At 39.3% G+C, this 72,089-nt stretch overlaps 2 protein-coding genes across 11 annotated transcripts; one reads left to right on the forward strand and one right to left on the reverse strand.

Annotated features, from left to right (window-relative positions):
- Positions 1–9,488: 9,488 nt before the first annotated feature.
- LOC306999960 (BRCA1-associated ATM activator 1-like) lies at positions 9,489–18,449 on the reverse strand. Of its 8 annotated transcripts, XM_079615103.1 has the most exons (15): positions 18,352–18,360; positions 18,166–18,237; positions 17,973–18,068; positions 16,859–17,013; positions 15,908–16,055; positions 14,829–15,222; positions 14,314–14,433; positions 13,668–13,747; positions 13,484–13,587; positions 12,878–13,061; positions 12,441–12,514; positions 12,248–12,332; positions 11,680–11,778; positions 11,403–11,572; positions 9,489–10,922 (listed from the first exon to the last, which is right to left on the reverse strand). In XM_079615103.1, coding segments are annotated over exons 1-15 (2,502 nt in total). In that variant the 5' UTR covers positions 18,353–18,360; the 3' UTR covers positions 9,489–10,202. The 8 variants fall into 8 exon arrangements, with proteins under 8 accessions (XP_079471229.1, XP_079471232.1, XP_079471230.1 ...); XM_079615106.1 differs by lacking the exon at positions 18,166–18,237 and having other exon boundaries at positions 13,484–13,584; positions 17,973–18,138; positions 18,352–18,449; XM_079615104.1 differs by lacking the exon at positions 18,166–18,237 and having other exon boundaries at positions 17,973–18,138; positions 18,352–18,449.
- Positions 18,450–21,144: 2,695 nt separating this feature from the next.
- LOC307000379 (kinesin-like protein KIF19) lies at positions 21,145–48,410 on the forward strand. 3 transcript variants are annotated; one of them, XM_079615934.1, is made up of 15 exons: positions 21,145–21,330; positions 22,730–22,810; positions 27,576–27,686; positions 27,908–27,995; positions 28,113–28,249; positions 28,361–28,486; positions 29,654–29,746; positions 29,858–29,959; positions 30,254–30,406; positions 30,822–30,944; positions 32,135–32,291; positions 32,440–32,602; positions 33,693–33,867; positions 37,495–37,532; positions 48,293–48,410. In XM_079615934.1, exons 1-14 carry the CDS (start codon positions 21,289–21,291, stop codon positions 37,528–37,530), a joined length of 1,587 nt encoding a protein of 528 aa, XP_079472060.1. In that variant the 5' UTR covers positions 21,145–21,288; the 3' UTR covers positions 37,531–37,532; positions 48,293–48,410. The 3 variants fall into 3 exon arrangements, with proteins under 3 accessions (XP_079472060.1, XP_079472061.1, XP_079472062.1); XM_079615935.1 differs by lacking the exon at positions 48,293–48,410 and adding an exon at positions 41,552–41,569; XM_079615936.1 differs by lacking the exons at positions 22,730–22,810; positions 37,495–37,532; positions 48,293–48,410 and having other exon boundaries at positions 33,693–34,656.
- The last annotated feature ends 23,679 nt before the right edge of the window (positions 48,411–72,089 follow it).

Below are 72,089 nucleotides of genomic sequence, written 5' to 3' on the forward strand. Positions count from 1 at the left end.
TGAGTCAACTGCATCCTGTGAGTCAACTGAGTCAACTGCATCCTGTGAGTCAACTGCATCCTGTGAGTCAACTGCATCCTGTGAGTCAACTGCATCCTGTGAGTCAACTGCATCCTGTGAGTCAACTGCATCCTGTGAGTCAACGGAGTCAACTGCATCCTGTGAGTCAACTGAGTCAACTGCATCCTGTGAGTCAACTGAGTCAACTGCATCCTGTGAGTCAACTGCATCCTGTGAGTCAACTGAGTCAACTGCATCCTGTGAGTCAACTGCATCCTGTGAGTCAACTGCATCCTGTGAGTCAACTGCATCCTGTGAGTCAACTGCATCCTGTGAGTCAACTGCATCCTGTGAGTCAACTGCATCCTGTGAGTCAACTGCATCCTGTGAGTCAACTGCATCCTGTGAGTCAACTGCATCCTGTGAGTCAACTGCATCCTGTGAGTCAACTGCATCCTGTGAGTCAACTGCATCCTGTGAGTCAACTGCATCCTGTGAGTCAACGGAGTCAACTGCATCCTGTGAGTCAACTGCATCCTGTGAGTCAACTGCATCCTGTGAGTCAACGGAGTCAACTGCATCCTGTGAGTCAACTGCATCCTGTGAGTCAACTGCATCCTGTGAGTCAACTGCATCCTGTGAGTCAACTGCATCCTGTGAGTCAACTGCATCCTGTGAGTCAACTGCATCCTGTGAGTCAACTGCATCCTGTGAGTCAACTGCATCCTGTGAGTCAACTGCATCCTGTGAGTCAACTGCATCCTGTGAGTCAACTGCATCCTGTGAGTCAACTGCATCCTGTGAGTCAACGGAGTCAACTGCATCCTGTGAGTCAACTGCATCCTGTGAGTCAACTGCATCCTGTGAGTCAACTGCATCCTGTGAGTCAACTGCATCCTGTGAGTCAACTGCATCCTGTGAGTCAACTGCATCCTGTGAGTCAACTGCATCCTGTGAGTCAACTGCATCCTGTGAGTCAACGGAGTCAACTGCATCCTGTGAGTCAACTGCATCCTGTGAGTCAACGGAGTCAACTGCATCCTGTGAGTCAACTGCATCCTGTGAGTCAACGGAGTCAACTGCATCCTGTGAGTCAACTGCATCCTGTGAGTCAACGGAGTCAACTGCATCCTGTGAGTCAACTGCATCCTGTGAGTCAACGGAGTCAACTGCATCCTGTGAGTCAACTGCATCCTGTGAGTCAACGGAGTCAACTGCATCCTGTGAGTCAACTGCATCCTGTGAGTCAACGGAGTCAACTGCATCCTGTGAGTCAACTGCATCCTGTGAGTCAACGGAGTCAACTGCATCCTGTGAGTCAACTGCATCCTGTGAGTCAACGGAGTCAACTGCATCCTGTGAGTCAACTGCATCCTGTGAGTCAACTGCATCCTGTGAGTCAACGGAGTCAACTGCATCCTGTGAGTCAACTGCATCCTGTGAGTCAACGGAGTCAACTGCATCCTGTGAGTCAACTGCATCCTGTGAGTCAACGGAGTCAACTGCATCCTGTGAGTCAACTGCATCCTGTGAGTCAACGGAGTCAACTGCATCCTGTGAGTCAACTGCATCCTGTGAGTCAACTGCATCCTGTGAGTCAACGGAGTCAACTGCATCCTGTGAGTCAACGGAGTCAACTGCATCCTGTGAGTCAACTGCATCCTGTGAGTCAACTGCATCCTGTGAGTCAACTGCATCCTCTGAGTCAACTGCATCCTGTGAGTCAACTGCATCCTGTGAGTCAACTGCATCCTGTGAGTCAACTGAGTCAACTGCATCCTGTGAGTCAACGGAGTCAACTGCATCCTGTGAGTCAACGGAGTCAACTGCATCCTGTGAGTCAACGGAGTCAACTGCATCCTGTGAGTCAACTGCATCCTGTGAGTCAACTGCATCCTGTGAGTCAACTGCATCCTGTGAGTCAACTGCATCCTGTGAGTCAACTGCATCCTGTGAGTCAACTGCATCCTGTGAGTCAACTGCATCCTGTGAGTCAACTGCATCCTGTGAGTCAACTGAGTCAACTGCATCCTGTGAGTCAACTGAGTCAACTGCATCCTGTGAGTCAACGGAGTCAACTGCATCCTGTGAGTCAACTGAGTCAACTGAATCCTGTGAGTCAACGGAGTCAACTGCATCCTGTGAGTCAACTGCATCCTGTGAGTCAACTGCATCCTGTGAGTCAACTGCATCCTGTGAGTCAACTGCATCCTGTGAGTCAACTGCATCCTGTGAGTCAACTGCATCCTGTGAGTCAACTGCATCCTGTGAGTCAACTGCATCCTGTGAGTCAACTGAGTCAACTGCATCCTGTGAGTCAACTGAGTCAACTGCATCCTGTGAGTCAACTGAGTCAACTGCATCCTGTGAGTCAACTGCATCCTGTGAGTCAACTGCATCCTGTGAGTCAACTGCATCCTGTGAGTCAACTGAGTCAACTGCATCCTGTGAGTCAACTGAGTCAACTGCATCCTGTGAGTCAACTGAGTCAACTGCATCCTGTGAGTCAACGGAGTCAACTGCATCCTGTGAGTCAACTGCATCCTGTGAGTCAACTGCATCCTGTGAGTCAACTGCATCCTGTGAGTCAACTGCATCCTGTGAGTCAACTGCATCCTGTGAGTCAACTGAGTCAACTGCATCCTGTGAGTCAACTGAGTCAACTGCATCCTGTGAGTCAACGGAGTCAACTGCATCCTGTGAGTCAACGGAGTCAACTGCATCCTGTGAGTCAACGGAGTCAACTGCATCCTGTGAGTCAACGGAGTCAACTGCATCCTGTGAGTCAACGGAGTCAACTGCATCCTGTGAGTCAACTGAGTCAACTGCATCCTGTGAGTCAACGGAGTCAACTGCATCCTGTGAGTCAACGGAGTCAACTGCATCCTGTGAGTCAACGGAGTCAACTGCATCCTGTGAGTCAACGGAATCAACTGCATCCTGTGAGTCAACGGAGTCAACTGCATCCTGTGAGTCAACGGAGTCAACTGCATCCTGTGAGTCAACTGCATCCTGTGAGTCAACTGCATCCTGTGAGTCAACTGCATCCTGTGAGTCAACGGAGTCAACTGCATCCTGTGAGTCAACTGCATCCTGTGAGTCAACGGAGTCAACTGCATCCTGTGAGTCAACTGCATCCTGTGAGTCAACGGAGTCAACTGCATCCTGTGAGTCAACGGAGTCAACTGCATCCTGTGAGTCAACGGAGTCAACTGCATCCTGTGAGTCAACTGCATCCTGTGAGTCAACTGCATCCTGTGAGTCAACTGCATCCTGTGAGTCAACGGAGTCAACTGCATCCTGTGAGTCAACTGCATCCTGTGAGTCAACGGAGTCAACTGCATCCTGTGAGTCAACTGCATCCTGTGAGTCAACTGCATCCTGTGAGTCAACGGAGTCAACTGCATCCTGTGAGTCAACTGCATCCTGTGAGTCAACGGAGTCAACTGCATCCTGTGAGTCAACGGAGTCAACTGCATCCTGTGAGTCAACGGAGTCAACTGCATCCTGTGAGTCAACTGCATCCTGTGAGTCAACTCAGTCAACTGCATCCTGTGAGTCAACTGCATCCTGTGAGTCAACTCAGTCAACTGCATCCTGTGAGTCAACTGCATCCTGTGAGTCAACTGAGTCAACTGCATCCTGTGAGTCAACGGAGTCAACTGCATCCTGTGAGTCAACGGAGTCAACTGCATCCTGTGAGTCAACGGAGTCAACTGCATCCTGTGAGTCAACGGAGTCAACTGCATCCTGTGAGTCAACTGAGTCAACTGCATCCTGTGAGTCAACTGCATCCTGTGAGTCAACTGAGTCAACTGCATCCTGTGAGTCAACGGAGTCAACTGCATCCTGTGAGTCAACGGAGTCAACTGCATCCTGTGAGTCAACTGCATCCTGTGAGTCAACTGCATCCTGTGAGTCAACTGCATCCTGTGAGTCAACTGCATCCTGTGAGTCAACTGCATCCTGTGAGTCAACTGCATCCTGTGAGTCAACTGCATCCTGTGAGTCAACTGCATCCTGTGAGTCAACTGAGTCAACTGCATCCTGTGAGTCAACTGCATCCTGTGAGTCAACGGAGTCAACTGCATCCTGTGAGTCAACTGAGTCAACTGCATCCTGTGAGTCAACTGCATCCTGTGAGTCAACTGAGTCAACTGCATCCTGTGAGTCAACGGAGTCAACTGCATCCTGTGAGTCAACGGAGTCAACTGCATCCTGTGAGTCAACGGAGTCAACTGCATCCTGTGAGTCAACGGAGTCAACTGCATCCTGTGAGTCAACTGCATCCTGTGAGTCAACTGCATCCTGTGAGTCAACTGCATCCTGTGAGTCAACTGCATCCTGTGAGTCAACTGCATCCTGTGAGTCAACTGAGTCAACTGCATCCTGTGAGTCAACTGCATCCTGTGAGTCAACGGAGTCAACTGCATCCTGTGAGTCAACTGAGTCAACTGCATCCTGTGAGTCAACTGCATCCTGTGAGTCAACTGAGTCAACTGCATCCTGTGAGTCAACTGCATCCTGTGAGTCAACTGAGTCAACTGCATCCTGTGAGTCAACGGAGTCAACTGCATCCTGTGAGTCAACGGAGTCAACTGCATCCTGTGAGTCAACGGAGTCAACTGCATCCTGTGAGTCAACTGCATCCTGTGAGTCAACTGCATCCTGTGAGTCAACTGCATCCTGTGAGTCAACTGCATCCTGTGAGTCAACTGCATCCTGTGAGTCAACTGAGTCAACTGCATCCTGTGAGTCAACTGCATCCTGTGAGTCAACTGCATCCTGTGAGTCAACGGAGTCAACTGCATCCTGTGAGTCAACTGAGTCAACTGCATCCTGTGAGTCAACTGCATCCTGTGAGTCAACTGAGTCAACTGCATCCTGTGAGTCAACTGCATCCTGTGAGTCAACTGCATCCTGTGAGTCAACTGCATCCTGTGAGTCAACTGCATCCTGTGAGTCAACTGCATCCTGTGAGTCAACTGCATCCTGTGAGTCAACTGCATCCTGTGAGTCAACTGCATCCTGTGAGTCAACTGCATCCTGTGAGTCAACTGCATCCTGTGAGTCAACTGCATCCTGTGAGTCAACGGAGTCAACTGCATCCTGTGAGTCAACTGCATCCTGTGAGTCAACTGCATCCTGTGAGTCAACTGAGTCAACTGCATCCTGTGAGTCAAGTGCATCCTGTAATGAATCAAGCCCAGTGAAGCGCCGTCGCAGAAGGAGAAGGAGGACTCGTTGGGCTCGCCAGGCTCCGGAGGGCGTTCCCAGACTCCTCGCCTTGCCGGCCCCGCCTCTGCGCCTCGCCCTGCCTCTGCGCCTCGCCCTGCCGGCCCCGCCTCTGCGCCTCGCCCTGCCGGCCCCGCCTCTGCGCCTCGCCCTGCCGGCCCCGCCTCTGCGCCTCGCCCTGCCGGCCCCGCCTCTGCGCCTCGCCCTGCCGGCCCCGCCTCTGCACCTCGCCCTTCCGGCCCCGCCTCTGCGCCTCGCCCTGCCGGCCCCGCCTCTGCGCCTCGCCCTGCCGGCCCCGCCTCTGCGCCTCGTGTTACCTGCGCCTCTTCCTGTGGTGGTTTCCAGCCTGGAGGCTTTAGCCGTAGATTTCCCCAAGTATTTTTTTGGGGGGGGCCGTAGGTAACCTGTGAGGGCCATGGAGGCGACGCCTACATGGACCTTTGCACGTCCACCTTCGCCTGAGTTCATGTCACTGGTCCTGTCCAGCCCTGTGCTCCCCATGCCCTGGTCCCCTGTTAAGTGTGCTCTGTCCTGGTCCCCTGTTAAGTGTGCTCTGTCCTGGTCCCCTGTTAAGTGTGCTCTGCCCTGGTCCTGTGTCAAGTGTGCTCCACCCTGGCTCCCTTCTGAATGTTCTCCGCCCTGGTCGCCCACGCTCCATGGTCCAGGCCCGCCTTGGCTGTGTCCTGGTCCCGTTCCCCTGCACGGGCCTGGCCCTCCATCCCATCCCCCGTTGACCTCCCCCCGGAGCTCTTAAGAGCGTCTGGAAGCCGCTCCTTAGAGGGGGGGTTATGTGACAATCAGCGGCTGGAGTGCCCGCATGAGCCACTGGAGGGCACTCTCTTCCTGTGTTATTTTGCACCATGGACTCATTATTGTTTAATTATGTTCAGTTGTGTTTGATTACCTGTTATTGAGTTCCTTATTTAAACCTGAGTTTTCCCTGTGTCCTTTGCGAAGTCTTGTTACACTATAAGCGTACATCTCCGAGCATTATTCCTGGTTTTAGTATTCCGTGTTTCCCTGGACTCTTGACCCTTGCCTGTTATCTGGACCGTTTATGAACCTGTGCTGCCTGCCTTGACCTAAGCCTGTTTTGACCACGAGTTACCGGATTGCCCTTCGTTGAACTGTCTGCTTGAGTGTATGTCTGCTTCAACTGCTTGTGTGTCAAGTTTAAATAAAGTGCTGCACATGGATCCGACCGCCTCATTCCGTACGTTACAACCTGTGATGTTCCCGGTCAAAAATGACTGGCGGGCGGCCAACATAAAATAGCTTATAAATCACTCATTATGCTATATTATCACCAACATATTTGTTTCAATCTTTTTGTCAACTTGCTTTCTTTCAATTAGGACTGGTTTTAAATTTCTATTTGCATCTGATTAATCGTAGGCCTCATTTATCTGAGAGTAGGCATCTCATTTTTATTTATAAATAATTTTCTCAATATTACCGGTAAATAAAATATGAAAAAAAAAGTGCACTGTTGATCACACTAGTCTACTTTAATGTTTCACCAGGAAGTTTGTTTTGAAAGTTTGTTTCCTGGTGAAACAAAGTTCACTTGTGTGATCAACAGTGCACTTTTTTTTCCACATTTTATTTAATATAAAAAATAATTCAGGGGCTTAATAAATAAGTAATAATAATCCTTGTCTTTGGACGCCTCAGATGTAACGTTATTCACTGTCAAAGTGCCGCCAAAATGAATGGGAGTCAATGAAATGCTAACTGCAGGTGATGGTCTGCTACAATGGCGGCTCCCAGGGAGGCTTCAGTTTCAGTTTCACTTTACATCTGAGGCGTTTAAAGACTCCATTTGTCCATTATTTATTTCGAAAGAAACACGACAATGTATAAAAGGCTCCATTACCTTGTATCTTACGTTATGGCCCCGTAGAAGCAGTTTTTGTAAAAACTAGGCTAACGATTGCGTCATAACCAATCGACTTTCTGTCGCACAGTTGAGAAATTACCGTATAGACAGGCGGAGAAGCTCGCAAGCAATCGGGGGGACGTGGAAGCATAAAGTCAAAATAAAGTCAAGGGAGAAGCCCATAGGCAGTCATAAAGTTGATCCTGCTGCTAGCTCATGAACAGCTAATACTCACGCTCTCCGTCTCTGCGAGATTCGGAAGGGAATGATTCAGATTTCTCTCGGCACAGCTACTACAAGACTTACATATGTCAGACAGGTTGTTCACGTCACATCTATGTCGTCAAGCTCAGTTTGAGCCTGCGCAGTACGGTCAACCATCAGGAAGTGAGTGCTTCTAATTGACCGTTCGCAAAGACCCGCCCCCCTTAGTTACTGTCGCTAAGTCCGACAAGCTATGCCGCTATCACGCCACACCATGTTCTCACGCAGAGAAAAATACATTACGGAGCAGAGAGGACACTGACAACGCGCTGACAGACAGGACAGACCAGGTTACTTTTTGGTTACTTTTAATATTAAACATATTAAACAAAGTCACCTTTCAAATTTGGTAATTTTTTTAAACACATTTAAACAATAAATACCGTTTTGTGGCTCTTTAATGTGTCTGACAGATCGCTGTTGAGCATCAGTTAAAGCTGCTCGTGAACCGATCATCTCTTCCTTCTAGTTAATTTATAGCATCAAATAAACATGAATGAACATAAGGAATGTTGTTTTAACCACGGAAAGGCGTCAGTAGACTCCGTTTTTCAAGTTCAAGTCCTCACGTTACAGTTTTTCTCGATTGTTTGCACACAATTTTCTGAAAGCATGCCTCATTCTCAGAACTCACACAAATCAAAAAACACACAAACAATGGGCAAAACCCCTCAATTCTCCTGCAAAATGAAACTTTACATTTTAAAAAAATGGATTTCTTCTTTTTAAAAATGGTATTTTCTTTTCAAATGACACACACAAACCCCCATATGATTAGACATTTAAACCAGTTGAACACTGATGTGCTCAATGTAAAACACTGATGAATGGAAAACACGTCTTCTCCATTCATCATAATGAATTAAGCCTTTTTTTGTTCAGTGTTACACTTATTACAGACAGTACATACATAAGTGTGTCGTAAAATATTTGAGAATATTGTTTTTATACTCAGAATACACAAATACACGGTAACAAATATATTTTATTTTCCCCACAAACACAATGTGTACAAAGTTGTACATACTGTGGTCTACATACAAAACAACAGAAGAATTTACTGTATACAGTTAAAATTATAACAAAAATTCCAATGTTGGCATCCATTGCTCCATTGAAGAGCTCACCTGTTGCCCTTTTACACTAAAGCTCTTACTGCTAATTGTAAAACTGTTTGACGGGTGTTTGCTCATGTGATGAGTCAGTGTGCATATTTTAATGGCAGTGTGTTCCTTGTGAAAACAAGATATTTTCTCCATGAAAATTGAGCCAAATTCAGAGAATTGTGTGTAGTGTTTTGAAAAAAAGTGTGTTTTAGAACTGCAAATTGAGTGTAAAGCAGGAATTGTGCTTGTAGTTTAGCAAAATTGGTTCAGGGGGTTGGTGAATAAGTTACATGTTGTGGTCATTGTGTCTCAAGTACCAGTAATTGTGTGTAAACAATTGAGAAAAACTGTAATCTACTTACTCTCCTGACTGCTTTGTCGAACAAAATGGCGGATGGCGAAGTATGATTGGTCAGATCACCTGTCAATCAAGCTCCATGCAAAGGGTCAATTGACTTCACTTTTCTCCGTTGAAGTCTATGGGGTCGCTGTGTCCATTTTATACAGTCATGGCCAAAATTGTTGGCACCCCTGGTAAATATGATCAAAACTGGCTGTAAAAAATAAATCTGCATTGTTTATCCTTTTGATCTTTCATTCAAAAATTTTCCAAAATTCTAACCTTTCATTGAAGCAAGAGAATTGAAAGTGGGGCTAAATCACATTATGAAATAAATGTTTTTCTCCAAAACACGTTGGCCACAATTATTGGCACCCTTTTATTAAATACTTTTTGCAACCTCCTTTTGCCAAGATAACAGCTCTGAGTTTACTCCTATAATGCCTGATGAGTTTGGAGAACACCTGACAAGAGATCAGAGACCATTCCTCCATACAGAATCTCTCCAGATCCTGCAGATTCCCAGATCCATGTTGGTGCTTCTTCTCTTCAGTTCAGCCCACTCATTTTCTATAGGGTTCAGGCCAGGGACTGGGATGGCCATTGCAGATCTTGGTTTTGTGCTCAGTGACCCATTTTTGTTTTGATTTTGATATTTGTTTTTGGATCACTGTCCTGTTGGAAGATCCAAACATGGCCCGTTATAAGATTTCTAGCCCCGGCTGTTAGGTTTCGATTTTTTATCTGTTGGTATTTGATCCAATCCACGATGCCATGTATCTGAACAAGATGTCCAGGACCTCTGGCAGAAAATTAGGCCCACAGCAGTAAAGATACAGCAGAGTATTTCATTTTACACATGGGGTACTTTTTTATCCCTGTGTGCACCAAACCCATCTTACGTGTTTGCTGCCAAAAAAGCTATAAAGCTATGATACTATGGAAGTCAATGGGAACCAGAAACTGTCTGGTTACTGACATTCTTCTAAATATTTTCCTTTGTGTTCAGCAGAGGAAAGAAATTCATACAGGTTTGAAACAACTTAAGGGTGAGTATATGATGACAGAATTTTCATTTTAAAAGTGAACTAATCCTTTAAGTGCATTAAATAATAAAATTAGTTGAATTGAGGTTTATGAGCAGCTGAAAAACTAATAAATCACAATATAGGACAAAATAATCGCAACAATCATTTGGCCAAGTTGTGCAGCCCTATATATTAATTATTTTAAAATAAAATAAAACACTACAAAAACTCTTAAAATACAGGTTGTACAAATTAAATGGACCTTGATATTATACAACATATTGAACAGACTGTAAATCATCCTTTATTAAATGCCCCTAAAAAAAGTCTCAAATTGTAACAGTATATTCTCAATAGCAATCTACTATATTGTCCTCACTCTGCTGGGCTGCTGAAAGAATGTCCTCCATTAGCGATCGGGGCGAATTCACGACATGATCACTACTCAACCTCAACGTCCTCTGCATGTCATCTAGATCGAGTATGTGCAGTATCATGGGTAGGCTAATGTCTTTGATGCAGTGTAGACCACTGTCCATTCTCTCATCAGATGTGCACACAGATCCTTTGGCCTGCTGTGTGTTGAGGTATCTACTCTGCACCTCGTCCCCCCATCTGTTCCCATTTACATTTAAGACAAGAGTGGAATCGAAGTCTGCTCTCTCAGATGTAAGTGTTCTGAGTTTGAGCAAGAGTGCACAGGCTTTCTCACACACGGGTCTGTCGCAGTCAAACAAGCTGTTAAAAAGCAAGTCAAACAGCCCAAATTCTTTCAGTTTGCTCAAGGCCTGCATCAATTCCTTTTCAGAGGAACCAAAGTTCTGGACTGCGTATGGACAGCAGGTCAGTGTCTTCTCCATCAACACTTCTGCCAGCTCCAGTGTGTGCATTTTCACTTCCCAGTCAAAATCGTTGCATCCCAGTGACAGAACGGAGCTCAGGAACGGGTGCACAGCTGTCACGAGGTGTGATCCTTTCAGCCATGATGTGAAGGCTTTGACCACCGCTCTACGCGGGAAGCCCTCCGTGTCCTGAGAGAGAATGGTCATCATCTGCTTCAAGGCCTCCTCCTAAAGTTCAACAACACGTGAAGAACATGAGATTAAACTGAGAAATAAAATGAAACAAGAATATCAACATGACGTCAAGTGTCCATCCATTAAAATGATCAATGAGCTACAATTGCGACACTTGACAAGTTCACTGAGGCCAGAATTGCTTTCTTCACACTGGTGGTCCAAAACTAATTTTTAGATTCTTTTGTGTAACATGTTTGGTTTTTGTGGTCCAAACTACTGCTTCTCAGCTGGTGGGATGCAACAGTCAGCGTTGAGATATTGCTTAGTGATCAATTCACTGTGTTTATCAATTGTTTATCTTGTTTAATTGTCCAGAATATTTTTTTTGTCTTTTGATGAAAATATTTGAATATTTAACTTTAAACATCTATACTTTATAATACCGAGCCCCTAAAGGGACATGGTGGTGGAAAAAATGTATTTATAAACTTTTAGCTCTCAAAACATTTGCGTATTGAGTAACTGTCTCACCAGCAGGTTGCTCTTGCACACAAGCACCGTGTGATGAAGAGAAGAGTCAACGGCCTCCCCGACGACAGCCACAGCACTAGCTCTTACATAGCCTTCTGAATCTGCCAGTGAAGAGAGGAGAATGGAGACCATGCCGCTGGTGTGGAGAGCTTCAATGAAACCACTGTTACCTGGCAGAAAGAGACAAAAAGTACAATTACAATGAAAACTATCCCTAAAATACTCTGCAGAGCAAAAGATGAAATGGTAAAAGCATAACGATATATGCTTGTGGTACTGTTGAGGGCCACAGTCAGCTGGGTGATGAACTCTAGTGTGGAGTCTCTCACTTCCCATCGCAAATCACACATCCGTTTCTTCAATACAGGAAAGAGGTCTGCAGAATACACATACTCACTTCATGACCATATACTGTGATGTCTTTTGATGTCGTTCTGTTTTTGAAATGTACATGTCTTTGCGGAATCTTCCAAAACAATAGGATCATTTTTGTATCTATTAATCCTTCCTTTCTTTTGTGGAACACAAAAGAAGATATTTAAAGAATGTGTTGGTTGCCAAATAGTTTCAGTTACTTCCATATACATGTATATTTTCAAAGTCAATGGGACCCAAAACTGTTTAGATACCAGGAAAAAAATCTTCCTCTGTGTTCCGCAGAAGACAGAAAGTCATACAGGTTTGGGACGACATGATGGAGAGAAAATGATGACAGAATTTTTGGTTGGACTATCCCTTTAAATGATAAAGGAATGATGTATTTGTTTGATTTAATGTTTTTAGATAGACACCTTTTATCAAAATTTCCCGCATCACATTACAAATGAGGCTGAAGTGCTCCTCACCATGGCTGATAAACTGCAGGAGATCAGGGAAGGGCGAACACACAGCAATCCAGCTCACAGTGGCCTGATATGTTTTCTTCAAGACCTTGGAAATCAAAGGAGCTTCAAGTAAATAAGGAGTTTCAACAACAGATCTGCTTTAAAGGCAAAAAGTAATATTAGCTACTAGATATAAGGAAGTGTGCGTACTTACTGTAGCATGGGAATCTGGACTCTTTAGATAGTCCAAGAGGACACCAAATATGTCCTTCCTTATATTCATATTTTCTATATGTAAAAATATTAATCAGAGATTACAGCCAATACCAATCACTTTCAAGATCAATGATGCCAAAGTCAGTAGGCTCTGTTTTATATATTTACACTTTATCATTTTTTTATAAATTAATACTTTTATTCAGCAAGGATTATTCAATGAATCAGGTTTAACTGTAAAGATGTTTGTATTGTTGAAACATTTTAAATAAATGATATTATTTTGAACGTTCTATTCATCAAAAAAAAACTGAACATTGTGTATATTGATAATGCTACTACCTTTTGCATAGTTAATTATGATGTTTTACTCATCCCTCTCATATCAATATCAACATAAGGTGAAACTCAAATTCTATCTGAAGGAGTCTTTACCTTCATACACACTGAGAGCGCCTAATGTATCAAGGCCACACCTCTGAACCTTGCAGCAGCCAATCAGATGAGTGGAGGCATTATTTTGAATCAAAGAGGAGGGGCAATGCCCAGAGCAAATCCTCAGAAGCAACACCACAGAGCTGGTGACCGAGTGAATGGAAATGCCTTCAAACTGATATTTCTAACAAAAGAAAGGTACACATTTCATTGTGGAATACACATTCTTTGTGTACATTTAAAATCCATTCCACAGACTTTACAGCAAAATCTGCATGGACAATGCGCAAAAAAACCCAGCCTAAGGAACCATTTACACAGAATGTATTGTTGCTTTCAAAAATGCAAGACACCGCACAATAGTTTTCAACTGCAGACAGAAAAGAGAGAAAGAGAGCTGCGTTTCGAGATAAATTTTGGAACTTAAACTTCGAACTTGACACAATCTCCTTAAAAACAGATGCAACAGTTAAAGATATCCATTTAGTGCACACGTTTACATAATGTTTTTTGTTTTTTTAAAGTAGCACAGTGGGAAACCTAAAAACAGGTTCTGTGTGCACCGGCCCAAAGAGAGTCTTGAGAGTGAAGCAAAAGTCTACTTACTGTGTATGCCAGCTCTTCTAGACTTGATAAACTCTGCATGAGGTGGGAAATACATGAGGCTTTCTGGGATAGCTGTTCCTTTAGGGCTAAATTCATCTTTTCTGCTGGAGATATGAAGACTTCTGTAAGTACAACTGCATGGTTTTTACCATATAAAAGGCACAATTCAGTGAATGTGTGATACCAGTGTCTTGAGACTGCGCTGACACACACTGCAGGGGAAGCAAGACGATATCAATAGCTTTCCTCTTTAAACCCTCAGGGCTAAAAGATGAAGAGAAAGAGAAATAACACAATACATAACTGGCTGCCATTTCAAATGTGTGTATATGGCATAGGGATGGATGATACCAAAATCTTGTCATTTAATATCACGTTAACAATACTTATTTTTGTCGGAAATATTAGATAATTATAAATTATACAATTTCACAATCCTCAATGCAAATTTCGATATCACAGCTACTAGCCTAAGTAATGTAAGTAAAAGGTCTTCAAGCCTGTAAAGTAATCAGTCAGTCAGAAGACGGACATTTTTTGACATAGCCTTGCGTGTATCTGACAGTTTAATCGCAATAAGACGTTAAAGAGAACTCAGTTCAGTATCCACATGCTGTATGTGATCGTTCAGAAAACCACCTGTCAGAACAAATCACAAGAATGTTTAAACTGGTAAGGCTTGAAAGGGCATACCAATAGTAAACTTTCACGCTGAACGGCAATGTCACATGAACGTAACCACGATAGAGATGATCATTTAAATTTTTTACCAGTTTATCACCAGCCCCTAATGCTGCATTAAGCATATGTGAAAAGTATTCAGTAGTCACCATTTCTCCAGCTTTATGGTTAGTGCAGCACACTGAAAACTCTCATTTTTGTTTCCAGAACCCAACATGGCTTCCAGTAATTCCTCCACTTTATACTCCGATTGTCCGAGCAGAGGCGTCCTGCAACAGACAAAAAAAATTCTCTGCATCCTTAAATTACACTGAATACATATTTAAGAGAAGACAATAAAACATTATGTACTTTCCATATTGAGTAATTGAAATAAACTATAATTTGTACATTTATTTGCCTTCTTTTTTTTAAAGCAGCTTTTAAATTATATCACTTTAACTACAAACAATCAGAATTAATTAAATGTAACTAATGAAATATGTGGGATAATGTTATGTCATTATTATGGAATAAACCTAGATGCAAAGCAGAATTAATAGGTTTTGTTTTTTGCATTAACATTTATGCTATTATAATTTTTTTTTTTTTTTTTTGGTAATACAAATATTTTAGCTCAAATTAATAGATACATAAAATGTAAAAAATGTCCTATTCAACTCACCTCACAGCAGCTTGAAGAACAGTCATCAGAGGCTGAGTCAATGATTCAGACCCCCTGTTGATCAACACTTCCAGAGGTACTAGCACATCTTTCCATAGCGTGCTTCTGATAGGCTCTCCACACTGAGAGGGAACCGATGACAGAAGCCGTAAGCCCTGGAGGACCCGAGGATGATCATCTGAGCTCAACGCCTCAACCACGCCATTCATAATCTCTGAGGAGACCGAGACCCAATCAGGGCTCAAAGATGATTCTCTTGATTCCACAGCATCACTGCCATTGGTCATGTTTGATGATGTGAGGAAGTTTAGGATGTGCACTAAAAGCTGATTAGCCAGACAGGCAACAAACAGACTCCCGTCGTTCTGCAGCTGGAGAATCACTTTGAGGAGTCCTGTGGATAGAACAGAATATAAGACTTAAGACTTGAAAAGACTAAAGATCGAAAATCTTTTTTCATGGTCTCATCTGAACCCTAACACCAGCTAACAGGCAACAGTCTAGAAACAACATAATTAAAACAACACAATGCAATACAGTGTTTACTTGTATGTGATGACCTCTAATAAATATGAAATACAGAGTGTGAATGTCTATGTACACTATTGTTAAAAGGTTTAGGATTGTTACAAATGTTTAATGATTTATTATTAATAATTAGGTGCTCAAGAAACATTTATAATTATTATTATAAATGTTGAAAACAGCTGCGCTGCTTAATACTTTTGTGGAAACTCTGATCAAAAATGTTCAGGATTATTTGATGAATAGAAAGTTCAAAAGAACCACATTTATTTTGAATAGAAATTGTATAAGTCTTTTAATTGTATAAGTGAATAGAATAATGTAAAAGTCTTTACTGACACTTTTGATCAATTGAATGAATCCTTGCTGAATAAAAGCATTAATTTCATCTGCCATCTAAATTAAAGTAGTTCTTAGATTGCAATTTAAAGCATATATTATGTTGCAATGTTTTTTTTTACTGGCCCACAACTCTCTTATTATAGTCCATTTTATGCACATTTGGAACTTTCTTAATAATTTTGGAATGGATGATAGATTATGACAATTCTCACCGTTTCCACAGATGAAGTCCAGAGCTTGCCGGTGTTTCAGCATATTCAACAGTCCCTGCAGCCAGCCACTGCGAACTGAGGCATCCTCCCAAAGATCACACACAAACCAGGCTTCCCGCTCAAACACACACACCAAAAGACCTCCCACCTTATTTCCAAAAACAGAGAACTCAAAAACATGATGTGACTGGAAAACATTGCAAACTGCAAAGAATACCATAGTACTTTTTTGGGTTAGTGCTAGACCAGTGGTTCTCAACCAAGGGGCCTCTGCAAACTTCCAAAAGGAGCAAAAATACAACCATTAAAATAAGATAAAACATAAAAATGATTAAAACCTGAAATATTTTTTGACACATATTTCTTACTTTTAAATAAAATGCAGTTGTTGAGGGAATTAATGAAGAACCAGGAACATTTTTACTTAAGAACCGCAGTCTTTGAAAACCTGGATATAAATGGGAATTTAAAATGTGTGATATCTAGACCAGGAAAATTCATGTAAATTAATAAAATTCTAAAATGTCATGGGCATTTTGTTATAATGAATATACATTTTTCTTGTTATGTCAAGCTTTAAAATAGTTTATTGGGTAGAAATTGCTATTTGTGAGTAAAAAAAACTGTAATCACAAATAATGAGAAAAGTCATGTACATTATTGGTGTAAAAGCATAAACTCTGAAAACTTTCAGTTATTGAAACTTCTGGAATTGTGGAATAATTTTGTCAATTATTTATAATTATTCTATTGAATGATTTTAATATATTGCCAATCCTAGTTTCTGTAAATAAAGTTTGAAAACCAGCATCATCCAGAAATATTTTGGGTGGCCTTCAAATATTTTCTAAAATCATGGGGGTCTTGAAGTAAGAAATGTTGAGAACCTACTGTGAGCGAGCAAATACTATGTCACTGATATTGTGACAATATAGTGGGAAACTATCTCACCTCGAGCAAATGGAAACCCTGCTTGGTGCAAGCCAAAAGTCCAGTGAGTTTGAGGGTGAAAGACAGGATAGCAGGATCTGTAGTTTTAGACGTACAAACACTGGAAATGAACTCCTTGAGGCACGGCTGATGTTGCAAAAGCACCTGTTCATTACCTGAGGAAACACGTAGACATAGTAATCACTATCAGACAATGTGCAGTATATACTGTACACGTACGTACAGTATATTGTGCGTGATATGCGCGACCCTAGGGATGCTTACATGTTTCAAGCTCTATCTGGCAGCTTGTTTTTTATCCTGTCAGTAATGTGATTGTCTCAATAATTAAGACACGCGCAGCAGGTATAAGTGCACAAATAAGTGTAAATACTAGCATTACTGATGAATCGAGAGGACCGATACTCACATAAAAATACGGATACCAAATGTTTTAACTATTCATTTTCTTGCTTATTGTAAAATGAACACACAAAATAAACTTAGTGGGGAAAAAGTAATTGACAGCTTTCATTTTTTTCCAACACACTATATTAAAAGCACAGCTAAATATGACATTTATTATAAATGCTTTGTGAAGAATATTTCAAGTTCACTTAAATTAAATTAAAAGTTTTAATAATAGTATTATTTATAATATATATTTTAAGCCTATTAAATGTTGAAATACTAATGGATTTCAATTAGGCTATAATGTAATGTTGAATGGCTAGATTACTCATTCCATTCCCAGAAATTGAAAAAAACAAAAACATCAGTAGTAGTATTGGTATGGATGATACTGACCTTTGTTTAGTAATAAGATGACAATTAACACATATTTAAAATATACCATCTTTGTTGTTTTTAATGTCAATTTGGAGTCAATGTGAAAATTAGTTGACAGCACTAATATGTATGCATGACATGTAGATAGATAGATAGATAGATAGATAGATAGATAGATAGATAGATAGATAGATAGATAGATAGATAGATAGATAGATAGATAGATAGAGAGATAGATAGATAGATAGATAGATAGATAGATAGATAGAATTTATTACTCTAAAGTTATGAAATCTTGGTCTCAACTAGTCAAAAATTGGTATCAATTTGATTCCAGTTTACTCACTTTGGCTGTGCATCTCTTTGAACCAATCGAGCAGTTTCTCTAACGAGGTGTCATCAGGTGGAGACTGCTTCGGGTCGGCCAGTACCAGACAGACCGCTGGTAGCAAAGATAAGCAGTCACTGTCCATGATATCAAAATCCCTGAGTCACCAGCACATCAAATCCAACTGCAAGTGGCAACAACAAAACGTTACCTTCACAACAGGGTAACGTTACGCCAGTATGGAGAAACGATTCAAACGTTTGTCTGAGTCTGCATCTGTACACTACAATAAGTCATTTAAAAGCAAGTGGGGAAAAAACATATACAGTATTGAAAGAAAAAACACCCTTTCATGCATCACATGTTACAGTTTGGTATCAAAGTTGGCTGCACTTACTTTCGCTCTGTACGTACGGCGTGCTGGAAAGGACATAAAAAATACGAGCTCATTCACACGCATGGTTGTTACAGCGTTCCTCTGCGCAGATAGGAGGCAGTCAGCATCAATTGTCTGACGCATTATCACTCATTAGAATTGCATATTAAAAACTTGGTACAACATTTTCATCAAAATAAATATTAGCCTTATACAGTACTAACATTACAAAAGTTTGGAAAAATTCATTTTTTAAAATGTTTTTGTAAGAAGTCTCTTTTTGTGCCCAAAGTCTGAATTTATTTGATCAAAAATACTGTAAAAACAGTAATATGAAATATGACCATTTGAAATAACTGTTTCTATTTTAATATAATTTATTCCTGTTGGCAAAGCTTAATTTTCAGCATCATTACTCCAGTCCTCAGGGTCACATCCTGATTTGCTGCTCAAGAAACAATTATTATTATTATCAAGTTTAAAAACAGTTTTTGCTACTTAACATTTTTGTGGAAACAGTGATATCATTCAAACATTTTTGATATTAAAAAAGAGAGAGAAATTGATACTCATTCATCAAGGATGCATTAAATTGATCAAAAGTAAAAAATGAAGACACTTAAAATGTTACAAGAGATTTCTATTTAATAAATTGTGAACACTTTACAATAAGGTTTCATTAGTTAACATTAGTGAACATGAACAAACAATGAACAACTGTATTTATAAATACTGTAACAAATGCATTGCTCATTTTTAGTTCATGGTAGTTAATTAACTAATGTTAACAAATGAGACCATTGTAAAGTGTTACCACATTTAATAAATGCAATACATGCTGTTCATTCAACCTCATCAAAGAATCCTGAAAATCCTCAAGATTAAAAAATCTTTAAGCAAAAGGACTGAGCCAGTCCAAAGCTTGCTTGCTTGCTTTCTTTCTTTCTTTCTTTCTTTCTTTCTTTCTTTCTTTCTTTCTTTCTTTCTTTCTTTCTTTCTTTCTTTCTATATGTAATTAATGTGTTGATACAATGTTTCTGCAATGCTTTTGATGCAGGAGTTAGTGGACAAACGTTGTCTGAAGATGGAAGAATACAGGCAGTACAAAAACATTGCCGTTCAGCTTTACAACCAGCAGAGAGAGCTGTGCCTTCAGCTCAGAGGAGCAGAGAAACACCTCTTTCTTTCCTGTATTCGTTCTCTCTATTGTTTTCATTCTCTATTGACATTTCCATTTCCATCATGTCTTAACATCCATTTCTTACACTATAGCAACTGTCTTTGCCCATGTGCTGTGTTGAAAATCCATTACCTAATTTGGTTCCCTGTTCCCTGTCAAAAATGACCAGCCTTTTAAATTGCGTTTCTTCCCGATTGTGATGTAAATCCAAGTGAAAGTTTCTCGAACAACTTTGCTAGTGCTGTGATGTCATGTAAGTGACATGTTGTCCCGTCCTCAGACATGTCATCAGAGAAGAGAAGAGATGTTGCTACAAGAGGGAAGGGACTGTTTGACAAGCAACTGTTGAGGCCAATGTAGTCTGAATATTTCTTATACATGCTGGACAAAGCAAAAAATACACTGGTATGATTTCAGGCTAAAGCATTTACATACATTAAAATACAAAATGAATTGTTGTTTTTTAGAACTAAATTCAACCTTTTGAAGTGCATATACAGTAAACACACTTACTGATTCCTGCTGAGAATGGATGTTTTATTTTAATATGAATTTTAAGTAAGAACATATTCCTAAATCCTCTGATGTCATACAATTTTCTTGTAGCATTTACTGAAAGGAGTAAAGGGCAGTGATTTATCATTTGCTATTCTTCTTCTGACAGAGCATTTGTTTGCAAAGGCAACGTTTCTTATTTTTTCCCACCATTATTCCAGAGGTTATATTTCTAGACATCTTCACTCGTGTCAACACACCATATTATGTAATATTTCATAGTCTAATATTATAATAGTGGGCATATAGTGGCTGGTTTGAGGTGGGTTTTTCAGCGGATAATGAAAAGTATTATTAGTATTATAAATAACAATGATGGTGTTTGTTGGTCAAACAAACACCATCTGGCCCACCATTAAGGCTGGCCCTTACTGGTTTAATACATTAATCAAAATATCACTCTATGAATCAAAACATTATGGTAACAAAAATATATTTTTTTCACAACTGTGCTTATGAAATGGTATCTAGAGTACCCTAATTAAAACATGGTCAACTTTAAAGTTTATGCCGTTTTTTCTATGTAAATCTTTACTAAACCCTAATATTTATTTCTATTTTATGCTCATTTTGAGCACAAAGTATGTGCTTTTTTTTGCAAATGAAATTGTTTTGAGTATTTGTTGCAAGTACTATTTGCAAATGCGAGCAAATTAGCATTATAAAACGACAAAATATGATAAATATATTATTTGGTCTTGACTCATTTTGCCACAAAAACTTGCCAAAGTAACCAAACGAGTGTGTACTAGTCTCCATAGCAACAGTAACAGTTTTCTTGCGCCAGCACGCGCTGCGAGTGGCTTGACTGGTTTAAAGAGGCGCGCAAACACCTTTATCCTTCTTGTTAAATCATTCACACGCGTTTTCTCTTAAATATCGGCGTAAATATGAGGATAACTTTGGTTTGGACTGATGAAAATGTTCTTTTAGCTGCACTGGAGAGGATGGGTTGACATAGTCCCAGCATGGTAGGAGCGCGTTGGGATGTTTCACACCCAGGGGTTCCATCACCGTTAACAACCGTCCGCTGGTGAATCCAGGACCTCCGCAGGGGCCAGCAGCACAAGTCCTGTCTCAGAATGAGATTAGAAGATTAACTAACCCGCAGTAAATCACTAGCGTAGCACTAGCTGAGGTGTATTTTCATATTGTCTGTTAAAAAAAACAAACAGGCTTTGATAACTTACATCACAAGACTGGAATAAATTGGGAATATAAAGATGAAGGATTTGCCAGGAGAGTGGAAGGACCATCAGCTCACGGTAGGCTGTCGATCTTTTATTAAAGCACCACAGTTCATTCAACAGTAAGGTTGAACACCTGTCACTTGCACCTGTCACGAATGTCCTACTGTAGAAAATGTAGGCTACTCATAGAGATGCATGATAATGTGTCTCCCTGCGGGACTGGAGAGAATCATCAAGTGAACATAATGTGTCTCTTGTTGTGATAACACTTATAATAACATTCGTTAGTATGGCACTATGTGGAGACTACAGTTATCAATTTTTAGTGAATATTCTCAGTGTAGTTGAATGTTTTGATGAATGTTTTTCAGTCTTAAAGTCGCTACAGAAAAAGTCATTGTAAAAAGATCATACAAAAAGGTAAGAGTAAGTTGTCAAATGGAGGCTAGTTGTTATTGGCCTAACTTATTTAGGAAACCAGAAATGGACATCTTTCTCAATTTGGTTATAAAGAATTATAAAATGCAAAATAATTCATGAAAACCACAAGTAAGACGCAACAGGCATTATTAAGTTAGGCATCCTATAACTTTCAAAAGTGTGGTCAGTAAGATTTTTTTTTTTAAATAAATAAATACTTTTGTTCAACAATGACACATTCAATTGATCAAATGTGACAGTAAATACATTTATAATGTTACAAAATATTTCTGTTTCAAATAAATGTTCTTTTGAACTTTCCATTCAGACACTATAAAAAACTATTAACGTTAGGTTTCTACAGAAATGTTATGCTGCGCAACTGTTTTCAACATTGATAATAAAAATAAATGTTTCTTGAGCTGCAAATCAGCATGATTTCTGAAGAATCATATGATATTGAAGACTGGAGTAATTATGCTGAAAATTCAGCTTGGCCATCACAGGAATAAATTACATTTAAATTAATATTTTAATAAAAAAATTTATTTTAAATTGTAATAATATTTTCACAATATTACTGATTTGACCTTTTTTATCAAATAGGCTAAAGGCAGCCTTGGTGAGTTGTTTTTTTGGCTATCAGAGGTTGTGATAAATTATAATATTTATACACCACATGTGACAACTTGCACTGACCTGACATACCCTGAGAACAAATTTCGACCTTTAGTTAAAAAATATATGTTTATTATAGCCTACAGTTGACCCTTGTCACAATTTATAGTGTAGTGACTAGTGTGTCAAGACCATAGTAACACAAGGTAGTATAACACTACAGTGAACACTTCCCTATGTGACAACTAGCCCCATTCTCCTATAGCCCTTATCAGATCAGAACAGTTAATGTAGATTCAAATATGAATTTTAAACTAATTCACTTTTTTTTTTTAATGATATGAACATACATTGTTAACGTCTTTTGCAGCTAATAGGATGAAGGCAGATTTATTTAAAGATACGTTTTTAAATAAATTATGTGCACTGATTCAAGGTTGCTCTGCGCATCCGGCCTCTGAACGATGCAGAGATTGAGGAGGGTGCAACCACAGTGGCGCACAAGATTGACAACCAGGTAGGCAAAAAACAACAACACGAAGGACCACCTGAGACACATGTCCGGCATTACCAATTCCTGTCTGAAATGGTTTAATCAAGTGACTTTTGACTGTAAACCTAATACATAGCCTTGTTACAACTAGCCACTGTCTCCCCATATATGTTTTGTATACATTTTGAAAACATATGCATAATATTCACAACTCTTGATTAGGAGTCTGTTGCTGAATCTGCCATGATGAATGATGGTCTAAAGACCTAGCTAATCCTCCCTTTCATCTGCAGTAAATCCTGTTTACAGTCAGTACATAAGGTTTACTGTCTTCTTTGCTTATGCTTGATGTCTTAGGATTCTTAAAGGCAAAGAAACATGCAGCAGACATGTCTTTGTGTGCATGATTATTAGGCAAGTCAATATTCTCAATCTAATTTTATATAATTTGTCCACATCAATCTTAATAATTATTTATTATTATATTATTTTAGCAGTGTGTCACGGGTATGGTGCGGATGAAGACAGGCAGAGGCCTAAGGTTCCAATTCAAACTTTTACTATAATAAAACTTAAACAAAACTGGTACAGGCAAGGGTAACACTCTCCATACAACGTAACATAAACAAACACGAACATTGACCGACCACTGAAGGGTGAAAGACAGGAACTTAAATACACAGATGACAACGAGTGACGACAGGTGATGATGATGATGACTAATAAAGACTAATTAACTAAACAGGTGACGAAAATGAACTAATGAAAAAGACGACAGAGATGAAGAAAAACACTGAATGAGAGAAACAACCTAAAAGTCCATGAAAACAACAGAAAACACATTAACAATGTGACAGAACCCCCCCCTCCCCCCAGGCGCGTCCTCGCGCCGTAAAACATCCAAAGGGGTGGGAGGGTGGGCGCCCTGGAGGCTGATGAACAGGTGGCCGATCTGGAGCAGGAAGCCTCCAGGGCGGAGCAGGACGTGCAGGTGGCCAGGGCGGAGCAGGATGAGGGCGTGGCCATGGCGGAGCAGACGGACCCTCAGGCGTCCATGGTGGTGAGGACCCTTCGAGTGGCCACGGCGGAGACGACCCCTCGGGCGGCCACGGCGGTGACGACCCCTCGGGCGGCCACGGCGGTGAGGACCCTTCGGGCGGCCACGGCGGTGAGGACCCTTCGGGCGGCCATGGCGGTGAGGACCCTTCGGGCGGCCATGGCGGTGAGGACCCTTCGGGCGGTCATGGCGGTGAGGACCCTTCGGGCGGCCATGGCGGTGAGGACCCTTCGGGCGGCCATGGCGGTGAGGACCCTTCGGGCGGCCATGGCGGTGAGGACCCTTCGGGCGGCCATGGCGGTGAGGACCCTTCGGGCGGCCATGGCGACCGTGTCGGCAGGGCCTCCACAATCCCCTCAGAGGACTTATTGCCCCCCCCCAAAATTTTCTTGGGGAGGTCAGCACTGGACTGGACCCGCGGCGAAGGCGGTCCTGGGCTGGACGGGACCAGCGGCGAAGGCTCTGGGCTGGACGGGACCAGCGGTGCAGGAAGCTCTGGGCTGGACGGGACCAGCGGTGCAGGAAGCTCTGGGCTGGACGGGACCAGCGGTGCAGGAAGCTCTGGGCTGGACGGGACCAGCGGTGCAGGAAGCTCTGGGCTGGACGGGACCAGCGGTGCAGGAAGCTCTGGGCTGGACGGGACCAGCGGTGCAGGAAGCTCTGGGCTGGACGGGACCAGCGGTGCAGGAAGCTCTGGGCTGGACGGGACCAGCGGTGCAGGAAGCTCTGGGCTGGACGGGACCAGCGGTGCAGGAAGCTCTGGGCTGGACGGGACCAGCGGTGCAGGAAGCTCTGGACTGGACGGGACCAGCGGTGCAGGAAGCTTGGAGCTGGACGGGACCAGCGGTGCAGGAAGCTCTGGGCTGGACGGGACCAGCGGTGCAGGAAGCTCTGGGCTGGACGGGACCAGCGGTGCAGGAAGCTCTGGGCTGGACGGGACCAGCGGTGCAGGAAGCTCTGTGCTGGGCAGCGATGAGGGCTCTGTGCTGGGCAGCGATGAGGGCTCTGTGCTGGGCAGCGATGAGGGCTCTGTGCTGGGCAGCGATGAGGGCTCTGTGCTGGGCAGCGATGAGGGCTCTGTGCTGGGCAGCGATGAGGGCTCTGTGCTGGGCAGCGATGAGGGCTCTGTGCTGGGCAGCGATGAGGGCTCTGTGCTGGGCAGCGATGAGGGCTCTGTGCTGGGCAGCGATGAGGGCTCTGTGCTGGGCAGCGATGAGGGCTCTGTGCTGGGCAGCGATGAGGGCTCTGTGCTGGGCAGCGATGAGGGCTCTGTGCTGGGCAGCGATGAGGGCTCTGTGCTGGGCAGCGATGAGGGCTCTGTGCTGGGCAGCGATGAGGGCTCTGTGCTGGGCAGCGATGAGGGCTCTGTGCTGGGCAGCGATGAGGGCTCTGTGCTGGGCAGCGATGAGGGCTCTGTGCTGGGCAGCGATGAGGGCTCTGTGCTGGGCAGCGATGAGGGCTCTGTGCTGGGCAGCGATGAGGGCTCTGTGCTGGGCAGCGATGAGGGCTCTGTGCTGGGCAGCGATGAGGGCTCTGTGCTGGGCAGCGATGAGGGCTCTGTGCTGGGCAGCGATGAGGGCTCTGTGCTGGGCAGCGATGAGGGCTCTGTGCTGGGCAGCGATGAGGGCTCTGTGCTGGGCAGCGATGAGGGCTCTGTGCTGGGCAGCGATGAGGGCTCTGTGCTGGGCAGCGATGAGGGCTCTGTGCTGGGCAGCGATGAGGGCTCTGTGCTGGGCAGCGATGAGGGCTCTGTGCTGGGCAGTGATGAGGGCTCAGTGCTGGGCAGCGATGAGGGTTCTGTGCTGGGCAGCGATGAGGGCTCTGGCTCAGGATCAGCGGGCTCTGGCGCAGGATCAGCAGGCTCTTGAAGTTCCGGAGCGACAGGTGAGACCGCGAGGGAAGACCCAGACACCAAAAGGGCTTTATCTAAAAAGTCACAAAAAGGTCGATTTAAGTCTCCCAACAGTAGTAACTGGTCCCGGGGATCGTCCAGTCCGCACCAGAAGCGCTGCTTCAACTCGTTCTCACTCCAGTACACATCTAGATGGAGGTGGAGGTACACCTCAACGAATTCCTCCATGGAACTCCCATTCTGATTGAACAGAAATGCCTCCATAGCTTTTTGGTCGGTCAATCTGTCACGGGTATGGTGCGGATGAAGACAGGCAGAGGCCTAAGGTTCCAATTCAAACTTTTACTATAATAAAACTTAAACAAAACTGGTACAGGCAAGGGTAACACTCTCCATACAACGTAACATAAACAAACACGAACATTGACCGACCACTGAAGGGTGAAAGACAGGAACTTAAATACACAGATGACAACGAGTGACGACAGGTGATGATGATGATGACTAATAAAGACTAATTAACTAAACAGGTGACGAAAATGAACTAATGAAAAAGACGACAGAGATGAAGAAAAACACTGAATGAGAGAAACAACCTAAAAGTCCATGAAAACAACAGAAAACACATTAACAATGTGACACAGTGCACCTTATGTTTAGATGTATTTAATTATTAATTAAATTAGCCGTTAGGAAGAACGCTTCTAAGAATGGCAAGGAATGGTTCCAGTTATATTTCCACTTGAGATTGGTTTGGCAAAGCGCAATCACCAACCGTTCTCGGCCTGGAATTCTCCACACGGTTGGCAACAACTGCACATTTGTATTACATTCCAAAGAGCTCTGTTATCAGCCTCAAAGTGTAAATTGAAACCATATTCATACCAGCTGGGCTGGATTTGCACGGGAACGGTTAAGCAATGAGATCGGTTTGCCTGACAGTGGGAAAAAGGCTTTGTTAAAGGATTAGTTCACTTTTAAAATGAAAATTCTGTCATCATATACTCACCCTTAAGTTGTTTCAAACCTGTATGAATTTATTTCCTCTGCTGAACACAAAGGAAGATATTTAGAAGAATGTTGGGGACCAAACAGTTTTTGGTTCCCATTGACTTCCATAGTAGGAAAAAAATATACTATGGAAGTCAATGGGAACCAAAAACTGTCTGGTTACTGACATTCTAAATATCTTCATTTGTGTTCAGCAGAGGAAATAAATTCATACAGGTTTGAAACAACTTAAGGGTGAGTATATGATGACAGAATTTTCATTTTAAAAGTGAACTAATCCTTTAAGGGAAGGGAGACGGAAACACAGCATCCATTTAATTAGAACCCAGTTCCAACAGCTCAACATGAAAGAATTTTCTTGCCATGTACACTACTGTACCATGCAAAAGTTTGGGGTCAGTAATTTTTTTTAAAGAATAATAATACTTTTATACTGCAAGGAAGCATTAAATTGATCAAACGTGACAGTAAAAACTCTTACATTACTACAAAAAAATTGTTTAATTAAATGCTGTTCTTTTGAACTGTATTAATCAAAGCATCCTCTTTCCACAAAAATATTAAGCAGCACAACTGTTTTTAGCATTGATAATAAATCTTGAAAAATCAAAAATTGTTGCAAAACAGTTATTTTAATTTGTAATACAATTTCACAATTCTTTATGCAGAATTAGTGAGCATAAGAGACTTCTTTCAAAAACATTTAAAAAATATCTTCCCAAGCTTTAGAATGGTAGTGTACAGTATGTCACAGAGATGTGGACATCAGTCTCAACATATTTCAGGTCATTTATTTTGCAGTGAGTAAATGTTTAAACATTGCCGAATTGATCCAAGAGTTCATTCTCATGTCTAATAACTTTCTTCAGATGGTGGTGTTGATGGACCCCTGTGAGGATGCTGACAATGTCCTGAGGGCCAACCGCTCACGTGAAAAAACATACATGTTTGATGTGGCATTTGATTATGCTGCAACCCAGGTGTGTAGTAGTGATGCTCTTCCACACAAAATATTGACTCTTTTTGTTGGTCGTGGATACTTGATCCTCGTCCTACATGTTCAGTAAGATTTTAAGGTGCCGTTCTTGAAAAAAAGTAATCGGTTTTCAAATGAGTTTTTGTGTTTAGGTAATTTAAGGTTTGGAAATATGCAACATGATCACAGTTCCAGACCTCAATGTTACTATTTTCTTTACTTCAGGAGGATGTTTATGTGGCAACAACAAAAAATCTTATTGATGGTGTGATTGCTGGTTATAATGCCACCGTCTTTGCATATGGACCCACAGGTAATGTAGATGTGAATTTTTCTTTTTAGTGTTTGGATTTTAAAAAAGCACATACTTTACATTCTAATATATTCTTATATCCTGCAAACTTCCTCTAACAATCTATTGATTTCATAGGAGCTGGAAAGACATACACTATGTTAGGCTTAGATTCTGAGCCTGGCATTTACATCCGAACACTCAATGATCTCTTTACGGCCATTGAAGACAGCACAGAGGACTTGAATTGCAGTGTTTATATGTCATATATAGAGGTCAGTCTTATTGATTTGATGATATTACATCAATTTTGGTCTGTCCCTTTAGGACTTTATACAAATGCAATGTGTCCTGAATGCACTAAATATTAATGAACTTCTTTGCAGATTTATAATGAGATGATCAGAGATCTGCTGAATCCATCTTCTGGATACCTTGAGCTGCGTGAGGACGCTAAAGGGGAAATACGAATTGCAGGCATCACTGAATTCTCTACATGTAATGCTAAAGAGGTACTTTTTTTTTTTTTTTTAATACACTACCATTCAAAAGTTTGAAGTCTGTAAGATTTTATTATAATTTTCTTTCATAAATGAATACTTTTATTCAGCAAGTCTGCATTAAATTGTTCCAAAGTGACAGTAGAGGCATTTATAATGTTATGAAAAAAGATTTCTATTTCAAATAAATGTTATTCTTTTAACCTTTTATTCATGACAGAATTCTGGGGGAAAGGTTTCCACAGTTTCCACAAAAAAAATATTAAGCATTATAATAATAATAATAATAAATGTTTCCTGAGAACCAAATAGCCTATTAGAATGATTTCTGAAGGATCATGTGACACTGAAGAAGTAATGATACTGAAAATGCAGCTTTACAATCACAGAATTGTATTTTAAATTGTAATAATAGTTCACAAAAAGACAATTTTAACTTTTTTTTTTCTTTTTTTTTAAATCAAATGAATGCAAATTTGGTGAGCACAAGAGACTTTTCACAAACATTAAAAAATCTTTCCAACCCAAAACGTTTGAAAATGAGTGTAAGTCTAGTTATTAGAAGTTATGTTGGTTTAGATAAAGTGAGCATTTTATTGTAAGTGTCATCCTGAAAGTGCCAGCAGCCATGTCTCCCTGTAGCCCAAGACTGGTTTCCCACTGAAGCTAAGCAGGCTTGAGCCTGGTCAGTACCTGGATGGGAGACCTCCTGGGAAAACTAGGTTGCTACTGGAAAAGGTGTTAGTGAGGCGCTCACCCTGTGATCTGTGTGGGTCCTAAGGCCCCAATGAGGTGTTAAACCAAGGTCATGACTCTCTGTGGTCATTAAAAATCCCAGGATGTCCTTAGAAAAAAAGAGTAGGAAAAAAGATTTGCCCATTGCCCTATATCCATCATCATGGCCATCATCCCCATATATACTGATTTTGGCTTCATCACTCTGTCTTCTCTCCACCAATAAGCTGGTGTGTGGTGGGTGTCCAAGTGGATGCTGCACATTGGTGGTGGTTAAGGAGATCCCCCCCTTCCATGTAAAGCGCTTTAAGGGGCAGAGAAAAGTGCTATATAAATGTAATGAATTATTATTATTAATTTCCCATGATTGACCTGTCTACTCCTTATAGTGTCTCCAGTAAAGGATGATGTCCTTCTGAACCTGGTGTTTGCTTGTGATTTTAGATAATGGCTCTTTTGACCAAAGGGAATAAACTGAGGACCCAGGAGTCGACAGCTGCTAATAAGACTTCATCTCGCTCTCATGCTATACTTCAGGCAAGCCTAAAACAGAGACACACACACACACACACACACAATAACCATGTGCATGACCTCAAATTGGCACTGTAGTTTGAGTGTGCGGCTCCTGCTTTGTCTACTCCACAGGTGGCAGTCAAGCAAAAGAGTCGCGTAAAGGATATCAACGAGGAGGTCAGGGTGGGAAAGCTATTCATGGTAGACTTGGCAGGAACTGAGCGAGCATCACAGGTACATGCTGTGGGTGTAGATCTGCTGAAGTGGAAACGCAAGCTTTTAAATTCCTCATGGATGCCAGATTTTATAGTCCAGTGCCCTCTCTCATCTTTCAGCAAAATAAATATTTCAGTTATTCTATCCCTCATTTTTCATATGCAAATAATGTGAGACTGATTAAAGAATTTGAGCATGTCACATTTCATAAGGCAGCCAAAACATCACAAACATCCTTAAATTCAAACATTCTTAGACAATTTCTTTGTCTATGAAACAGACAGTCATTTGTCACATATTCTCTCCTCTCAGACTCAAAACAGAGGAAAGAGAATGAAAGAAGGAGCACATATAAATCGTTCCCTGTTAGCACTGGCCAACTGCATCAATGCCTTGAGTGAGAAGGGTGGGAAAGGTGCTCAGTTTGTCAACTACAGAGACAGCAAACTCACTCGACTTCTTAAGGTGAGCAAAACCAGCCAGGCTACAACAGGTGTAATTAATCTCCTCATTCAAATAGACTTTGTAATGCCTACTGTAAAAAACAGGCTATAGTATATTTTATATAGCATTATATATGTATATACATATACATATATAAATATAATAATTATATATATATATATATATATATATATATATACAAAGTTATGTCATGAAACTCTAGATGACGTAGACTGATATGTCCTAACTCAACAAACCCTCAGAGAGTTGTCAAGACAGAAATATAAATAATATATCATACGATTTCTCTATTTCTGCATTGAAAATCCGCACACTGCATGGAATACTGTAGCCCACAATGTTCACAAATGCCTTAATCATTGAAAGTCTTGGTTTGCACAGTTGTCACAGTTGCAAATTGTGATGTGGATTTCAGGATGCTTTGGGAGGAAACAGTCGCACAGTCATGATTACCCATATTAGTCCTGCCAGCTCCAACTTTGAGGAGTCAAGAAATACACTGGTTTATGCCGACAAAGCCAAAAATATACGAAACAAGGTAAACACACTTAATAGTATTTGTTTAGAAAGTCTGCATCAATCACAACTTAAAACTGTTGATGTTAATATTTAAAAATAACCATTGAATAAATATTACACAAAGAGAATTAAGTATTAAAATGTATTAACTCTTTCCCCGCCAGCATTTTTGATCATTTTCACAAAAGTTTCATGGCCCCCAGAATATTTTATTGTATGAATTATTGTAATATTTTTAAATATCTGAACATGCAATATATCAAAAGAAAGAACAGACTCTCTGCTCCACTTTATTCTAGCTTCTCGCATTCTTTTTTTATGAACACTTGAATATAAGTAAAAAGCAGAGAAAATCGCTTTTTTTGTCAAACACTACGTCTTGATCGGATTCAGAACTATGATCAAAACATAGATGTTGATTAGATCATAAAACATGGAGTGGATCGAGTCCATAAACACCTTCAAAGCATGCACAGTCCTATACCTCGCCCTGGGTCGACATTTCTTTCAGTAACATTAAGTAGTTTTGATTTATATGCTGTTTATTGTTGATGATTGAGTTATTTTACAAATGCATCTGCTTACATATTATATCGCTTGTTTCTGTTTCTTTGCGTTGTCACACAAATGACGGAAATTTCCGTCAATGGCAGGGAAAGAGTTAAGTTTAGGTTAAGTTTGATTAAGAAATTTACAGTACACTTCCATTCTGGGTCGCAGAGATTTTTAAAAATGTTTTTGAATAATGTCTCTTACCAAGTCTGCATTTAATATATATTAAAAAAAATTATATTGTTGTCTGAGGTCTACTTATGACGTTTTGAATGACATTCAAAAACATTAAAATGAATAACTATTATGCTATTTTCTTCCCTGGTTTTGAGCCTAGCTCCTGAAACGCTCAGTTTTTATTGGCGTGCCGCATTGAAGACTTGGAAGTAAACGCCCACTGCTATGATTGGATAACATTTTTTCATATTATAATGAGTTTCATGTAATGCGTGATTTCTCAGTTCATCACCCCTTTAAGAATGTTAGTTGCCTGCGGTGTGTTTCCCCTTTAATGGATTTACGTTTTTCTTTTGAGTGTGTTTGGATTAGTAAAAGCGTTGGCCAGTTCACACAAACACCTACCTCCATAAATATTATGGATGTTAATGATCTCTTAATGTTCAGTGTCTGATTGCCCAATTGTTTAAACTCTTCTAGGTGAAGCGTAATTTGATGAATGTTTCATATCACCTTGCCCAATACACCAGTATTATTTCTGATCTGCGGAGTGAAATTGACCGACTTCGTGCAAAGATTGACCAACAGAGTCAAGAGCAACAAAAAGGAGAGAAAGCAGGCATCTGTGACATTAAAGGTGTGTTCAATTTTGTGTTTGTATTTGGGTACAGTAGCTGTAATATGAGATCTTGCCATGTTAGTTTCATCAATAAGGACATTCTTTCTTGAAATAGCTGTAAAAGGGTCATTTTTATGATTGCCAACTGATTTCTCTGAATTCTTAGCTGAAGTGCAAGAGTACAGTCATGGTGAGATGGCTTTACTGCAGGAGCAGCTCTTGTCTGCCTTCAGGGAGCAGATGGAGATCAGACGCAGCTTGATGGAGCTGGAGAACTGCAACATGGAACTCCACATAGACACATCCAGACATCTGCTCACCATCTCAGAGTAAACACAGACTTCCACATATAAACAGTGTTACACTGATCAGTATGTTTTCAATTAGGGGCAGGGTTATTATAGTTACCAAAAACTAAAACAATTATTAAACGGTAGTCACCTTGAAATCAAAATTGACGATTCTTATTTTTTTATGGAATATTGCCGTTTTTATTGTAAATTATTTATCTGTGCACATCTTCTTTTTTTAAATTCATATCTCTTCATAATCTTTAATCAAAATAGCTTCGCCTCCCTCTTGCAGCAACATCTCTTCTCTTCTCTGATGACGTGTTTACAACCTGTCACTCACATGACATCACAGCAATAGTAAACCACTACAACCCAATTAATTCCTGTTCATCAAGTCCCACCCTACATTTTTTCTTGTTCGAAAAGTAATTTATAAGTCACCTAGGGAAAAAAGGATGATTGCAACTTCCGTTTCATGCCGACTTTAACTGAAATAAAATATAAACAACTTCTCCTTTTCGTTAAGTTTAACTTGATGTACTAAAATAACTGAAATATAAATAAATAGAAACTGTACAGACATAAAAAAATATATATAATAATAATGACAAACACACAATTACAAAAACATATATTTTTGATAAATATAAAAATACATAAATATATTAAAAATATGAATTAAAACTATATTGGTATCTCAAAGATACTAAAACAACATTGATTAGGGTTTAATATTAATTTGAAGTTTAATTGTAAAGTTGAATTACAGTTTAACAATAATTCAAAGTTGAATCACTTTAAAATGTTATTGTATCTCTTTAATTACTTCCCCATATTTTTAAGAGTGTTGCAATGGTAAATTTGACATTTTGGGCTTATCCTCCAAACATGTCATTACGACCTTACATCATTGCCATCTCACACATAGTTAAAAATCTACACCATCACACATTATACCAAAATCCACTTGAAAATTCCCAGGACGTTTGATAAATGTTTTGATAGTTAAATGTTTCTTTTTTTATTTTAAGTAGTCAAAAATATTCCTGATTACATTATGTAGTATTGCATCTTATTCTTATTATTTTCAACTCACATCTACCCTCTTTCTCTTTTCATCTGGTAGTTGGGAGCGTGATCGAGCACGTGCCCGGCGAGTGAGAGAGGTAACTGAAGAGAAAAGAGACAGAGGTAATGTGGAAGAGCAAGAGAGTGGGCCAGAGGAGCCACAGTATGTTACAGCAGCTCGAGAGGAGATCGGCCCCCTACTGGCTGAACAGAGAAAAACAATGGAGCAGAAAGTAAGCAAGTTTAATTAATAATCATTTTGAATGAGTCATAAAAGCATATGGACATCTGACATGTAAAGCAGTGATAGCAATGTAATCCTTTTTAATGTTTATACATGCTGTGTTATGACCTAAGCATAATTAGGAGGCATTTTGTTTGCCAAAATTAATTTCCCTAAGGGACTGTTCGTTATTTATTTATGGGGCCACCGGAGGAGTTTTGAGATCAATAGTCAAAAAAGACTTGACCCTCCCTTCGCCAGCAATACATTTTTCTATGACCCTCCAAAATGATTGTGAAAAAAGGCATGACCCTCCCCGATCATTTATTGATTATTACTTCTGTACTGGTTTGCGCTTGGCAAAGATGTTCAGATATCTCTGCCTCTACACCAAACGTTCATTAAAAGACTCCTGCACACCCGCCTTTTTCAAACTGGCGCAGCGCTGACTCGCGGTAGAAACTGCATGATTTGATTTGTTAAACATGAGGATTATCCGACTGGCATCGCCGCTCACTCTAACGTTAACCTAGATAATTGTTCGCTGTTCTTAGGCGCATAACCAAGTGTGTGTGCGGAGTGTGTAGCGCGCACTGCATGACATGGAGGCGCCGATGCGATCAACAGTGGAAACAACTTAAAATACTCTATTTATGGCCATACAGAAAAGAATAGCCTAATGCATCAGTCGCAATACTTTTATTTGTGTAAACTCACAATAACAAGAAAACGTTTTGCTTTCGTAAAATAAAATAAAACAATCAGGGTCTTTCATGGTCTCCGTGAACTGTAGCGCGTCAAAAAAAAAAAAAAGCAGAAACATATCGTAGGCTATATAGCATAGGCTACTAGCCTCAAATATATGAAAAAAATATCTATATAAAGCTTGATATGTCCACTTTTAAAAACGAAAAAAATCAAATCGAAAGCAAATATCATCTGATGTAATCCGTATGAAAGATGCATTTCTCTTAAAGGCGCACTTTACAGCGGAGATGTATGGAGACACTGATTTAGAAAAAAAAAGTTTATTAATAAACAATTAAAATGCATCGTTATTTTTAAATACATATTTATTATCATTAGCCTGTTTTTGCGGCAAGATTATACATGCGCTTGAGCGCAGAATGGGCTATATAATATCCCATGCAGTATTTAAGCAGAAATTAACGTGCGACTAGTCAAATATTTAGTATATGGCAACAATACATTTACTATATTTGACATTATTTAATTAGTAAGTATCCAAAAGTATTTTGGAAACTATGATAGGCCTACATTTTTTCATGATTTTTTGATGAATAAAAAATTAAAAAGAAAAGCATTTATTTAAAAACGAAATATTTGGTAACATTACACATGTTTTAATGTCACCTTTGATAACTTTAATGCATCCTTACTGAAAAAAAATTCTGACTAGCCAAGTAAACCAACACATTTTTGAACGGCAGTGTACATTCAGTAGGTTATTATTTATTGCAATATAAACACTGTCAGATCAACAAGGTATCTCTTCATTTACCAGTCGAAGACGGAGCAACTTTCTGCTCTTATGTTTACTCCGTGCACTGTCAAGGTCTTCATCGTATTTATCGGTCTTTGCAGCAATTATTTTACCGCAAATACTGCATCGCACGCTGTTGGCATCGAGTCAGGAGAAATATACCACACTTTTGATCGACTTTTCCACATCTTTAAGGTAGCCTATTATGTGTGTGTCTCGCGTCTCATATGAATATGTGCGCGGAGAGTTTGTGTGTGTGTGCTCGCGTCTCATATGAATATGTGCGCGGAGAGTTTGTGTGTGTGTGCTCGCGTCTCATATGAATATGTGCGAGGAGAGTTTGTGTGTGTGTCCTCGCGTCTCATACAAGTATGCGCGTCGAGTTTGTGCGTGCGCGCGCGTCTCATATGAGTATGTGCGCGGTATCGAAATCTGGAACCGAACAACATGCCATTTTTCGATACTCGATAGTATCGAGGCAATTCGGTCGATACCTAAAAACTATCGAGACTCGGTACCCAGCCCTAGAAAAGACCAGGTATAAATGCCCTCCGAAACGCATTCGAGACGGATTTGAATCCGATCGCTCAAACCACTTCAGGGGAGGTCTGGGCCACATTCCAGACAAAACTGAACAAGTGTAAATGCATCTGGTTGTTGAAACCACATATGTAAATTGTACTCCTCCCAAAAAATGCAATAAAATAAAAATAAACGTGAGAGCGTGTTATAGGCTTTATGTCATGTTATAGCCAGACATGACGACGCTACTGCAACACGCAACACTGCAGATGAGCCAACGTGCAAACTATTTGAAGAATTGAAGATAGGATTTAAATCCATTTTGCAAAAACGCATTTATGCGACCACACCAGGTGTAAATGGAATCGTTTTGATAAATCAGATAGCTATCCGATCTGAGAAAACGCATGAAGTGGCCAGGTGTAAACAGCCCTAATGTAGCACGCGTTATTTGTGTTTGTTTTCAGACATGATAGCCTAACAGTTGTTTTATACTTGTCCTTATGCGATATCACAATTTTTGATCGTGGATGATTTAATATCTCCACGATCTGCTTTTGAAGAAATGTGGTAGTATCGCTATCACACACACTACAGCGCACATTCTATCAGCTGCAGTTCTGGCGCCTCAGTCTCAAACTCGACGTAGGCTACATCGACGTAGGACACACTCACAGGACACTGCTTGTGATTCGCAATCACAAAAGTTTATTATTTGCTCGTGGTAAACATTTCATTGGCGTTCTGTTCTGACATGATGCACTTTTTCTGAGCGCGCGCGCACTGTCAAACAGCGCCAAACTGGACTTGATCTTTCGCGTCTGATTTTTGTTGGGTCAGACCCATCTGCTAGCTATGGGGGGACCGAGACTGAGAGAGCTACATGGAAAAATATGCACAAAACAAGCCACTTTGAAAGTTTGTTGTTTTCATGAATACAAAAGTTGGGTGACCCTCCCCCTAGACTAAAAAAAGTTGGATGACCCTCCCCTCAACAAAGAATAAAAAGGCATGACCCTCCCCTATTTTCCTCCGGTGGCCCATTCCATAAATAACGAACGGTCCCTTAGTGTACATGTTTTCAACGCGTACGGTACACGTCTCATCCTGACATCACGTACGGGATCTTACCGGGATGTGTGTGAACGCACTCACAGATCCAGGAAAATCACTGGCAGTGTGAATGAACCAAAATCAAATGATCCCGGGACACATTATCCGTGTATTTTCTGGAATCTCTGTGTGAAAGGGGCTATGGTCAAAACAATCATACTAAAATACATTTGAATATGTGTTGAAAGTTATGTTAACGTTAGGCTACTCAGTTCGCTTGGTGGCTGTAATGAGACACTTATAGCACATAAACTATCGATATTACAATTTCATATTTATAAAAACTGGATGACTTGTGTTCCTAAATGTCATGCAATTAATTAAAAAAGATATTGTATGGTGGAGAAAATTTCTATTACAGTTACTTCAAATAAAGTGCTTTCTGACTAACAGTTGACACGGCACCCATTGACTTCCGAATTAGGCTATTTATTTTCTATGGAAGTGCCATCAACTGATACAAACATTCTTTAAAATATTTTCTTCTGTGTTCAACAGAAGAAAGAAACTCATACAGGTCTGGAAAAACTTTGAGGGTGAGTAACAACAACAACAAAATTTGGGGGGTAAACTATCCCTATAAGTCATATTTAAAAATGTGTCAATGCACATTTAACACAAGGTGTTTGTTTGGCTTTAAACTATACAATATAGACATTTTGTTCAAAATTAAGACTGAAATTACTGCATTTAGACATTCAGTTGTCACACTAGGGTTACGTCTTGCAGATTACAGCCGTTTAAGTGAAGTGAATTCTGACTTCTGAATTCTTAAAATAGATCCTTTGTGATTGTGAGGGCACTGTAGTGCAATAAGTATGCTGTTGTAGTTAAAGCCATAATGCACTTTATTCAACCTAGTGTTGGCAATTAGTTGGAAAATAGTTATCAAATAATACTTTTATATATGATTTTTTATATATGAGAAGAGAAATTCATACTTTCAAATAACAAAGACACACCATTTGGCAGTAATATACATTACAAAAGATTTATATTTCAAACAAATGCTTTTCTTTTGAACTTTGGTTAAATATATTCAATAAAAAATAGCTATTTTTAATTATTATAATTTTTCACAATATTACAGTTTGACCTGCATTTATGAACAACTAAATGCATGGTGTGCTTAAGAGACTTCTTTCAAAGACATGAAATAAATTCCATCCCAAACTGATGTATATTAAAAACTTTTTGTATGTTAATCTCTAGAATCTCTGTTGACATAGCTGTACTCTGTTGACAGCACAGAAAATGACAGACTTCTAGACTGCACTTTTTTTCTGCTCTGAGACACGTGGCTAATGAAGTTTCAGCTTAATGAATTGCATTGCTTAAAACTGTTTTCACGGTCATGACAATAGTATGAAATAATCCCCTCTGCTATAATTCCTGCATGGGTAAAACAATGAGCTGTGTATAATAGTGTAATTCATGCTGAGGGATTAGAGATTACTATTATTATTGTTAATAATAATCAATGTGTGACAGGTTGAGTTCAGATCCAGACGTCTCTGACCTTAATCCATTTGTTTTTTGTTGGTTTTTTTTTTTCCATCCGCACTGTGAAGAATCCCACACAATCTTTCCACACTCTATCTGTCTTGCACGCTACAATCTTTCTCTCTCTCTCTCTCTCACAGACACACAAACACAATGTCCCTCTCTCTCCTTATATCCCACTTTACATCCCTCCCGTGCTGCCGATCTTATTCGCTAACTCTGCTCTAGGCAGTGACTATGATGTTGAAACACTTCCCCTCTGTGCTGTTGAATTAGCAAAATGTCAAAGGTCCCCCTGACTCCCTCCCTCCATGGATTCTCCTAGTATATCTGTTCCACTCATCCCTCAGGTGCAATATGAACAAAACAAAAGTCAATGACAAATGATGTTTAGGACTGTGATGTAAAAGATGAAAGAAATGACACACACACACACACACACACACGCACGCACGCACGCACGCACGCACGCACGCACGCACGCACGCACACACACACACACACACACACACACACACACACACACACACACCTCATTTTAGAAGTCATATTATGCTGAAGAAGAGGGGTTCTCCAATTAAAATGGGCTTTTTTAACTTCTCGTGCTCTTCTAATCAAAAGAAAAGGTTTTTCTTCAGCTATTTTATGTTACACAGATCTGAGGGATTGCTGATGAATGTCTGAGATGAAACTTGGAGGTATTCAATTTACACATGGCTTTAGGAAGGAAAGGACCAGAGAAAGCAACTTGTAACACTTTGTGAAGTCTTCATTTTCAGACTTTTCTTAGTCATCTTCACAGGTGGGCACTAGATATATTATTAGCATGAACTATAACCAAAACGTTTTATTTTATTGTTACTCAAAACAAAATAAACAAAAACTAAATAAATTTGTTTTTATTAACTTATTTTACTGCAGCTTTAGTTGCCAAGGCACAATTTCTTTTTTGTTTAGGTTAACTTGAAATACTTAAATAAGTAGCTAAATCCCCAACTAATGAATAAAAATGACAAAAAAAAACTATTTATTAAAACTATAATGAAACATTCATTATTGTGCATGAATACTATAAATACATAATACATAAAATACTATATAAAAATAAAATCTAATTCAAATGATTAACAAAAACTAACTATGACACTAAATTAATATTTAAACTGACAATTTAAATGAAAAAGGATAATCAATTAAAATAATGTTTCCAAACACATGTTTTGAGTCATTTTGATAAAAAAAAAAAAAAAGTATTAATAAATTGGCAGTTTTTCACGTTTAGTTACACAGGGCAATAATGGAATACACTCTTTATGTTCACTTGAGATATTGTAAAATAAACAAACTACTAATGATACTAATGATGAATATGATAGAAATGAATTACAATGTAGGTCTAAATGTGTGTGCTTGTATATGTGTGTGTGTGTGTGTTTACATGGGTTGGTATGTGTGAAGGGGAAGGTGAAAGAAGGACGAACAGAACATTACGACATACTTCTTATGAAAGACCTTGACGAGATGTATGTCCCGTCCCGCAATGACAAGAAGCCCCTGTCAAGCTTTTAGTAGTTCCATTTAAGAAGAGCTCAATGACTTCCCTTCTGTTCTGCGCTTCCACCTTAATAAAAAGTAATATGGCGAGATCTTTTACTGTCTAACCAAATCAATCCTGAAAGTTGAGAAATGCTCTGTCTTTCAAAAGTATTGAAATTCAAAACGCATTGTCTTACTTTGAGCATTCAGAATATGTCCTTTCAAGGTTGAATATATCTTGCTGCAATGAAGTTAAAGGGATGAAGCAGTGGAGTTAACAATAATCTCAGCCTCAGACGGTACGCCCATGGACCGCCCTTAGTCCGCTTACTGAGCATCTGATGCATACTGCATACCAAACTGAGAAGTATTTGCGGAAATCGTAAACTCAATCAGTTTGCCTGAAAAACAAGGGACAGTTCAACAAAAAATGCAAATAAGATCAATATATATATATATATATATATATATATAGAGAGAGAGAGAGAGAGAGAGAAAGAGGGAGGGGGGGGGGGGGTCTATATATATATATATATTCTTATGTCTCCCTTTCATTGCGTGATCTGATTTGCTAGTTTGTCGCCTAGGTTACCCATTAATGAATCATTCTGTTCAGCTGGTCTTGATTAGTTCCCTCTGTTTGCTCCTTGTACTTGTGTTTTATTCTGTGCCTTGCCTGGTATTGCTAAAAGTGTAGGCTAGTTGAATATTGAAAAAGGTTTTCTGAATTCCTTCTGAGTCGTGATATACATGACCTCATTATGACCTGCCAAATATGCTTCTGGGCATCTGCGTGCTTCCAAAACGGTGCCGTCCTGCCAAGGCAAGAACTCTACAAGACCCCTGAAGGTATCCTGTGCTATTTGGCACCATGACCTTAGCAGCGTATTCTTCTTGCAAGTTGTGAGGTGAAGCCGCCATGGATCAGAATTGTTGGTCCAGCACAGATGCTCGATAGGATTGAGATCTGGGGAATTTGGAGGCCAAGGCAACATCTTGAACTCTTCATGTTCCTCATTCCTGATTAATGTGTTCATTATTCTGCTTAAAGAGGGCACATCCACCAGGGAACACCGTTGCCATGAAGGGTTGTACGTGGTCTACAAAAACCTTTAGGTAGGTTTCATGTCAAATTGACATCAGCATGAATGCCCAGACCCAGGCTTCCCCAGCATAACATTGGCCAGACATTCACACTCTCTCAACTAGCTTTCGTCTTCCCACAGTGCATTCTGAGGCCATCACTTCTCCAGGCGAACATTGCTCATGTACAGCCATCCTTGTCATGTAAAAGAAAAGGGCAATCATCGCGGCTTTCTTTCACTGCTCCAAGGTCGATTTCTAATGCTCACATGGCCATTGTAGGCCCTTTTGACGGTGGACGAGTCATCATGGTCAATCAGACTGGTCTGCAGCTACACAGCCCCATGCACAGCAAGGGTGCAATGCAATGTGTGTTGTCACATTCCTCCCATTACCATCATTATAATTTTGAGTGACTTGTCTTGTGCCATAGACCTTCTGTCAGTTCACACTGCTGACCAGGAGCAACCCACAAGCCTGGCCGTTTCAGAGATGCTTCGACCTAGTCTGCCCACAAGAGTTTGACCCCCGTCAACGTCTCTCAGGTCTTTACTCCTTTCCATTTATCCTGCATACAACATGCTGGCTATAAGAAAACGTGACGTAATGTAACATAGACTGACAGACCGACTAATCGATCGATCGATTGGCCAAAGAAAAGTTGCTGTTTAGATTTAAATAGGCAAATGCTTAAGAGTCTATGACTGGATCATTATTATAATGTTTCTACCATGTTAAATGTTTGACATCAGTTCTTCTAAGCCTAATTAATGGAGTGTGTAGCTTTTCATTTCGGGCATCGAAACCATACCCACTATCATCTGTAGATCTTTTTCTGGCTCACGTCAGACCAGAAGATCACAACCATATAGGAATACGTATCATGGCCATATTCCAGGATGACAATGTCAAGATTCATCAGGCTCAAATTGTGAAAGAATGGTTGGGAGGGAGCATGAAGAAAAATGTGCACACATTCATTGAATAGACTTTACAGAGTGCTTGACTTTTGCATTGTCAAAACAAGATCATGCTAAAAAAATTATGCACCTCTTGATGGAAATAAATGTTGTGATGTTACTTTCATCAAGAGGAGCATATATTTTTGGTAGACTCTTAAAAACGCTCAAGCATTTGCCTATTAAAATAAAAAAAAATTTTTTTTACGGGGAGTATATCATTTAGGTAATACCCGACATCAATTTTATATATAATGTAAAAATAATATTAATATAGCTTCAGCAACTATATTAACTTTTTGGAATTTCACTCAATTTTCTTTCTTAAATTCAAATTGCAATTCTGCATCCTATTTGCTACTCCAATTCAAATTCTGGGGTTTAATTAGATGGTAAAGGCATTCTCAATTCAATTCTCAATAGTGCTGAAGTCTACATAAACACACACTCACACACACAATTACACACTCACCCCGCGGGCGACAGTTACAGGGAGTCATAGTGGACAGCATCCATCTTTGGGATGATGAGGTGTTTGGAGGACACTGTTGTGCGGTGAGGTGACAGTGACATAACACACACCTTCAGCCAGCAATGACTCAAGCAGATCCTGTCCATTCAACTGAAGAAATCATTTTCCAGACCCTCACACACACATTTCTATCATGTCATCCTGAAAGGTGACTGAGGAGGTTATTAGCGGAGTGGCAGGAATGAGATTTGTCCCAGGAATATAACTACTTTTGTCCCTTGAGACTCAGATCCGCCATTTCATTTGGAATCATGTTTTTATCTGGTGTGGGGAAGACATGACCATGTTGTTCACACACAAAAGTAGAGGTAATGCTGAAAAGGTAATGTCATCACACAATGGCCACTGAAGCAACACTTTTCAAACACGAAATACCTCCATCACTGAAGAAAAAGCATCTGTAATAGAACTGTCAGTGAGTAATAAGACTTGGCTCAAGGGCCCTTTAGGATGCGGTTCTTTCTAACCTTATCAGTCAATCAGTGAGAATATAAAGGAACGTGTGGAAATTCAAGCATGTTTTCAGAGACACCTTTTCAGTAGATGCACAAAGGCCTATTTAGATGTGAATCACAGGAGAAAATAGCAAACAAGACCATGAAAAGAATTCAACAAAGCTTTTATTCCTAAACAAAAAGCCTAAGACAATACAAGCATCTGAGAATACACGCTTTTTAAATGCACAATTGTAGCTTAAATATAACTGCCAATTTCGATTCCCGTGGAATGCAACAAAAGTAAAAATAGTATGTTTTAAGAGTATCTTTATTTCACCAGTTGCTTGCCATTTCATTTGAGACAAAAGTATTAACAGCTTGATTTCTGGAATGTCGGTCTCAGACACATCACACATGATGCTTATAATCATAAACTGACAAATAAATTATTTCATCAACAGTAGCTACCACTGTAGCCTACATATGGTGGCCATATGTGCATAACAATGAAATGTAAAAAAAAAAGCAAAAGACCACAACACAAATGGAAAAACTGTCAACCAGCAGAAGCAGTTGTTCCCAGATATCTAGCAGTGCCACAGACATATTATGAAACACTTTATTCTGCATTGTGTAGATTTGTGGACTTAGACACAGGACAGCAGGCGGCAGTTTCGTTGTATCATTCCAGATACAAAAGAACGAATAAGCAGCCCCTCTTTGAGTGAATTGCCCTAAATGTTCTATCTCCCATTCAGTTACAATGCAAAAAGGGAAAGAGAGTAAAGAAAAATCACAGTATAAGAAAAACAGAAAAACATAGAAAACATACCTGATATAAAACACAAATTTAAGCACCTCTTTGTGAATCACCCTTGTTTTCTATAAAATATGATGTGCACTATGATGTGTACCATGTGCTCTCATTTCCACATATTTAGCAGACGACAACAATATAACTCAAAAAGGGTAAAATAATCTCACGGGTAAGAGAAATTACATTATACACAAAACTTGGGATGAAAATTTAGACATGAAAGCCATAACTACAATAAAGATTAAATAAGATTGAATGGAAGAGTATTCTTTCGACTTTTGCTAAAGGGAATGACATCACAACAATTAAAGATCAAACACTTTGATCAGGTAGCTATACATCATGTAAATTAACACTTTTATGTGAATTCTATTTAACAATACATAGATTTAACAGAACAATTTCTATACCTTTTACATTAGGAAGGCTATTCCAGAGTTTAGAAGCCAAATGAGAAAACTAGGTACTACCAAAAACCCAGAGTTTTGTGATCTAAAGAGCGTGATGGATTGTAGGGCGAGGCACAGGAGTCAGGAGCTAAACCATTTAGGGCCTTATGTCAGTTGCAAAACTTTGTAATCGATACGGAACTTAACCAGTGTAGAGATGAGAAAATAGGTATTATATGATGATATTTTCTTGACCTGGTATTGAAATCTAGCAGCTACAATGTGGACTAATTGTAGCTTGTTTATTGAGGATGAAGGACAACCAGCTAATAATGTATTACAGTAATCCATTTTAAAGGTCATGAATGCATATACAAGCTTTTCTGCATCAGAAACAGATAGCATGTTCTGCAGCTTAGCAATGTTTCTGAGGTTGAAGAAGGCTGTTTTTGTAACATATAAAATATAATTTTCAAAAAAACATGTTGCTGTCTAATATAACACCCAGGTATTTTACTGTAGAGGACGAACAGTACATCCTTCTAAAAGCAAATTGCATTCTAAAAGATTCTGTGTACAGGTTTTTTTTTTTGGTCCAACAAGTCATACCTCAGTCTTATCTGAATTTGATAGAAGAAAATGACAGGTCATCCAATATTTTGTATTTTTAACATATTCTGTCAAATAGGATAATTTAGAGATTTCATCTGGAGTATCGGCATATCAGTGAAAAGTAATTCCATGTTTTCTTATAATATTACCAAGTGGCAGCATATATATTGAAAATAACAGAGGGCCTAACACAGATTCTTGCAGCACACCATTTAGTTATCTTCCATTTAAATGGACAAAATGATAACTGTCTGATAGGTACAATCTGAACCACCTTAATGCCTGTCCCTGAATGCCAGTGTAATTTTGTAGTTGATCAAAGTGTATTTTATGATCTATAATGTCGAATGCAGCACTAAGATCAAGTAAAACTAGTACAGAGATGACAGCCTTGGTCAGAAGCTAGAAGTAAGTCATTTGTCATTTTAACAAGCGCAGTTTCTGTGCTATGATGGTGCCTGAACCCTAATTGATCATTTTCATACATTTTATTTTAGCAGGAAAGAGCACAATTGAGCAGACACAACTTTTTCTAGTATTTTAGAAATTTGAAAGACTTCCTTAAAATACTAAAAACTTCTCAATACACTAATATCCAAAAGGCATTTAGTTCACTTATACTGATATCAAGAGCCTGTTGTCTTCTTCTTAAGTTGCATAGGCTTTTGGTGTATTACTGCCATCAACTGAACTGGAGAGAAGAAAGTATTGTGAAAGGATATATCGCCACTTTATTAGGTACACCTGTTCAACTTCTCGTTAACGCAAATATCTTATCAGCCAATCACATGGCAGCAACTCAATGCATTTAGGCACGTAGACATGTGTTGCATCCCAATTCACTATCCATCCTAAATAGCCTAGTATTCAAATTAGTGTGTCCCAAATCGTAGTATGTTAAAATTAGTATTCTAAAGATACCTGGATGGTCTACTTTTTCCAGTTTAATATTGCCCACAACCCATTGAACATTGGACAAGTTTTCTTTACAAAAACAGTACTTTTAGGGTATAGTATAGACCTAAGTAGGCGAATTGGGATGCAGCAATGGTCAAGACGATCTGCTAAGTCCAAAATTGAGTATCAGAATAGGGAACAAAAAAGTTATTTATGTAACTTTGAACATGGCATGGTTGTTGGTTTGCAGAATTTTTTTTTAGCAAAAACAAAAACAAACAAAAAACACACACTGACACACACACATAAAACTCCTTAGAGAACACAATCTGGGGCTTCTTGTTATAGACTTTTAGATACTTTATACAGTCATGTAATTTTACTTTAATCGAAAGTGCATTCAAGACTATTTCAATTTGAATTGAATTCATTACTAGAATCCTAGGAACAATGCTACAATGGCTTGTAGATAGTCAAATCCAAATCATGTTAAAGCAGAAACCTCAAGAAAACTGTTTAGAAATGCATTTATTCTGCTGTAATATCAAACATAGCAAAGCAAAACTACTTTGTTTTCACATTATAAAAAATAATGAACATTTATATATCATAAGGTTTGCCATAATATACACATTAGTAAGTGTTTGCTGAAAATAGCCAACATACATTTAATCACAGGGCACAGGCCAGTCACAACAAAAACAACAACAGGTGAGCAATGAACAGCACCGGCTGCATACTGAGCTGAGGATCCGTGGCAAAACATTTCCATGCAAATCATCCCATTCATCACTCTCCGTGTCACGCGCGTGCGCATGCAAACACATAATACACATACGGCCTCATGCAAACATGCTCGCCTTTCTGTTTACTGAACTGAAGCCTGCTGCCTGTATGATGAATGGGGTTTTTTAAGAAAGCTCTCCAGCAGCCTCTCCTCCGCCCTGTTCTTCCCTGTCTTTCCCACTCGCCCCTGCAGCTCAAGTCTGTCTGCCTCTGCTTTTGTATTTTGAAAGTCTCCCTGCTCATTAGTATTTCGCAAGTCTCTCCAGGGGTCTTCGTTCTACCCTCTCGACAGACTGTCTGAGAAGCACGTTGCCGTCCACTCATTTATCACAAACCCGTGAAATATCAGAGTATGGCTTGACTCGATCATGGGGCTGAAGTGTGAAAAGTGCTCATTTAAAAAGTGCTCATACCGAGGTTGGACAACAGAAACCTGGTTTTATAATGAAAAGGGGTCTGATTAATCAAATAAAATTTTAAAGTAAACCAATTTAAAACTATCGGTCGTTTCAAAACTTTAACTGAACTAATGAATCAATTAAATCAATTCATCGTGTGTAAACAATATTGGCTGGGAATAACATCAAAAGAAGTGCATTATGTTATTTTGGCAGACTTGTAGACTTTGGCAATGTTAGACATTGTAATAAAGTAGGTTTAGAAGTCAATGCATTCATAATGTTTGTTTTATTTCCATATAATTGAAGATGATCAGTTCACAGAAAGCTATATTGCTATCAAGTGTCAAACTGTCAGTAGAGTATTAAGCCATTCTTTATAATTAAATGCATTAATTTGGCATGTTAAAATGAAAGCCCTAAAAAGTATACAAACTATTTTCTGATCAGCTCTATGAAAAGGACAGTTTGAGAAAGTTAAAACAATGGTCTTTCCCAATTTATACACTTAATATGAAGAACTTGAGGTCATATGGCCTTTACTCTTGAGCTCTAGTCCACAAAACCGTAGGGTCTCATTTGTCATTTTATGATTCAGTAAGTGCTCATAAAAGCCCCTTTTACTGCTATGATTCGCCCTTGATGCACCATTTTGTGAAGTCTGCACAGTGCAACAGCCCATGAGGCCAAGTGTGGGCTTGAAGGAGCACCGCATGGGCTGAGGGCAGCATTTGGAAATCAGTTAAGAGTATAAGGGCAAAACGGACACAAACTTTTCCATTTCAAGGATATCGTCTTTTATATAAGTGGTGTCTGTAACACTGACACTGCAGCTGTATACAGAAAATACAGTGATTTCTGGGTTACTAAATTGACTATTTCTTTTAATAATGACCATAAATGATGCAAAATCGAAAAGGTAACATCGAAACATTAACAAATTTATACAAAAGCAAGTGTAGCTATGAACTGCAATCCCTCGATTACCTATCTCTTTCTTCAAAAAAATGGGTGAGTACTGCTAGTCTTTATATAATGGTTTATGAAAGCCTAAGTTCATTTGTTGTTAAAAAGGTTTACAGTGCAACATTTCTGTTTTCTGTTGAGTACAGTGGTTTCTGCGCTTAAATTCTTCTTGGATCTATGCAACACTCTTTAAAAATAAAGTTCCCAAAGGTATTTTTATTTTATTTTTTATGTGTATGTGTATGTTTTGTTATTACCTGAGCTTCTTCCCTGTGATTCTCCTTCATGTTCCTAGTGGAATTTTACTATAAAAGGCCCACTGAAGTGCTTTGAAATGTGCAGCATTATTCAATGTGTTAATGTAATTCCCCACTGAAATAGGAAGACAGGACGGGACATATCAAACAGCCTTCTAGTCTCCAGCTCCTCCTCAGCTCAAGGATCCCCTGGCTCCGCCTCCAGCTGCTGAACCCATCCCCCCACATTGGCTCCTCCCTCCGGCTCCACCTGGTACTATCGCCCCTACTGCTCCACCGGGCTCCCTCGTCGCACTGTCTGCGCCACGGACTTCTGGGCCATCAGCTATACTTTGTCCCTCCACCCCTTCGGCTCCACCTTTCCTTTGGCTCCACCTGGTCCTCAATCCCACCAGCTCCGCCTCAGTCCTCTGGCACCTGGCTCCACTCCGCGCTCATTTCTGCGGCACCACCTTGGTCTCCTGAACCATCTATGTCTGTCGTGGGGTCTCATCGGCCCTGTCTCTGGCTCCTCCCTCCGTCGACAGCCGGTCGTACTGGCTGTGGTCTGGGTCCCTGTCTGACTCCTCCTTCTCCTGGCTCTTCCCACCCTCATCTCATTCTGTTTGCCACCCTTAGTTAGCTCCTTGTAATTCATACAGAGCCCCCTCCCTCCCTCCTTGGTTGGACATGTTACGGTGCAGGGATGCACCTTCTGGAAGGGGGGGGAGTAATGTAACAATTGTATGTTCGGTTTTGGTGGTTAAGTTTCATTGTGTTTTGGTTCTGTTTTCCCCGTTCTGGTTTGCCTGTGTTCCCTAGTTAGTTTCCATGGTTGTTAATTAGTTCTATACACGGTTTCTGTTTAGTGTATAACTCTCCCTTGTATTTAAACCCTCAGTTTCCTTTGTTTCTTTGTCCGATATTGTTTATGTTAAGCAAGGTTATTTCCTATAAAAACCATAAATGCTAAAAGAACCTTTAGCAGGATGTAAATTGTTAACTCTGTTCGCACTTGCGTTTAAAAAAAAGTTGCCAGCCAATGCCAACATTTTATATATATATATATATATATATATATAATTTTTTTCTTTTCTTCTTTTTTTCTTATTAAACAAAAGCAACACATTGAACAAAAAGCTGAACAAAAATCTAGTTTTTTGTCGAAGACTACCTGGATAGAATTCAGAAAAGTGATCAAAACATAGATTGGGAAGATTGAGTCCATCAATCCCCCCAAAGCTTCACAGTCCTATACCTCTTCGTAGGTTCAACATTTCATTCAGCAACGTTAGTGATCGCATTATTTTACATGTGTGTAAGACATCCGGAGATTCAGTACTCTTTCAGAAAATCCGTAATAGCGATTTTTAAAAACAAATGAACCTCATTCCAACCTATACTGCGTGTATCATGGTTTGAATAAATAATAAATGGTAATTGGGGCTGCACAATTAATCGCAATTTACATGAAATCGCACTTAAACCGATTTGACTCATCACGATTATGAAGGTTGCGATTATTTTTTATGCGTAGCTTGTCATTGATGTACGGCTCTGTAAACGCTGCTTCATCTGAAAGCACTGTGAGTTTGAGTCACTTATAACATGCATTTGAAGAAGCAACACGCATCAAACATCTTTCCAAACACGAGAAGCATAAATTAAACTCTTGTCCAACAAAAGACAACATTTAATAACATGCTTGCTTTTACTCCAAACTCACTTCATAACGACAATTGAGCATCCTTCTGTGAGATGATGTGGCTTCTTACACAGAATAAGGCAGTCGTGTGTTTAATAGTCATGTTTAATCAATCAAAGCGTTTCAATCTTCTGTTTATTCAGCTACAGCAATAGTATGTTGCCCGATAGGGATTTCCTGGAATGATGTGCGTTATCGTACTACTGCGGCGGGGCATATTTGGGGTGTCTGCGTGAGAGCGCCCTCTGGCGTTCAGATGGAGCAGCATTTACTACCTATCAGCCGTGCTTCACTGACAAGCTGCGCATAAAATAATCGCAGCCTTTGCCAAATCGCAAGCAGTTTCGTTGCGATTAATCGTGCAGCCCTAATGGTAATAGCCAATTACACTGTAGAATGTCAGTGCATCACTATGAACTAAAGCCTAACAAAATGTGGATCAGGCCAAATAGCAATGATCCCAAATGCATAGATATTTCAATAAAGAAAGTGAGTATGGCATTAATGCACTTTATACAGAGATAACCAACTTTACAAGAAGACCAGTTCACATTTTAGTTTAATCAAATGCAGGATATATAATTTCAGAAGGTCATTGACTCCATCTTCACCATTTCCGACAAAGGCCACATTATTAGAAAAGTTCAATTTTAATTGTTTCTCACAGCATAAGCGGTAAGCAGTAAATCACACAACAGCTTACACAAACCCCAACGTTTTGCTGCAACCTAATTTATTCCCCAAACCGTGCCCATGCCCACCTACTGGGGGTGCTTTCCTTTTTTTAAAGATTCAAAGGAGCAGAGACTTGCAAAATTATTTGTCTTTGAATGAAAGCATAAATCCAAACTGCACTCATCAGCAGCATCTCAAGCACCTAAATATTCTTTTGATTTCTGACATAGTTCAAAAATCATATGCCTGTGTGAATCCAGATGAGGCTCTGTGGGTGTGTGTGTCATAGCACACTGAAGATGATCAAACGGCAGAGGGAGATGTATAGAACAACATCCTGGATCCTCACACGACTAACATGCCTTGTCTTTGTCGGAAAACAACGAAAAAATGCTGTTTTTCGAAGGGGGAAAGATAGGCTTGAAGGCATATTTGATTTAAACATGTGTCATATTTGGTCATATTTATACATGAAAACACAACGTGTGTGTGTGTGTGCGTGCGTGTGTGTGCGTGTGTGTGCGTGTGTGTGTGTGTTAGTGTGCGCGCGTGTGTGTGTGTGTGTGTGTGTGTGTGTGAGGACACAAATATGTATAATGACATGTGTATTACACTGGTATTACAACTTAAACGTGGTTTATGAGGACTTCATGAGTCCTCATAATTCAAATAGCTTAAAAAACATAGAAGACATGTAAAAAAAAATTAAAATGCAGAATGGTTCCTGTGATGGGTAGGTTTAGGGATAGGGGCAGTGTAAGGGAATATACAGTTTGTACAATATAAAAACCATTACATGGAGAGTCCTCATAATGTAGCTGCACCAACAGAGAGTGTGTGTGTGTGTGTGTGTGTGTGTGTGTGTGTGTGTGTGTGTGTGTGTGTGTGTGTGTGTGTGTGTGTGTGTGTGTGTGTGTGTGTGTGTGTGTGTGTGTGTGTGTGTGTGTGTGTGTGTGTGTGTGTGTGTGTGTGTGTGTGTGTGTGTGAGAGAGAGAGATTGAGAGAGAGAGAGAATTTTAAAACACCTTTATTACAACTTAAGTGTTTTAACATTTAAAACAAACTATTTAAAATAAATTACATAAATTGAGTAAAATAAAGATTGTCATCTACAACAGAGCACAAAGCCCCTCCATAACACCAAACATCCTCAAACATGGCAAGACATGAAGTAGCTTTATAAAACCTAAAATCAATCAAAATTCTTGACTTCACCATAGAGAGAGAGAGAGAGAGAGAGAGAGAGAGAGAGAATCAGCAGTTGTTTAGAAATAAGCATCTTAATCAACATTTGCAGACATAGCCCCTCAAATCACCCATTTTCATATTATGCGTTTTGAGAATGTTTTCTTTTATTTTAAAGTAAAATGATCAACAATGCTTTAAATTGGCTAATCTTGGACCTTCCCAGCAGTAAAAGGGGAAGTTCATTTTCATCCTTTGTTCATTGAACAGAAGTTTGAAATAGAGCAACAGAGCAATAGCAATTTTTAATGATTTCACAAAGTATATCAGTCCTTTTCTTAAAGGGTGGCTGTTGTCCCAAGTCTTCTTGCTGTCACAATTCAAAAGATAAAAAATATCAGTTGATCAATGGTACGGCAACAACACACATGCTGTCAAACATAACACTGCCTGTGTTTCCTTTTTTACAACATCCCAGAGAATGCTGGATCGTGGTATTCCTCTAAATATTTACACTTCCCTCCGAAAAGAGGAGGTTAACGCTCCCTGTTGAATGCATCGTATCACATCTATAATTCAGAATGCTATCACAGCAGAAAGCCAGAATAAAGTGTTTTCTATAAATACGCATTCACAACTTGACGTGGTTTGCAACTTGGAAGGAAAAGTTGTGGTGGGACTCTTGTTTTCCCATTCTTTCCTCTGCTGCGGCTTATCAGCGATTCTGTAAGAAGCTGTTTTGAAGATGCTTTACTCAAGCGAGGAGTTTTGTCGTCCTGTGTTCATTGAGGAAATCATCAACACTCATTGTGGGAATTTGATTGACATGTTTGTAAAAGTGCTTTGCTAATCTAGAGTGATAGTTACAGTGTCATTAGAGGCTACATTGCTCTGAAATATAGATAAAAAAAACAATAACAATAACACACTGTTTTGGAGACAAAGAAAATCCTTCGTTTTTTAACTACATTAATTTAAATATCACTTGTTAATACTGAATTTAATGCAATAACGATATTTTTGGCCTTTTCTCAATGATTACAAAATTTTATTATATAGGGTGAATTCAGGTTTTTTTGGGCAAAAAGTGTCCCAATAAATCTGAATTCAAAGGACTGAATTCATATAAAACTAGGCTATAAAACATGTCTATGAAATCTTTAGTAAAAAGAAAGCTTCTGAAACAATTTTTCTTCTCAGCTGGCATCATCAGGCACCACATAAACACACATCGTCCCAAACCTTTTGCTGCATCCCAATTCCCCTTATTGCCTATACTTCGCCCTGAACGTTATGTAGGCATTCTCTTTTTGTGAAGAAAAATACTTTTGAGAGTGTGGCACACCGTGAAGCCAAGTGTCCCAAAGCATAGTATGTAAAACTACATTGACTTCATCCAGCGCTCTTTTGGTTTTCTGTATTCTGAAGTGTCTAGTTAATGGTTTGCCGAGTGAGAAACCGCTCCGAACTGTCCAAATGACTCAGAATCACGAACCGATTGAGACCGCTCTGGTAATGTTTAATTACTTCATGACAATAAACCGACCCAGAAAAATTAGCCTATTCCTTCACAAATTATGGGACACATGACATAAGTCTAAAATATTGTGAATATTATTTTTTCCCAGGCCAGTAAATTGCAGACAAGTATTTATTTGTAAAGTTTTACCAACTGGTAAGACTGTGCCTATTGAATTGTACAACCCTTACTGAATACAATAACTTCTTGCTATTTTTATATTTCAAAAACAAAAAAAAGTTCAAATAAACTTGAGTACTTCTCAAATACATTCCTGTTAGATAAAAGAAAGTCCTGTCCCATTTTTTTAATGAATATCCTGTTCCACTCATCTGATTATGATAATAAATGATTATATATAGGCCTACATATATGGATATGCCATTTCATGTTGGCTAAGTATTTTTAATTCACAATTTTGCGACTTCTACAGCCAGTGATACTGTAGATAAAATGAATAATTTTAGATTATTGAATCAAGCTTTGAGGGATAAGCATCTCAGAAATGTATCTTCAAGACCATGACGAACTATTCGTTTCAATTTCAGCTTTCTATGGTATTCTTTAAGCATATAGTGAAATGCCTGCCTACTGAAGGGAAAAGCACCTTGATGGATCCGGTGAAGGATTTAGTTTGCAGAGGAAACTGATTACCGTCGTGATGGTGAATGTTCTCTTTTTTCTTAAAAATGACGTAAGAGTACCTGGTCTGTTTATCACACGTGCTAATTCAAGCATAGTGACAGATCATTGCCTGGCCTGGACATTTTCATGTTGTCATGTTTAAAATGCTTCTCTTCGATTCAACAGCTGCATCCCAATCTTCCTGCAGTTGCTGTTTGGGAGCTGTTGTCATGGTGATGCTCACTGGGTTCCTCCTCACCTGGGAGTATAAACCAAGTATGAAATCAGATATTTAAGGCTCTGCTCTGAAAACAGATGCATAAGGGTCTGCCACAGTTCTTCAGAAAAACATTTCTCCAAAATTATGCAGTGATTAAGGGGCAACTTTTTATTGAGTTTGAGCCTCTACCTATTTTTTTTACATCCTTTACCCTGAATTTATTTTGTTGTCTGGGATGTGTCCGGATGTATTAGTTTACACTAAATATTGCTGTATGTGATCACATGTGTTCACAAAATTTGTATATTATTTGTATATATTTGTATATATTGCATTTAATGCACAACACTAAGGTGTCAACAGAGTCCAAATCGTTTTGTGATCAAATCACTTAAAAGCACATTCAGAGATCATCAAATATATAAATCCACATAACATTTGGAGTGTAAAAATGAATGCCTGAGCAAGCAGCGAAGGGCCGCCGATACCTGTCCGCCATACACTGTAGCAAAACAAGAGTTTTAAACTTTTCTGGTTACATACACAATATGCACTGATATCATGTGAATCATGCACATCCAAAGTAAATTTAAAATAGTAATTAGAAAAACATATATGGATCACTCGAGACATAATTATTATAATACTAGGACTAAACAGGGAATATATCTATCTCCTTTTTCCATTTGTCTACACACAATTCTGTCTTTATGTCTCTTCCTTGTTTGGGTTTAGCCCAAAAAGACTAGCTGTGCTAATTAGATGACAGAAAAAATTTTAAAAAATAAAAAAATCAATCTTTCTTTCCTCTCTTCTCTTTAAGTCACGCTTACCTTTGATGCATATTCGGCATGTGTTCAACAAAAGCACATATCGGCTCCATTGCACTCTTCATAAGTGAACCGTTAGATCAAAGAAAGTGGGTTGCTGGGATTGATTAACAGGCAGGCCCATGTTAAAGTTGCTCCCAAAACACTGTAATGTCACTAACAAACGCTCTATCTCACAAAAAAACGAAATGAATGCAGACATAATCGCCACTGGCAGGAATTATTCCAAGATTATGGATAAACATTACACAATAAATACTCATATATTCATTGCACGCTTATCCTGCCTTCAAGTCCTCCTGGTAAATTTCTATTTACAAGTTTGTAAATTACATGAAGTGATTTTTGGGTTGGAATTAAAATGGACTTTGGACAGTGTTTTCGCACAAAATCCATTTTCTTCCACCACAATTTTTTAATTCACACGCCCCCAACTTGAAAAGTCGGGGCTTAAAGAGAATACTGAGTTTTCCACACGTATTTATGACATTTTGGAGCCATTCATGTGCGCTCATCTCATATGATCATTCCAACATGACCTGAAGGCAGCATTAGTTCTTGTCTAATGTGTAAATAATGAGTGTTCTCTTGTTGGATATTGAGATGGATAGTTTTTGCACAATAAATGAAAGAGAAAGGCTTTTCAGTGCCTCCCGCAATAGTGTGATTTATGTTAAAATATCATAACATTGTTTTCTATATAAAATTTTGTATATTATCCTTGGCAATTTTAAGAAAAGTTTCAATTAAAATAAATCAAACAAATAAAAACAGACACCTTTTTGTTATATTTGTTATATTGGCCTAATGGAAATATCAGTTTTTATCCTGCTCGATGCAATAGCCAAGGCTTTAAATTTAAATATTTCCTATTAGGTTTTATTATTAGTATTTTCTAAGGGGACAGATGGACAGCAGGCAAGGCGAGGAGGGACTGAAAGAGATTGAGCGAGACACAAACAGAAGGAAAGAGGGAGCATAAATAAATGCTGAAATATAGGTCAGAGACTGGTGGCAGCCGTGCCTTTGTCATCAGGGAAGACCAAAGCAATCTTCATATGTGTGTGTGTGTGTGTGTGTGTGTGTGTGTGTGTGTGTGTGTGTGTGTGTGTGTGTGTGTGTGTGTGTGTGTGTGTGTGTGCAGTCATGCAGGAGGATAATCAGTGTGCATAGTGTGTTGTCGTGCAGAAAACAATTGAATATAAAGAATGAAGACATTAATGAAGGCATGTCGACAAATGTCCAGCTCAATCGATATGTAGTTGTCAAAGTTTATGTTTTAATCTTCGAGCAATAGGTACAATCAGAACTGGGGGAGATTGCTTGAAGGTTGCTTCTTCATAGCAAGAGATTTGATAGAGTCTGATCTTCGTCTGAGGTTTATCTCTTAAAATTCCTTACGAAAATATACAAAATATACAGAAAAAATACAATTTGGCACTGAGTTGGGATGTTATACTGTAGCATAGGCAGTTAAAAATCACCACGTCACTGCTGTACTTGTACTTTTTTCAAAAGTATTTGTTCTTTAACAGAGTTTTTTCATTTTGAGAAATATTGACTTTGACGTCACTATTTTATGCATACACTCTAAACACAAATGGTGCTAAATAGCACTAAACGTGGTTCATTGGCTTTTAATCATAGGGGAACCACTTTAAGTGCCATGTAGCACCTCACCTTTGTCAAATGGTGCTATGTAGAACCATAAGAGGACCTTAACCACCCCAAAGAACCGCTAAAGAACCGCTGAAGAACCAAACTGGGCTTAACAGGTTCTTAAAATGGCAGTGGTGCTATATACTGTAGCACCATATAAGCACTGCAAAGAACCGCTGAAGAACCGCTGAAGAACCACTTTTTTTATAATACATCTTATTAATCCTCTACATTTCACAAAAATACATTGTTATTTCAAACTGTAGAAATCAAGACCTGCAAGAGACGATTTATCAATGTCCAATTTGTACTAACGAATTATTATTTTGTCATAACTATTACTTTTGATGTCATAATTTTGACTTTTTATGTAACTATGACATTAAAGCAGGCTGTACAGGTGAAAAGGAAATATATTTAAATAGGGATGCACCGACACCAGTATCGGAATCGGGCCCGATACTGAGCTCATGTACTCGTACTCGTAAAAATGCCCTGATACCAGTCAGCGTATAAACAGAGGGGATTAAAAAGCAGGCTGTCTATGAAGTACATGTATCTTATTAGTCTTAAATAAGCATGTTGGGAATACAAATGTATTATAAACATACTACTTGAATTTCGAGTATATTTTTGATACATTTAATACTATGTCTTTATCATCTGGGGACATACTGTATGTCGCTCATGCTACGGAAAAATCAGTCTGTGCGATGAATACATTTACCAAAGTAGCACGTGTGCCTTAGGCTACAATTTTACATGCATGTGTGTAAGACAGGGTCACTTGTTTGTCTTAAGTGAAGCATTTGTTGTGCTTGTTTGTGTATGAGGTTAATCTAGGGCTACACGATTAGAAATTAAACTGAAATCGCGATTTGTTTTTGTGTGATCATGAAATTGCAAAGTTTTAATTAAATAAAGCATGATTTATTTTCTTATTTAGCAGAAATGTGCTTCCATTCTTAAGTATACAACTCACTGATACAATAATATGGTTGGAGTGAGTCTCCAGGTAACAATTAACTCATTGTATTGCTTATGATCAACAAAAAATGCTGCACCATTTTCAACCAAGTAAACGTTTTATGCGTTTTGGCTGTTCATTTACACGACAATGGCGTTTTGGGGCCTAAAAAAAAGCTAACTTTTAAAAGCGTGTTTCGAAGTAGCCTACAAGTTTTCGAAAGCGATACCGTTGTCTCTGTGTAAACTACAATAATGCGAATTTGTTAAGACGGTGACATCATGCGCATTACATGTTCAGTGTAATGTTTCTTTACAAAGTGACATCGCCAACTACTGGCCTGACAGCATAATACAGCGTTTTTAGTCGTTTTCGCGAATCTGTGGGAACGGGGATAATTTTGACAATGGTGTCATCTGTACGCGAAAAATCCAAAGTAAAAACTTTTCCGTTAAATTAGTACGCTACATTGTTGTCATGTAAACGTAGCCTACCCTGAGTGTGCAGACAATTCGACTGATGGCATGAAAAGTACGTTTTATGTTAAACTATAGTATTGTGTCTCTAAATTTATGTCAAACCTTTATGATCTCTATCCTTTTTGTGTGACTAGAACATTCGACTGTATTTTGGGCGGTAAAATGAAGCCTATCAAATCGAGAATCATTAGTCTAAGAGAGAAAAAAACGAGGTATATGCCAGTCTTAATTACTAGATTATTGAGCTGAACTGATTTGAACACTCACTGGCTAATCATGATAAACATAAATATTGAATGTTATTCAAATGTATATGTAACCACAGACTCTAGTGCTCAAGACCAACAAAAGTTGCTATCAAGTTTGCCACTGGATCATCAGTGGATTGCACAAAAACATTAATTAACTCCCTGTCTGTTTGTTTTAACACACCGGAATATTAATGAAATGATAATGAAAATTATTCTAAAACCTGCTTCACGACCAAGGTGTGATTTGCTAGACATCAGGTTAAAAAACTAATCAGGAAGGGTAGGGAAGAATCCTGTGTAAGTATGCAGGGCAGTGTGCATGCAAATACAGATATAAACACACACGCACATACATATCAATTTCTCAACCTTCCTCTAACCCCCAAGCACAGTAAACTGAATATAATTAGTCTTTAATGCAAAGTGGAATTCTTGATTTCTTATTTTTCCACCCCAAATCTGCTTCCTATTGGGTTTATCGCAGACAAACAGAGCGGGTGGTAATTAGGGGGGTGGGGGGTGCGTGGTTCCCTCGGGTCTGTGTATCTGCGTGTCTATAGGTGTGTGCAAGTCCCAACCTCCAGTCTCATTGTTAGAGTAAACTCACATGTGATCTTGGAAAGTTATTTACTTCCTGTAATTGCGTTTCTTAATCAGCCCGTTCAGTTTTTCTCAGTGTGTAGAATGAGAATTAAACTGATCTTTGGTGATACATGGAGACAGAGATGAGCAAATGAACACTGACACCCATTTCACTGATGCTCTAATGTTTATTAGAGGCTCATCGAAGCCTGATTCCAGATTTAACTATTCAGCTTAATATGGAGAATGGGATGGTGACAAAATGCCATTGCTTTTCTTTAATAGCTGAAAACAATTTTACGTAGATGATATTAAGATGACAAATACACAACAGAAAATCAAATGTGAACACTGAAAATGTGTAAATTGCAGATCATAAAAGTATAACCTAAAAGGCATAATTTTCTTAACATCAACAATAATAATAAATGTTATTATTTTACAAAAAGGCACAAGAGACTAACTAAAACAAGACATGAAACATTAAATATGTCATGACAACTCTCTGAGAGTTTGGCATGGAAATGAGTGTGACAATGTTAATGTGTTTGGTCTTAGCGGACTAGATCTGTTAAGCTGCTGCTGCAAAGCAAGTATGGAACTTGCCACTGCCAATAAACGCGACATGCTGTGAGCAAGCAAGACATGCTGCTTCTGTACAAGCATACATTAATCACCTCCGTAGAAGATCTATACAGGTGGAGCTGGGGAAGGTGGAGGGTTTCCAAAAAATCATGCAGTAAATAGGCAAGAATTTGAATGTTGAGCACCAAGGTCATTGGCTATGCAGGAACCAATCAGGTTCAGAGAATAATAAACCTTCTTATGAGCCTGCACCATCTGCAGTTTTATGGCAGAACTTTGTGTGTGTCACTGTAAAAAATATATCCGTAAAATAACAGAAAAAGTACTGGCAGCAAATTGCCCGGACATTATCCAATCATTTTATGGATATTTCCGTTAACCCTAAAACATAACTTCAAAATTCAAAATGTAAAACACTGTAAAAAATAAATACAGAAAATTCTGTCAAATAATTTTTTTCCTATTTTTACAGATTTACAAATTTTTTTTAGTGTATGGCTGTCGGAACCCTTGTATATGGGTGGGAAAAGACCCACCCACTTTTTAAGACCTATTGGACCCACTCACTTTTACTATCTATTCAGCACGTCTTCACTTTTCAGAACACCGTCAGTCAAATCCATTCCACTTGAGGAATGCCCTAGTAAATTAAACTCCATTCCGCGATTTAGCTACAGCCTTGACATCCACGCTGCTGCTTCCTCAAATCCATTCGACTATATGCTCATTCAGAGTCCAGGTTCCAAGTCAGTTTAATCACCGTTCTATGTTAAAGGTGCAATAGGTGATTCTCTGCAGAATAGTTTTTTTTTGTTATAGGCCTACTGGTTGAAAGTCTCTTCATATCCTTATAGCAATCTATGTTAAACGATCTAAATATTTTTTTATAAATATATATAATCTGTGGAAGGAATAAGACCATAAAATGTAAATCAAATCATTATATTTGGTCCGAATGAAATAATACGATGTCCTACTTGCCTGTCAACGTTTGTTTTATACCCTCATGCACCCTGTTCGCGGAGACATCACACATCATCAGCACGTTTCATGTTATGCAGAGTACAGACAAACATCTGTCACCAATATAATTACTATAATATAATTAGTTCATTCAAATAAATGTAATCTTACGCACTACTTTATCTCTGTGTCTGATTCAAAGCGGGCAGAATGCTAACCAGCCATAACGGATGAAAATAACCAAACATCAATAACAGCTTTAAGTTGTCAATGCTGGCAAATGACCATGGTATAAGAGGGATAATCCATGGCTAACTGTGCATCAAACGATGTGAATGCACTTCACTCCACTTCGTTTTGGACAGTTCTTTGCCCCCATGTCATGCATTAAAATCGTTTATGCTAACCATGGATTTTCCCTTGTTTAATTAAAAGCCACCAGAACACAGGAAATGGTTGGCTATAATATATATATATATAAATAAAACATATTGTATAATCTAATCTATCAATATGATATAGAATATAATAATATATAACAAAATTAGTTTCTGTTCTTTTGTCCAAATCTCAATATCTTAACATACTAAAAACCTACCAATGGGGTAGGAAAGATGAACTTAATTTCAGAAAAATCTTGCTAAATGTATTATTGTTTTAAAGATTTTAGATAAATTTAGTGGAAAGCAAGAAAAATACTGACTAAGAAATAGATTGTTTTTGCAATATGACCCCTGGTTGCTCCAGGTAGTTTGTCCCTGTAATAAGTGTATGCAATGGATAAATGATCCCAAACATGGATCACAACATGGCACGATAATACAGACATTCAATATGCAGACATTTCCTGTTACATCCATTGTGTGTGTGCATGCATAAGCAGACGTGCACAAACAGGTGTGTGAAAGAGTTCACAGGAGCAGAAAGAAAGAGTGACGGTAAATGGAACAGCACCTTGCTGTGACTTGAGCTCAAGCACCCACACAGAGTGCAAATGTCTCGCCTGCAGAGTCCTCCGAGCTGCCTGAACATCACCTGACATACGCTCTTAAACTACACGCTTCGCTGGATGAAAAAGACATACGTTTGCATTAACAATGCAGCTTTGAAAACAAGCAGGTCTTGTGTTTCCTAAAATATTTATTTCCCCAGAGAGCACATCATAATGCATTACTAAAGTTTTCTGTTGAGAAAAGAGTTATCAACAGGTCACACATCACATGACATCAATAGTAAACCACAACCATCCAAACAATTCCTAATGGACAAAATCAAGTCCCACCCTGACTATCGGAAATTCTGTTTCATGATGATTTTAAGGTCCCAGGATTTACATTGGACATCAAGTGTTGATCCATATGGAGGACCAAACCTGCAGAAATTAAAAATGAATAAATAAATGAATAAATGTGACAAATAGATAAATAAATGTGATAATATAAAAATAAATAAAGGAATAAACGACTTGATAAAATAAATATGAAAATAAAATTTATTTATTTTTGTATTATTTTTCCCCTTAATGTATTTTCTGCTTTTATACATTTAAAAAAAATCGTTTTAACTTTTATTTATTGGTTATTTATTTCTTTTTATATTTATTCTTACATTTATTTATACATTTATTTATTTCCACATGTATTTATTTTTAGATTTATTGATTCATTTATTTTTACATTTCTTTGTCTTGTATGATAATTAGGTGGGTTGGTCTTGCTTACCATTGGTTCATCGTTGATGAAGCGCTTGCTCGATTACTCTGGCTTTGTATAGTGACGTTGGGTGGTGGTGGTGACAGGTGTGTGGCCTACTATGGCGGACGTTTTACAAATAGCTAACGTTAGAGAGTTGCGCAATTTAGCAAATGAAGTTGGTAACGCATCAAATAATATGTGTTTTTTAGATTAGATGTGCTTATCGATGTTTTAGGAGAGATATTTGCCAACATGAACGTCGAAGAACAGCCAGAGGAAAGGCAAGCTTGTTCGTCTTGCAAATCCTCTTCCTCTGTTGTAAGGCGTAAATACGGTAGTCTTGCAACTTCAGCTAGAACGCGTAGGAAAGTAAACAAACCAGCCATCATTTTAGAAGTGAAGGGGATAGTAACAGAAGTGCAATAAAAACAATTCTGACCTGTCAACTTGACGTGTTTTATTTTTCTTGCTTTTAGCTGGCAAAAAAAAAAAAAAAAAAAAACTACTGAACAATAACCACCAATTTCTATAATATTTTATTAAACATTTTTTATGACAATTGTATGATCTAAGTCAGTAGTTCCCAACCTTTTCCTCCCTATGTACATATTTAACAATCCGTGTTCTACTAATTACTTTATATAAAAACGTTTTTAAAAAATCATATGCTAACAATGCCGATTTCAATTACAATTTCGTTATTTCAAATGTAGGCGCGTTGCGCGTGGCAAGCGCGCTCATGACGCCGGCGCGACCACAATAGTGCCCAACATCAAATGGCAAACATAATGCAAGCGGAACGAAACTGCTCGTTATTGTGTGGTTGACGGACCGTTTATCAGTTTGGACCAGTGCAGCGCGAGCCGTCATGATGATCATGCGACGCTGTTATTACACAGCGCTAATAAGAGATCCAGTAAAGAAAGCATTAATTTGCCACAGAAGTAATAACATCGCTGCGAGATCTAGAGATAAACATTCACATTTCTCCGTTATTAACGGATCAAACATCGCGTGGAAACCAGGAAGAAACATTGTGAATGAACCATGGATTGTTGGATTGTTCCGATTTTCCTAGAAGCCATTGGTGGTTGAGAAAAGCAACCATTTCAGTTATTTAGAGTCAAGATCTATTACAGAACAGTCATTAAACTAGAAAACCAACCATCCACTGGGTGTCTGACCCTGGGTGTGAAAAATCTCCTTACTATCGATTATCTGGCCTGACGATTCTATTCGTGAGCTCTCAGCCAATGATGCACTGAAGCTACACAAGGACCGCCTTCCTCATTTCCATGTTACACATGGAAATGTAAAAATAAATGAATCAATAAATAAATAAATCAAAAAATAAATACATGTGGAAATAAATAAATAAATACATAAATAAATAAATCTAAACAATAAATGTAAGAATAAATAGCCTATATAAAAATAAATAAATAACGAATAAATAAAAGGTTAAAAGATTTTTTAAATGTAAAAATGTATAAAAGCAGAAAATAATACATTAAGGGGAATAACAAAAATATTTTTAATATAAAAATAAATTTGATTAAAAATGAGTCATATTTATTTTATCAAGTCGTTTATTCCTTTATTTATTTTCCTATTATCACATTTATTTATCTATTTATCACATTTATTTATCTATTTATCACATTTATTTATCTTTTTATTAATTTATCTATTCATTTATTCATTTTTAATTTCTGCAGGTTTGGTCCTCCATAGATCCATAGTTTATCACAAAAAAGTTAACTAAATGCCTACAATCAAACACTGAAATGTATTAATTGGTCAGAGCAAAAACATATATATATATATTTCTATTATTGTCTCTTGAATTTCAATGTTTTTTATCTGTATTTTATTATTTCTTTAATTATATTTTTGAGGGGGATTTAGTTTTTTTTTTTTTTGTGCTCTTGATGGCCAATCATTTGCAGCATAAAACAAGATTGTGGTTGAAATGTTTAATGTAGTCTGGGTCATATTTTATTTGACTTTTTGTTAATGGTGTTTGAGGATAAGATCACACTGCACAGCCTTTGACGTCAACAACAAAATGTATATTTTTTGACAATTGTATTTTATTTGGTGCATTGTTTGCATTTAGCTTTGGATTTACCTTTCAAGACAGACCTACTACGACCCATTTTGGGTCACAAAAGTTGAACATTTCTGTCCTACACAGCAATGAGATTAAATGGATGGTTCACCCAAAAAGTTGTTTTGGACCCCGTTGACTTTAATTGTATGGACAAAAGTTTTATTTTGTGTTCCACATAATAATAATAATAATAAAAATCATACCTGAGACATGAGGATTGTAAAAGATTTTCATTTTTGGGTGAACTGTCCCTTTAAACAGAGAGCAAATGGTGGATTTTGCTTGCCACATTTGGAGTCATTTTAATAAACATTTTAATATGAATTTGAATAAAAAGACATTAATCAGAAATAGATCATATCTGAATTTATTTATCTTTAGGATCATCTTGCATTGCAACTGTGTAAAATATCAGATTCAGGAAAGAGCTTTGTATTTTAACACGGTCAGTTGTTACTAACTGATGCACTTTGCACCTCTGCAGTGCAGGAACTGTAATCATGCCATGCTGGACGTCACCCTTGGGTCACACCAAGCTGTGATTTGACCTGCAGACAGGGAGTGAAAGTGTGTCTTTGCAGTCATCAGTCATATAATGATGGTACCAAGAACATGATGAAAATGCCATTAAGGCCTGACAACAAGAGAGGACTGGAGCATATAGCCTATATATATTTGTTGTGGTCGTGTGACCAGGAGACTTTAAAAAGCTTTTTTTAGGTGGCGCATTTCACACATGTGTTCACATGAGCGCACACTAAGTCACACATGGAGTGAGAGAATCACATGCAGAATGGCTCATAAAAAGGTTCATAAAAAGCACTCATATTATGCTAATTAGTCTGAAAGCTTTTTCATTACCCCAGCTCTTGTCTAAAATGTGATAAAGCAGTGAATGAACAGATAAAATACGCCCTTCCACTCTAATGTAGCCTACCTTTGTATTGATTTTCTAATAATTTGACAGACTTGTGTTTGTTATTTGACATCTGGTGATAATAAGAAACATCTGGCCTGAAAAACAAGTTTCAGCAAGTAAAGGCTAAGTTTTTAAGTATATCTATACATATATATTAAAATTGTATTAAATGATAAAATAAAATACAATGTACTTCCTACAGGGAGCTTAATTCAGCCATTTTGTGGATAAATAAAATCCCATAGGTGGGTTAATGGCAGCTTGGTGATAGTTAATCGCTGTGAACAGATCAGTGGGTATAGTGCGCCATCCGTTGGATAAACTGTGGTACTGCAGTAGATCAGTAGTGAGTTTTGGTGGTGTTGTGTCATTGAGCATGAAAATGCCATTTTTAAAACTAAATAATACATGTGTTAGCCTACATGCATGTGTTTTAGATATAATACAAACTGAACCCAAAATGTGTCAAAATGCATCGTTCATATTATCAGGTTATTTTCAGGAGTAAATTATACTTGAAGGAGAATAAACATTGAGCTTTATAGTAGCATTGGATTAACTAAACTGAACTATTGTTCAGACTAAATGTAAGACTTTTTAACTAAAGGGTATAGTGACATTATGTGCAAGAAATTTAAATATAATCCATATTCTATTTCCCCTCATTAGTCTATTTCAGAATAACACTAATTATTCAAACATTGTTACCAAGAAAAACAAAAGCTGATCTAAAAAGTATCCCTGAGAAGAAACCTTTATTGGAGTGTCTAAAGTAAACCAAGTGCAAATAACCCACCTTGTTGGCAGAGGCTATATTTACTAACTCCACCCAAACGTGTCTCATAAGGAATAGTGGCATGGAGAGAAGCTTTTGAAGAGTTTGAACCGACCTTTTTCCAAACTCATTCTTCTCCTTTTTCCCATTGCGTATCAGCTTGGAGAGATGTTTATTTTAAATAAAAATCAAGAATATATACAGATAGTGAAACGTGGAAGTGAAGTGCCTAATGGGTATAGTGGGAATAAGTGTTTATCAGGAAGAGTTAGAGGTCTAGGTGTCCCTCCCGGCTTTAGGGACAGGGACAAAATTCCCCAATATGGGAGCATCCATTTCTGATTTTAATAAATAAATCATATACACTGAATGTTATTTTGTGTTTTATACAATATGAGGTGCAATCTGCCACTATTTGCAATAAGTATAACATGGCATCTAACTATTTACACTTAGTGCAAAGATTACTTAGTGTAAATAGCTAGCATTATTTGCACTTACTAATCACATCACTAAGCGCAAATAGCCTCAGCCAAACTTTACAGTGTAGTGTTCATCATCTTCCAAATTAGTCAAGTTTAACATCAATTTCAGATGATGTGAGATTTAACTTCTTTAACACTAGAACGGCCAGAATTCCATAACTACTAGAACTGCCACAAGCTAGACCACTAGATTCCAAACTCTATATCTTTAATGATAAATAACCAATTGAGATATTAATGTATTTATTGTATTAGGATATCTTTAAAAAACAAAACAACACCAAACTGTACATTTAAACAAGTTTAATTATATATTTATAAATAATAATATCATTAGTAGCCTACCGTAATTATCGCATATTCACAACAGATAGGCTATATTTCCATATCCATTCAACATAACTCAGAGCAAGATAATAACTACTAAAAGTATCTTATTTAATTATAAAACATTTTATTTTAATATAAATAACAGAGAAAATATAATAACTTGTATATAATATAGCCTAGAGAATATCTACGCAAATAGATAACGTAGTTAGGTATTATTAGCTATTTCTGATCAACTAATTTAATCTAATATAATTTTTGTCCTGGAGTATGTCTTGGACACTCGGGTAAAGAGAGGGGCGGAGCTGTCAACTGATCACCACCTGGTGGTGAGTTGGATCCGATGGCGGAGGAGGAAGCTGAACAGACTCGGGTGACCCATGCGTACTCACGTAAGGGTCTGCTGGGAACGTTTGGCCGAGTCTCCTGTCAGAAAGATCTTCAACTCCCACCTCCGGCGGAGCTTCGACCGGATCCCGAGGGAGGCTGGAGATATTGAGTCCGAGTGGACCATGTTCTCCACCTCCATTGTCGAAGCGGCCGCTCGGAGCTGTGGTCGTAAGGTCTCCAGTGCCTGTCGAGGCGGCAATCCCCAAACCCGGTGGTGGACACCGGAAGTAAAGGATGCCATCAAGCTGAAGAAGGAGTCCTATCGGGCCTGGTTGGCTTGTGGGACTCCTGAGGCAGCTGACGGGTACCGGCAGGCCAAGCGAACTGCAGCCCGGGTGGTTGTGGAGGCAAAAACTCGGGCCTGTGTTCGGTGAGGCCATGGAAAAGGACTATCGGCTGGCCCCGAAGAGATTCTGGCAAACCGCCCAGCGCCTCAGGAGAGGGAAGCAGTGCCCTACCACCATAGTGGAGGTGGGTAGCTGTTGACCTCAACTGGGGATGTCGTCGGACGGTGGAAGGAATACTTTGAGGATCTCCTCAATCCCGCCGTCACGTCTTCCATTGAGGAAGCAGAGGCTGAGGGCTCAGAGGTGGACTCGTCCATCACCCAAGCTGAAGTCACAGAGGTAGTCAAGAAACTCCTCGGTGGCAAGGCACCAGGGGTGGATGAGATCCGTCCTGAGTACCTCAAGTCTCTGGATGTTGTGGGGCTGTCTTGGCTGACACGCCTCTGCAGCATCGATTTACCGGTCAATCTACGTTCCTACTCTCACCTATGGTCATGAGCTTTGGGTCATGACTGAAAGGACAAGATCCCGGATACAGGCGGCCAAAATTAGCTTTCTCCGCAGGGTGGCTGGGCGATCCCTTAGAGATAGAGGGAGAAGTTCGGTCACTCGGGTGGAGCTCAGAGTAGAGCCGCTGCTCCTCCACATCGAGAGGGGTCAGCTGAGGTGGCTCGGGCATCTGTGTTTCGGATGCCTCCTGGACGCCTTCCCGGGAAGGTGTTCCGGGCGCGTCCCACCAGGAGGAGACCCCGGCGAAGTTCTAGGACACGCTGGAGAGACTATGTCTCCCGGCTGGCCTGGGAACGCCTCGGTGTCCCCCCGGAAGAGCTAGAGGAAGTGGCTAGGGAGAGGGAAGTCTGGGCATCTCTGCTTAGACTGCTGCCCCCGCGACCCGGCCCCGGATAAGCGGAAGAAGATGGATGGATGGATACTTTTTGTTTGTAGAAACTAGCATATATGCAAACACTCAGACCGCTACTGACCTTTCTGTTGACAGTGAGAGAGACAAAGATCAACCACGGGAAATGTAACAAAAGAATACCGCGAAATTCAGTGCGGTCAATATGACCGTCTATGGCCGAAATAGGTAAATATGTTCATGTGTAATTTATATGAAAAACATTTTAAATGAAAATACAAACACTTTTAGGAAAAGTCAGGAACCAGCAGGATTTTTTTTTTTTTTTTTTTTTTTATAAACAAAGTTATTGCAGATATAAAATTCAAAACGGTCAAAATGACCATCAAGGCCGTTCTAGTGTTAAAGCAATTGCATTTTTTTTTACGGAATTATCAACTTTACGGCTCGGCACAGCGCGGATGAATCCATGTTTTGAGGAGAATGTGTGGCTGTCAGTCACCGCGCCGGTGTGGATACTGTTATTTGGAATCACAGATTCTACTTTTTGGAAGTATGACCAACGTAAGAATTTTCACCGGAAAATGTCATCTGAACAAGTAAGTAACATCCACTTTTCTTCTGACCAGGAAAAAAAAAAAACATTGCAGTAAATCGCTAATTTTGAACCACTTTAAAACACTGAGTTCACGCCACCTTTCAAGAGCCCTTCTGATATTTATCCTTGGATATTTCTGTCATCATTTACTCACCCTCAAGTTGTTTCAAACCTGTATTAATTTATTTCTTCTGCTGAACACAAAGGAAGATATTTTGAAGAATGTCGGTAACCAAACAGTAGACTGTACCCATTGACTTCCATATAGGAAAAAAAAAATACTATGGAAGCTATAGCCTATAGTTTCACTTTTCTTGATGATCAGGTCAAGCAACTGTTAAAAACTGTCACAGTGATCATTTTTTAAATATGAATGATACATTTTATTTACGTTAGTCAACAGGCTTATATTTCATCCTGTTATTCCTGTTCTTGAATGTGAGTTTGCTTCTAAATTAAGACTGCTGCACCTATATCCTGCTTCCTCTCTTCTGCAACCAATAAGTAAAACCAGTTGGATTCAACAACATGTGTCAACATATCTTTTGAATAGTTTATTTATTTTAACATTAAAAAAGCTTTAATTGCATTAATTAAACTATCTGCTCTGAAATATAAGCCTGTTGACTAACGTAAATAAAATGTATCATTCATATTTAAAAAATCATCACTGTGACAGTTTTTAACAGTTGCTTGACCTGATCATCAAGAAAAGTGAAACTATAGGCTATAGCTTCCATAGTATTTTTTTTTTTTCCTATATGGAAGTCAATGGGTACAGTCTACTGTTTGGTTACCGACATTCTTCAAAATATCTTCCTTTGTGTTCAGCAGAAGAAATAAATGAATACAGGTTTGAAACAACTTGAGGGTGAGTAAATGACAGAATTTTAATTTTAAAGTGAACTATCCCTTTAAGCATTGTGTTTATTTCAGTTTTTGATCAGTTGTTTTAAGTTGGTTGTTCTTTTATTCCTGTTATTCCTGTTCTTGAATGTGAGTTTGCTGCACCTATATCCTGCTTCCTCTCTTCTGCAACCAATAAGTAAAACCAGTTGGATTCAACAACATGTCAACATATCTTTTGAATAGTTTATTTATTTATTTAAACATTAAATTAAAAACATTAACTTTAATTGCATTAATTAAACTATCAGCTCTGAAATATAAGCCTGTTGACTAACGTAAATAAAATGTATCATTCATATTTAAAAAATTATCACTGTGACAGTTAACAGTTTTTAACAGTTGCTTGACATCAAGAAAAGTGAAACTATAGGCTATAGCATCAAAAATGGAAGAATACAAATAGATTTCATCATGCCTCAAAGATGTTTAAAACGTTGTATCCCTGGATGATGAAGCCTGCAAAGTTTTTTTTTTTAGCAGAACATTGACAACGCAACCTTAAACTGTCCTTTTTGTCACGTTACGCTAAATAGAACCCAAGCGCAGACAGTAACTTTCACAAAAGACGGTTTATTTACAAACGAAAACAACGACCCACGATGGGGCAAACAAACAATAACTAGACTTGACAATAAACGGAGCTGGAACATTCACAGACAGACCACAATACTCACAGAACCGAATGTTAACAAGACGAACCAGCACTGAGGAACAAACACCGGGAGCTTACATAGAACACATAATTACAAAGGTACAGGTGACACTGATGAACATCAATACTAATGAGGGAACAAGGACACATGATCACAATCACAGATGACACTAATACAACATTAACTAACATGGAAACGAGGTAAACACAAGACAATGCAAACACAGTCAAAACAACCAGCCATGTGTTTGCACATAAAACAAGAGACAAATACATGACATAACCTCCTCCTTACGGAGCGGCTACCAGACGCTCCACATGGGACATAACCAACTGTAAACTAGACATAAACCAACAAAACAGAACAACCATTAATAGTGGCAAACACGAAAACATAACAGTAGGATCGGGATGACACAATAAAAATAACACATGATGGAGGGGGGGTGGGGGAACAAAATAGTTTGTAGGTGGAGGTCCAGAGTGGGTGGGTGGAACAAAAGTCCTGGATTCACTGAACATGGGCACTGATTAAGGACACGAAAACCGGGCAGTTCTGGGTGGAGACACATGAGGTACAGTCTTGGGAGGGACAGGTCGGGGCACAACAGGAACAGGGGTAATCGGGGAAACAACAGGGGACACAACCGATGTTGCTGCAGCAAGCAGAGGAGCCGATACAGAACCCAAAACTGGGGGCGTTGCCACTCGCAATGGAGCTGGGACAGGAGGTACCACAGACGGCTCAGCGTGGACAGTCCTAGACTCCTTAGCTGGGACAGGGCTAGACTTGGTCACTCTCCCATCTACCTCAGCGTGGACCAGACTGACAGAAGCAACCTGGAGAATCGGCACGGAGCCGGGAAGGGACGGAGATGGTGAACCTGACGATCTCTTCCTCCTCCTCTTTGACCGCGGTGCAGAAGCCATAGCCGGACCGAAGACCGGTACCAGAATCCCCGCAATGTCCGTAGCAACAGCTGAAGGACCTTTTGTAGACGTCGAAGTGGCGAGAACGTGGTTGCCAAGCGTTGTCGTGGCTAGGACGCGACTCTCCGGGATCGCTGGCAATGCAGAAACTGACAACGTCCTCGTGGGGTCCTGCCGCTCCTTTCGACGCACATGGTCCACCACCTCTCGAAACGGGCGTCGGATCAGCCCCTGCCGTTCAGCCAGCGGAGGAAGTACATTGAGCCCCGCGATGAAATAAGAGTTTAGGAGGACCTCCGGCGTAAAATTTCTCCTCTCCTCTAGGCCCTGGGCATATCTCTCCAGGGATCTCTCTCCCTGGGGAGCAAACAGAATCTTGCCCCTCCTCATGTCCTCGATAGTCGACTGCCACCATCGCTCCTGGTCACCTATCTGGCTACTGGCGGAACAAGACATAACCTATTGTCTGCTGGGTTCAAAAAATGGCTGGTTCGTTCTGTCACGTTACGCTAAATAGAACCCAAGCGCAGACAGTAACTTTCACAAAAGACGGTTTATTTACAAACGAAAACAACGACCCACGATGGGGCAAACAAACAATAACTAGACTTGACAATAAACGGCGCTGGAACATTCACAGACAGACCACAATACTCACAGAACCGAATGTTAACAAGACGAACCAGCACTGAGGAACAAACACCGGGAGCTTACATAGAACACATAATTAATCTATACTCCTTATAGAAATACTCAT

Source organism: Phoxinus phoxinus (assembly GCF_949152265.1).
Source record: "Phoxinus phoxinus genome assembly, chromosome: 6".
NCBI lineage: Eukaryota > Metazoa > Chordata > Actinopteri > Cypriniformes > Leuciscidae > Phoxinus > Phoxinus phoxinus.

What these genes read in the sequence shown, in the direction of transcription:
- LOC306999960 (XM_079615103.1), bottom strand. An exon ending in AGCGCAGTCTCAAGACACTG is followed by an intron (nt 13,588 to 13,667) that starts GTATCACACATT and finishes TCATATCTCCAG; the next exon opens with CAGAAAAGATGAATTTAGCC. An exon ending in TGTGCAAGAGCAACCTGCTG is followed by an intron (nt 10,923 to 11,402) that starts GTGAGACAGTTA and finishes GTTGAACTTTAG; the next exon opens with GAGGAGGCCTTGAAGCAGAT.
- LOC307000379 (XM_079615934.1), top strand. Translation starts at nt 21,289, where the DNA reads ATGAAGGATTTGCCAGGAGAGTGGAAGGACCATCAGCTCACG. An exon ending in CGCACAAGATTGACAACCAG is followed by an intron (nt 22,811 to 27,575) that starts GTAGGCAAAAAA and finishes AACTTTCTTCAG; the next exon opens with ATGGTGGTGTTGATGGACCC. An exon ending in CTTTGCATATGGACCCACAG is followed by an intron (nt 27,996 to 28,112) that starts GTAATGTAGATG and finishes TTGATTTCATAG; the next exon opens with GAGCTGGAAAGACATACACT.